The sequence below is a fragment of the Xyrauchen texanus genome, chromosome 8, assembly GCF_025860055.1.
Source record: "Xyrauchen texanus isolate HMW12.3.18 chromosome 8, RBS_HiC_50CHRs, whole genome shotgun sequence".
NCBI lineage: Eukaryota > Metazoa > Chordata > Actinopteri > Cypriniformes > Catostomidae > Xyrauchen > Xyrauchen texanus.
In genome coordinates, this window is record NC_068283.1 from 50,002,538 (window position 1) to 50,074,626 (window position 72,089).

A 72,089-nucleotide genomic window follows, 5' to 3' on the forward strand; every position below is an offset into this window, starting at 1 on the left:
CAAAGACCCCAAAATGGTAGACTAATGTAAATAATGTTAAGCTGTTATCAGTACCAAGTTGATGGAACAGAATCTTATTTTTATTACAAAAATATATACCCAGGAAAGTTATTTTTACACAGAAGACAAAAACATAATCTAAAACTTGCTAAGTAATATGTTGTACTATAATATATTAAGATGCTATTTACAGATGTTTAATCAAACTTTCCTAAAAAAGAAGATATGCTACATAGGCTATGTTAACTAACTAGCCAGCTAATGTTAGCTCGTAACATAGCCTAGCTACTTAACATACCTTTATCGTGCTGTTTTTCTCTTCCTCTGTTTTCTTCTTTTTCCTTTTCTCTGCACCAGAGGATATGTCCTTTTTTGTGACATTACTGTTTTGCTGTCTGAATGTGTTTGCATCCTGCAGCCCGTTAACATAATATTGCATTTAATATTGCGTTTTTGTATAATTATCATTGTCCATTGACATAGTATATCACAAAAACAAAAAACAAAATCAAGCTGTCATTTCATGTGCTCTTGGGGGCCCCCTGGTGGCCACGGGCCCTAAGAAGCCGCATGGTTCGCTTATGCCTTGGGCCGGCTCTGCCTCTTCTATACAGTTTGTTATCTGGCATTACCTCATTTCTACGCCCCTATTCACCACCATTATCTCACAGAGCCTTTTGATATCTTATTAGTGGTAGAAACTTGGCTTTAGTCGACTTTTTAATTACTTTGATCACTGTTTGTTTTTACTCTTTATCTTCAGCTGTGTTTCAAGGTCCATAGCCCATTATTTTGTTACAGCTGGTGCTCTTTGTGGTTTTTGCAGCATCAACACTTTTAGACTTTCTCAGTTTATGTCTAGACTAAAGACTAATTTCTTCAGTCTAGCATACGCCTAGTTTATCCCGAAACTCAGAGTAATGCTGCATTAGTCAGGTCTGCCAGAACCAAAACACACTTCTCACGCTGCTACACAATCTTATGGGTCAATATCTTGTGTGTTTTACTGAAGCCATACAGACGAACACAAGAATTAGATGATGACAGTTTTTACTTTGGGACAAACTATCCTTTCAAATTAGTTTTGGTACATTTGCCAGCGTTACATTAGGGGCATGTGGCACAATGTAAAGGAGAGTGAGCTGAAAAATCTGGCCTGGTAGATTGACGAATCAAGGCTTTCTGATGTGCTTGGAGGTCTGAAAACTTTCAAATCAAATTGAGACCACACAACAGGAAATGATGTGTGGGTGGTGCAGCTGGCGTTGTTTCCCCCAGATGAATTTCAACAGCACTCAGTTGGCTGACCTCTGATGTCAACGCTCAAACAGCGTCCGTCTCTGTGCCAGAAGCAACGTTTTATAATCCAGGATCCAGTAGCATTGAGAATGCAGGAAAGCAAATGTATTCACACTTGGCAAATGAAATAAGTTCAGAAGTGAAAGAGTGCTGAAGACACAAGCAGAGGCCGTTTCTGTTGTTGGGATTGTGTTTCTTTGTCTTGGTCTAACTGCATATATTACAATGTGTGTTAAAGGAATAGTTCACCCAAAGAATGCTGATCATTTACTCACCCTCAGCCAGTCCAAGATGTGTATGACTTTCTTTATCAGAACAGAAATGAACATTTCTAGGGAAGTATCTGCAGCTCCAGCCAATGCAAAAGTAATCCACATGACTGCAGGCGATCAAGTCTTCTGAAGTGATTCGATATGTTTGTGGGAAAAATAAATGGCTAATTAAAACTTTAACTTTGAAAAATTGCTTCCTGCTTGCACTCGTTTCCAAAGCAACTAACAAATGAGATTATTTGATATAATTCTGTATTTCCTGTTTGATGTTTCAGCAGTTCACGTGTAGAGTTAGAGGACTTGTGACATCATTTGTTTCATGATTGATGGGAAACACAGTCCTGCCCTTGAGAATTACTGTTCATGTTTTAATACATTTCAACACTTCACGTTGTTTCAGAGATGCAGTATTTTGTTCTTGTCTTGCACCTCAATGTTAAATGATCATCTTATAGAGTTGTCCATAGGCAGCTGTTTCTGTACGCCCAGATGGGTTCTGGGAAAAGTTCCTCAGGAAACAATACTGGGACAGAACAAGAAGTTTAAAGTTAAAGCAAGAAGCAGAAGAGGCGTTAGATGTGCGTCGCAGGTGCATGTGATTGATTCTCCAGATTTCTCTGAAGAGAAGTTTGCTGATATGAACTCCTCTCAGTCTGTACAGCAGATCTCAGTGCAGTACTGCCGGTCGTTCCTTTACATAATTATATACAACTTTTCTTCCTCATTTCACACTTTTAATAAAGATTGATTTGGCCCTAAAGCCCAGAATTACATCATGCTTCTGTTCAAGTGTCAATAACAAGAGTAAAGTATATGATCAGGTCCCAGAATCACAGCGGAAGATTTGTTTAATGGGAATTAAACCGATCAGTTTAGCAATGCTCTAGATAAGTAATGATCTAGTGGAGCGTAAATCAGTTACTCAAAAATGTAATCTGTTGCAAGTGACTAATTACTCATCTAAAATGATAATTCGTTTACTTAAGTAATTACATCATGAGTGATGATGCTCGTCCAATGCCGTGTTTGCCAGTTGATTAGCGGCACCAACGACTGGATTGTGCAGCTGCGGTGACTCTGGAAACATGACAGCTGGTATCTCATTGGATAAACAGTCATCATCTCATTCCAGACAACACGTCATAAAACACCTTTGGTTTGTCAGCAGATGATTTGTCGCAACACAGAAATGCTTTCCCTGCCCTGGTGAAAATGATATGCTAAGTACACTTGAAGCCAGACTAATAAGTATACAAGTGTGGTCATGATTAACTTGAAGAGTGCTATTTTGGAACAACTAATTTTGTACTAAGTATATTTTAGTTGTAATTAGATTGTAGTAAAGCATAACATGAAGTGTATTTAGTGAACTTTTGTGTGCTAAATTGGTATTAGCCCCACCTTGTTAGAAGACATGTAATTAAGTGAACCCAAACCCAGAGATGCTTCAGTTGTTCTGCAGGCAACTCGGCTTTATGGTCTGATAATAAAGTCTATTCTTCCAAGTCTTTGAGAGATGTTTCACAGAGATGGCATGAACTACAACAGCCTCAACGCTGAGGACTTTTGCTACTGCCCTGCTCGGGCCAATGGTTCAAATTCTTACTTGCCCTGACAAAAATTCACTGGTCCCACCACAAAACAAATAAATAAATAAAATAGAATCATCCGAATCATTGGCCTGAAACTTTGCAAAAATGAAAAGAGATCTGTGAAAATCAGTAGAGAAAGAATTTGTGTAGAGAGAGTAAAATATGACTTACCATTTCAGGACTATGTTTGAGGCCTCATCAGAAGTGATATGATGATCGGAGGTGAACGCCAGGGGTCTGGCAACCTTCTTAATCTTTATCATACACTCTACAAAAATGTTGCCAAATCCTCAAGCAAACATTCTGCATTACACTATGAAGACATTGTGAGAATCATCCTCAGAGCCGGTGTGTTGGTCCTGTGTGGCTAGGGTTCGGAGAAACATCTGGTCTCTGGCTGCCTCTCTCATCTTGGTTTGCTTTCCCTGAATAAAGAAGAAATTAATAAAACAAACAACATCTTCACAATCTCACATTCATGCTGACATGCTGACATCTGATGTATGGTTTTTCTGATTTGAAAATATATCTTTGTCCTGCCAAAGCATTATTTGATCATGTGATGTGATATCTGAGATTACGGCTGCGCTCGAGACGGTAGCATGACTTTATTTACCAGCTTAATATGATTACAACAGCGTGAATAAAAATGCTACATGTCTTTGATGAAACTCGTTACGTCATATTCTTTGTATGAAATGTCCTTCCAATGAAGAAATATTCCAGTGATCTTTGGTGGATTTACTCTTCACAATCAATCAAACATAAACTTATGAAGAACACAGATTAAACATGTACTGTAGCATTGTGTAATTACTGTCTTCATGTTTATTCAGTCGACATGTTTCTATCTGTTATTCAGCTGCAGCAAAACATAAGATTTCCTGGAGCATTGTAATTTAATTTCTTTTACTTTTATGAGTCTTACTTGTGGACATGAATCACATATAGTGTGTTTATCACTCCATAATGCTGACATTACAAAACCCCAATCTGAGTAAAACACAGAAAAACAAAGTACTACTCCTTTGGAAATATATATATATATATATATATATATATATATATATATATATATATATATATATATATATATATATATATAATCATTAGAATCCATTCATTTTTCTTCACATTAGCACAATTAGACATTACTGTCTTTATAAGATATTTATTATGAGATCAAATTGAATCTTTGTCCTTTCTAAAGTTGTGTAGTTTGTCAATATTAAATAAATACTTATCCATATCCACCAGCCTGCCTTTTTTAGCCTCCACCACAATATTGGTGTACCAACATTTTACACCCCTGCTTTCGTCCTTGTTCCGTATATCGTTTCCCAAAAGGAATAAATGTTTCTTGGAGACGAGGTCTTTGAACGAATCTGATATAATAAGAAGAGTAAAGAAGTTTAGCTTACAACTGCTGCCAATAAAGTGACACAGTAACACAATTAAATAGTTGAAAGTGTTTTCAAGAAATAAAATACAGGCTTTCCTCCAAACAGCAGGACTTTAGTAGGCACCGTCTTCTCCGGCTGTTTATTTCTGGCCAATTATCATCTCCATCGAGGTCAGGGTTTGATGTAACTTGACTAAGCTGATCTATATTAGCTAGATGGATTGATGTACTCTCCACTTTTAATGACTTATCAAATAAGTAATAATTTGCAAATTGGAACGGCATCGTGTCTTTGTGACGTCTCCTGCTGCAAAACCTCCCATTAGCGCGGGAGCTTCATGAGTAGCATCTGCAGATCTGATTGGCTGAATGCAACACTACGACACTTGATTGGTCACATACATCAAAATGAAACCCGTAGAATACAGTAGAGTACCCTGAAGTCATCATGGCATCAAAACGAAAGTATAAGACACATTTGAATTCCGTTGGGACTCAACAAGATACGCCAAGAACCTCGAAACACAGAAAACTTTCAATCTTAATTATGCTCATATCCTCCTGAGACCCAGATTTTTATTTTATTTTTAGTATTTTTTCATGTCATTACATTGTTACCATAAGAAACAAATGGTAATATATATTTATTTTTATTTGTTGAAAAAATATATTTTGTTGATATGTATGGCCATGTTTACTGTAGTGGACTTCAGTTGTTTAAAAAGATAAAAAGACATGAAATTTAGGCAAAAACAATGTTTTTTTTTTCAGTGAACAATCAATTTGTATGTTTCATGATTTTTTTTAACCAAACTTTGTATAAAGATGATTCTCATGTTAAGAATGATATAACGAAATGAATTAGAGGGAGGGAGTAATAATTGGAAACACTTTCATTATAATAGCTAACATGTCATAAGAATATTGATTTATCATTTCTTTCCCTATTCAGTTGTTGTGTCCTCCCAAAGTGCCTGATAACATGATTAAGTCCTGGTGTCCTCTACAGTGGCCCTGACTCCTGAGATGTTGATTTATGACAAACAATCTGAATATTTGTCAGATTTAAATGATAATTACAAAATATTATGATATTCTCATAAGAGTGCTAAATTGAATCTCTAAATTATTAACAGTCATTTTTAAAGACCATGGAGAAGTTGTTGTCATGGTGAAACCTCCAAACATTTGGTATCTCTGAAAAGCCGTGAATGTCCTCTTTACTGGACATCCTTGTCCTGTAAAACTGTCTATTCAGCAGTCTACAGTCTATTCCTGGTCCCGTGTAACGGTCATGCTCTGTTTGTCTTGGGTTTCACTCATCACATGTGTTTCCCTTTGTTCTATTTTCACACCACCATGGACATTCACTAATGATCACACCTGCTTGTATTTTGTTCATCATTCGTCTGTGTACTTAAGTTCCTGCTTGTGTTCAGTTCCTTGTCCTGTATTGTCTGTGTTTATGTTCACGCACTGTCTCTTGGAATATATTAATAAACCCTGTGTGACCTTCTTCATCTTCATCTTCATTGAACCTGAAGAGTTACACCCAGGAGGATATTATGATTTAATGTAAGACAACAATGTTAAACATGAGACATCACAAGCACTTAACTACTGGATAGCAGTTACTTTAAGTTACTTAATTTTGTTTGTGCTGTATCCACAGAAACAGACAGAATTGTTATTCAAGAGATATCTTTATGCATCTCCAATTTCCTGAATAACTGTTTACAGAAGAAATGTTATACAAAGGTATGTAAATGAGGGAAAACCTTTTTTATGTACAATATAACATTTTATTAGAACCTAAATGTTCAACCAGAAGTTTGTGTTTGGATGGGCCTCGCACAGCTCTGTGCCCCAGACTGTGTTGGTGGACTGTTTATACAATGATATTTTGATTTCAGTACATTTGGCCTGTATATAAATACTGCTGTTTTATTTTTGCACTTGTTTTGTGAAGCTGCACTTACCTTTGGTGTACATTTGTTTCGGATTCATTTTCCAAATCCTACTGAAGAGAAGAGCAAACAGGAAGGCAAAAAAGACAGTGAACAAGAGGACAGACAGGAAGATGATGTAAATGTAAATGAGGAAGAGGAAGGAGAGGAAGATGATGGAAATGGACAAGAGGACAGAGAGGAAGACGATGGAAATGGACAAGAGGACAGAGAGGAAGACGATGGAAATGGACAAGAGGACAGAGAGGAAGATGATGGAAATGGACAAGAGGAGAGAGAGGAAGATGATGGAAATGGACAAGAGGACAGGAGAGGAAGACGATGGAAATGGACAAGAGGACAGGAGAGGAAGATGATGGAAATGGACAAGAGGACAGAGAGGAAGATGATGGAAGTGGACAAGAGGACAGAGAGGAAGATGATGGAAATGGACAAGAGGACAGAGAGGAAGAAGAGGGAAGTGAACAAGAGGACAGACAGGAAGATGATGTAAATGTAAATGAGGAAGAGGAAGGAGAGGAAGATGATGGAAATGGACAAGAGGAAGGAGAGGAAGACAATGGAAATGGACAAGAGGACAGAGAGGAAGACGATGGAAATGGACAAGAGGACAGAGAGGAAGATGATGGAAATGGACAAGAGGACAGAGAGGAAGATGATGGAAATGGACAAGAGGACAGAGAGGAAGACGATGGAAATGGACAAGAGGACAGAGAGGAAGATGATGGAAATGGACAAGAGGACAGAGAGGAAGACGATGGAAATGGACAAGAGGACAGAGAGGAAGATGATGGAAATGGACAAGAGGACAGAGAGGAAGATGATGGAAGTGGACAAGAGGACAGAGAGGAAGATGATGGAAGTGGACAAGAGGACAGAGAGGAAGATGATGGAAATGGACAAGAGGACAGAGAGGAAGAAGAGGGAAGTGAACAAGAGGACAGACAGGAAGATGATGTAAATGTAAATGAGGAAGAGGAAGGAGAGGAAGATGATGGAAATGGACAAGAGGAAGGAGAGGAAGACAATGGAAATGGACAAGAGGACAGAGAGGAAGACGATGGAAATGGACAAGAGGACAGAGAGGAAGATGATGGAAATGGACAAGAGGACAGAGAGGAAGATGATGGAAATGGACAAGAGGACAGAGAGGAAGACGATGGAAATGGACAAGAGGACAGAGAGGAAGACGATGGAAATGGACAAGAGGACAGAGAGGAAGATGATGGAAATGGACAAGAGGACAGAGAGGAAGATGATGGAAGTGGACAAGAGGACAGAGAGGAAGATGATGGAAATGGACAAGAGGACAGAGAGGAAGAAGAGGGAAGTGGACAAGAGGACAGAGAGGAAGATGATGGAAATGGACAAGAGGACAGAGAGGAAGAAGAGGGAAATGGACAAGAGGACAGAGAGGAAGAAGAGGGAAATGGATAAGAGGACAGAGAGGAAGATGATGGAAATGGACAAGAGGACAGAGAGGAAGATGATGGAAATGGACAAGAGGACAGAGAGGAAGACGATGGAAGTGGACAATGACAAGAGAGGAGCAAAGGAAATGAAGATTCAAACCAAAGGAAGGTACTACTAAACAGAGTACATCCCTGTGGCTAGAGAGTAAGCACCATAATGAAGACTGGTGCCTGGGCTCAAAGGGCAATGACATAGACCAGGGACTGATGGCCATTAACCCACCTTTGGAAGTCACAAGAGCTCCAAGATCAGACAGAACATTCTGGAATGCATCTGAATGGAGGACTTTTTGTTGATTTATGTTTTGCCTGTTTTGAGTGGTGTTTTAAAAAGAAGTACTGGAGTCATCTTTTTGTATTAGTTTTTTCAGTGCACACTCTTCTTCAGGATGCCATCAAAGCAAGCCATGTGGATATGGCAGAACAAGCTCTTCGAAAAGTTTGTGTGTATCTTTGAGAAACTTTATGGTGCTACTGATGTTTCTTTCAATGTACATTTGTTAATGCACTTAGCAGCAAGTGTGGGCAACTGGGCACCACTGTGGGCAACATCCACATTTCCATTCAAATCCTTCAATGGAACTTTGCTTAAGTGTTTCAATGGAACAACGCATGTGTCAGATCAAGTAGTGAAGACATTCCTTAGGGTTAGGACTCTCTCAACCAAAGCAGGGACTACAATGCCAAATGCCAATGACAACATATTGAAATGATTTGACAAACTCCAAAGTACGTCTGGCTTAACAAAGAGGTCAAAGAAGTTTCAAGATAATGTCAGAGGTTTTGGTTGCCCACCGTTAACACAGTTAACAGTTAAGTGATGGAACATTCTGTGTTATTATGACCCCTGTGGCTGTCACGTGTGAGGATGGGGCATCACAAACAGATTCTGTGTTTTAGTAAAAGAGCTTGCCAAGAGTGGAGGCAAGCTTTATAGAGATGTTCAGCTAAATATATCCTCAACATTTATAAATGAAGTGTCTCATACCAATGATGTATTTGCTGTGCATCCTCAATCACGCAATGTAAATGTGTTCTGGTTAGGTCTAAGGACAAACTGAATGTCATTCCACTTCCAAACTATATTGAAAGAGACTAAAAGATTATTCCTGGGGAACTACTTCTGCAGCTTTACAGACATCAGTACCAATTGTTGTTTGGCTGTAGTGGTTAAACTGCCTCTTTCTGTACAGGAGAACACATGTTCTTGTGTGTTTCTATGGTGTGCTGTTGGTGTAAAATAACCATTAGTCATGGATTTTTGTTTATTGTACATTTTACCTCTTTGTAACATTGTATAAACTTATTAAAATACTTCAATCACAATTACAAATGTTTTAAATGGGCTTTCAGTGCATGTATCATATGCTTTAATACTTTCTGAAAGCAATGAAGTGAATGCCAAGCATGAAGAAGTAAACTTAAAAATTACCCAAAAACTTCTTAAATACTATATAAAAATATACTACAACTTCTGGATATTTAATAATGTACTTTGAAAATATACTTTCAATGCATTGTTGCAATGATCATTTTCAGCACACAGTTAAAAATATACATAAAATATATTTTGCAGTAAAATGCAAATAAATACAATTTTAAAAAATAAACAGAATTTTCACTTCAAGTATATTTATCTAAAATATATTTTTAGAAAATATACTAAAGTACAATTATTTTAAAGTGTGTTAAAAGTTGTATTGTGAAAATAGGTAAAAGCATGATGCTAATATACTTTAAATATATTTAAATATTGTACATTTTTGATAGTATATTTGCAATATACAATTGAAAAAGATAATATATTTCAAATTCCTTGGACTTCATGGCTTGGTTTGTGCTCTGACATGAACTGTTAACTGTGGGACCTTATATAGACAGGTTTGTGCCTTTCCAAATCATGTCCAATCAACTGAATTTACCACAGGTGGACTCCAATCAAGTTGTAGAAACATCTAAAAGATGATCAGTGGAAACAGGAAGCACCTGAGCTCAATATTGAGTGTCATGGCAAAGGGTGTGAATACTTCTGTACATGTGATTTATTTAGTTAATAAATTTGCAAAGATTTCAAACAAACTTCTTTCATGTTGTCATTATGGGGTATTGTTTGTAGAATTTGAGGAAAATAATGAATATAATCCATTTTGGAATAAGGCTGTAACATAACAAAATGTGGAACAAGTGCTGGGAATACTCTCCGGATGTACTGTATGTGGTAAGTGATTTGATCGCTCTGTTGTAGTTTCAGGAGCGCGTCCAAGTAGATGAAGGTTCACTTGAGAAGATCAGACTGGTGCTTCTTGGGAAAACTGGATGTGGGAAAAGTGCCACATGAAACACAATCATCGAATGTTCCAATTTTCCAGTTGCTCTCATTGGAAAGAATGCAGCTCAGAAGCCACATTGAGGAATGTTAAATATATGTCTGTGTTATCAACATCTGGACATGAAGAGGATGTTAAGGGCGTTTTCAGACATGTAGCTCGTTTAAATTGTTACAATGTTGCATTTTCTTCTTGATTCGGTTTTCTTTCACAAGGCAACATTTTAAAACCGACCAAAACTGTGTTAAAAAATGTCACATGTGAGCAAACTGTCCTCTTATTGGTCAAATCAAATCAAATCACTTTATTGTCACACATGTACACAAGTGCAACAGTAGGTGAAATTCTTGTGTGCAGTTCCGAGCAACATATCAGTGATGACAGTGACGAGACATATACCAATTACAATAAACAACATATTTACACAACACAATATACATATCAAATGTACACATACTTACACAACACAATAATAATATACAATGTACAGTAGACAATACACAATATAGATACACATAATATAGAATACACATACAATAAAAAGAACCGTGTGAGGATGTGTTGGTTCATTCCAAACTTCCTCAGCCGTCTCAGGAAGAAGAGGCGCTGGTGAGCCTTCTTCACAACGGCCTCAGTGTGGACGGACCATGTGAGTTCCTCAGTAATGTGGACACCGAGGAACTTGAAACTGCTGACTCTCTCCACCGGTGCTCCATTAATGGTGATGGGGCTGTGTTCTCCGTCTTTCTTCCTGAAGTCCATCACAAGCTCCTTGGTCTTACTGATGTTGAGGGAGAGGTTGTGCTGCTGACACCAGCGTGTCAGAGTGTGCACCTCCTCTCTGTAGGCTCTTTCATCATTGTCAGTGATCAGACCTACCACCGTCGTATCGTCAGCAAACTTAATGATGGCATTGGAGCTATGTGTTGCCACACAGTCATGTGTGTACAGGGAATACAGCAGTGGGCAGAACAGAGCAGATGTAATCTCTGATTAGCCTCTCAAAGCATTTGCTGATGATGGGGGTCAGAGCAACAGGACGCCAGTCATTTAAGCAAGTGATTTTAGGACATCTCCCAGTCCGCATGATCAAAACGTTCTTGTAGCGCAGAGTCTGATTGGTCCGACCAGCACTGGATCGTTCTGAGGGCGGGTGCTTCCCGTTTCAGTTTCTGCCTGTAAGTGGGCAGAAGCAGAACGGAGGAGTGGTCTGATTTGGGGGAGGGATTTGTAGCCATCCCGGAAAGGAGAATAGCAATGATCCAAAACCCGGTCCCCTCGTGCGTTGAAGCTGATGTGTTGGTGGTATTTCGGTGCTGTTGAGTTGAAGGTGGCTTTGTTAAAGTCCCCGGCAACAATGAACGCAGCTCAGGGTGCGCGGTTTCCTGCTCACTTCAGTTCCCTGAGTGCCCGGTCTGTGTCGGCTTGTGGGGGGATGTACACAGCTGTGATGATGACCGCTGTGAATTCCCTCAGCAGCCAGAATGGTCGACACAGAAGCATGAGATATTCCAGATCAGGGGAGCAGAAAGACTTGATGAAATGTACGTTCCTCTGATCACACCATGATTTGTTGATCATAAAACATACACCACCACCTCTGCTTTTACCTGAGAGGTCTTTCGCTCTGTCCGCTCGGTGCACGGAGAACCCCGCGGGTTCGATGGCCGAGTCTGGAATCTCCGCAGCCAGCCAGGTTTCTGTAAGGCAGATAACACAGCAATCCCTCGTCTCTCGTTGGAAAGAGAGCCGTGCTCTCAGCTTGCAGAGCTTGTTGTCCAGAGACTGAACATTTGCCAGTAGTATTCTGGGTAGCGGGGGTCGATTTGCACGACGTCTTACTCTGATGAGAACGCCGGCTCTTTTTCCCCTTTTCCTTCTGCGTTTCCGTGGCCGGGCAGCCCAGACAAAGGGCTCTGCTGGCGTGTTTGTAAACAGTGGTTTGTAAACAACAATGTCCAAAAACGTTTGTCTGTCATATACAATAAGGAGCTCACAATGCAGCAGCCATACTTGGTGCCATCTTGAGTCGATAAGTCAGAAAGATTGTATGCTGTTCAGGTATTTAGTAGGGCTGGGAATCTATTAAAAAACTACACTACTCTCCTCAGAACTACAGAGTGGTCATTCCCATAAAATATATCACATGCAGCAACATTATAAACATCAAGGTTGTCAAAAAGACTGGATGAGATCATCTTCAGAACTGAAGGCAATAGGCCAAAAGAAAGGCAGTTTCTTCATATGCACCAGCAATAGCAAAATAAAATGTTAAAGTGCAAGTTGAAATTTAAAATCATGTTGACACACACACACACACACACACACACACACACACATGTTGTGTTTCCATGTTTTATGGGGACTTTCCATAGACATAATGGTTTTTATACTGTACAAACTTTATATTCTATCCCCTAAACCTAACCCTACCCCTAAACCTGACCCTCACAGAAAACTTTCTGCATTTTTACATTTTCAAAAAACATAATTTAGTGTGATTTATAAGCTGTTTTCTTCATGGGGACCCACACATTTCGGGTTTTACTATCCTTATGGGACATTTGGTCCCCACAAAGTGATAAATGCCTCCTGTTTGGTCAACATGGCAATTTTACTGTTGAATCCACAGTCGTGAAGAGAAACCGCGACTATTCTTTGCACACTGTGCGGCGTGCATTGCAGGTGTTCAAACGGTAGTATTGTCACGGCTGCCATCATGTCCCGAGCACTGTCCGTCCCAAGTGAAGTAAATTTTGCTCTACTTTCCCATCTTTGGCGACTTCCAAAAAATGTTCAGTGCATGCCTCCGCAAAGTGGCGCTCTGTGGTTTGACTCACAGTAAGGGCAAATGAACACAATCGCAACTCTGCTGTGATGACCAAGTAGTTGTCATTGCTCGCCCTTGAGCAAAACTACACCCATGTCCTTCTCCAACATGCCAGGATGACTCGGCTCGGCACACTCACAATAGCCACGGCAACAGAACGTCATTATTAAAACGGAGAATTTAGTGTTTGTGATTGAGGCAAAAAGTGCATTCAAGTGTTATTTTATTTTCCACACATTTCAAATGAATTGCAAAGATGAACACGTTAATTCCCCCAGCCCTAGTATTTATCTCTTATATCCAAATACCTGTTCAACTGATATACCTGCATAAACTCTCGACCTCAGTTTATGTCACGGATGTGCGAAAAACTTCCGTGTGGTACAGGATGCACGTTCCAGTCAGAGGTTGCACTGCAAATAAAATCTGTCTCTTGGATGGATATGAGTTGTAAAATGTACGTCATGGTTATTTTTATGCGTCATTAGCTGCTTTTGGGCGGCACGGTGGTGCAGCGGTTAGCACTGTCGCCTCACAGCAAGAAGGTCGTGGGTTCAAACCCGGCCTTTCTGTGTGGAGTTTGCATGTTCTCCCCGTGTCTGCGTGGGTTCTCTCCGGGTACTCTGGCTTCCTCCCATCATCCAAAAGACATGCAGGCTAGGTTAATTGGTGTTTCCAAAGAAATTGCCGTAGATGTGGATGTGAGTGTGAGTGTATGTCTGTCTATGTGTGGCCCTGCGATGGACTGGCGACCTGTCCAGGGTGTCCCCCGCCTTTCGCCCAATGTTAGCTGGGATAGGCTCCAGCCCCCCGCGACCCTGTACACAGGATAAGCGGTTGACGATGGATGGATGGATGGATGGATTAGCTGCTTTTGCATTATTTCTGCACAAACACATATCAGAACGACTGAAGCTGCGTACAGTAAACATGTTTTACATCTGTCATAAAGTTGCAAACATCATCCTAACTGTGTTTGTTTTGCCGCTATCCAAAAGAAAGAAGCGATTGTAATATTTATCTCAAGAATTATAAAGTAACTGCTATTTTAAACGTGCAATTATGTCTCATATATTCGGCAAAAGTCTCTATCCATGTTTTGATGATGAATTACAGCGACGTGCAGATCCATCAGGTATGTTCGTGGTTTTATAGGGATATTATTTGGTTTGTCGGTTTGCATTCTCTCCACAAGTGAACCGCTCCAGAGTTCGTTTGCAATAGTTCGAGACACCTCGTTCTGGAGGGCTCACACTGATTGTTTCGGTGCAGATCCGAGTGGGATTGCCGTGTTCATATATGCCTAAATGAACCGAACCAAGAGAGAAAACATGCCAGGGTCTGAAACAAATGCTCCAAACTAGTCAGGTGTCAAAACATCCTCAACCCTTGACACCCCATACAGGATGTTTTCAAAATAACAAATATTCTGAAATAAAATATTCAAACACAATATCTGGACTGCTGTCATTCAGCTTTATAACGAACAACTGATCTTATCTTTTAATATTCATCACTTCGGTGTACCCAGTTTCTCCCCCTTGATCCTTGTTGGCACATTTCTCTTGGCTGGTCTTTGTCTCTTTGTCTCATGAAGAATATAAATAACATGCTTGCTGTAATAAACATTGAGTAGATTGAATATAGACACTGTGTGTTGTTGTTCTTTCTACTTCCTTCGCGAAGTCTTCAGAGACTCACGACTGCACCTCACTGGGTATGAACATAGAAAGACGGGACCGGGGAATTGGAGATATATTCCTAACAATATCCAAGTGCCATCAAATAATGAGCTCTATGAAGATCCCTCAGACCACACTACCTCTGCTGTCTCTGGGCCTCCAATGACTTTATCTTTGCCCACACATTATTTTTTGAATGTTTAGGATTTTTTTCTTTTACAAAGTAATATTGCTGCCGGCATGGAAATGTATAATAACTATTCCAAAAAAAAGTGAATTTCTTATATCACCAATGATCCCTTTAATTTTTGTTCTTAATGAGCAAAACCTTTCTCTATTGGGCGGACCTTTCGGCCACCTGAGCAAAAACATCCTCTATTGACCTTATGCACCAGAGAAACAAGCGTGCAGCCATCTTGAACATGTTGTCTTTGAACTTCCGTTGCAGCTGTAGCTCAATATATTTCTTTGGCAATGCTGTCAAAGGTAATTAACTGGCGACGTGGATTTACTTACTGTAGAGTAACCAAACGTTATCATGAGTATTGTAATGTGATCAGCGGTTGTTATAACAACTGTGAGTAGACCAGGAAGATTTTAAAGCGGTTCATTCATAGATCCACAATGAGCAGATTTTCATATCTCAAACTGAGAAAGAGGGAGGGGGATTGCTGCAATACAGCATTATGTTACATAAACACACGCACATATACATGTGAAACTGTACGTTATTTCTTTATTCCATGCTAAACAATTTTACTCACATTAAGCATTTAATAAAATGTGGTGTGACAAATTAATTTCAAAAAGTATAAGACTTTTTATACAGCTATACATTTTAGCACAAGTTATTAACAAGTTAGAACCTGAAAATAAAACCGAATTCCACGTTTAACAACGAAATGCTTGTATCATGAAAATAGTGCAGTGTGTGACAGCTGTCTGAATGTGATCTGTGATCCAGGTCCAGTTTACCTCCGTGGGTGTCGGAAAATGAACTTTTACAGTGGAAACAAAACACCCCACTATCTTTTTCCCGTAGTAAAGTATCATGTAGCATAACAGCATCACCTCTTGGGGAAAAATACTTTCTATGCTCCTGCACGTGACCCTTCTCCGTGGCTTCAATGCAAACCGGAAGTGAGAAGACAAAACACAGAAGAGCAAAAAGCTGAAAAGGGGCGGGCTGAAAATGTTGTGGTGATGTTGTGTTCAACAGCAGGGTTGGCTGGAAAGACAAGGAGTTCGGTCTTGGCTGGGTTGAGTTGAAGGTGGTGTTCCTTCATCCAGGCTGAGATGTCTGCCAGACAGGCAGCGATTCGAGCGGTCACTGTGGTGTCGTTGGGCAGGAAAGACAAGTAGAGTAGTGTGTCACCGGCATAGCAGTGGTAAGAGAAACCATGTGACTGGATGATGGGTCCCAGTGATGTTGTGTATATGGAGAAGAGAAGTGGCCCAAGCACTGAGCCCTGAGGTACCCCAGTAAGTAACTGATGTGGCTTACTGTGTCTGATGTCCAGTCACACACAGTTCCTCTGATACCCAGCAAGGAGAGGGTGGAGAGTAGGATCTGATGGTTGACTGTGTAAAAGGCAGCAGAAAGGTCCAGCAGAATAAGATGGGATGGTCTGGTTTCAGCTTTCGCCTGTCTCAGCGACTCTGTGACAGACAGCAGGGCAGTCATCCAGCAGCTTGTTCTGTGAGAGATAGGCGGAGATCTGATTGAAAACTGCCCTTTCAGATGAAGGTTCACATGAGCAGCAGATTCCTGAGAGAAAAGAACATTAACTGGGGTAAACTGGTGTATGGAAAAGGGCCATAAGAAACACCATAATCAGCAGAAATTGAATCTTCTATTGAATAAACTCTCAAATGAAACTTTGAACTTTGATGAAAGTTTGAGCTGGCAGATGAATTAGCACCATATGCAAGCTAAGTGCATTTGTAATATTCCTGTCCAATATAACTTGCACCAGAGCACAGAGAAAGTAATGCTTTGATGTTACTTTTGAAATATAATAGTACTATTGTTTAATATCTAGAGCAGATGTATACAGTTTAATTTCGGTCGGGATATATCGGTCGGGCACTACTAGCTAATATTTATAATGGTCACTGTTATTGGCTAACTTTCTTAACCGTGTAGTATCTGACTCACATTACAAAATTACACATTTAGATGCTCTAGCATTCAATATTGTTCACTCGAGTCAGCACAGCTTGAGCACAATTAGCACACAATTACCCAGGTGGAAACACTAAGAGCCAAAATTGATCACACCAATCAGAACCTTCAATAGAGAGATAAAAGGGTCTGAGTTAGTTCATTCAGTTTTGGAACAATGGATTCAGAGAGACAGGAAGGAAGAAGTCAAGTACACCGGAGAGGAGGAGGAGGAGGTGGAAGAGACGAAGGAAGGAAGGAGACACATTCTCCTTTTTTATTGTGGGTGGATGATCTTGGGCAGCATCTGACCTTTTCAACAGCTGGTTGACTTTACCTTATTAATACCCAGGCATAGTGTTATGGTCGGGTCAGCTAGTACAGTATAACAACATATTTTAGCTTCTTTGTCTCATAGTCTGTCTCCAGTCCCACTTCCCATTTTACCATGAGACAAAGAAGCTAAAATATGTTGTTCTGACCACAGAGTGCTGGGAAAATGGATGAATGACTGCCACTTACACTGTGTAGGTTGGGTGTCGAGGATTTTTGGGAACATCAGTGCAGCGCCTATTGAAAGACATCGTTGCATCAGAATTTAAGAAGTCTCTCACATCGCTTTCTTACTTAACCCGTTGTTTAGACTGATGTGTAGATAAGAATATCTTATAATATTAGTGCAGCTAGAGGGTGTAGTGAGAACTGCACACCGGGGCAGCAGTAATTTTGTTCTGGGCATTTGCATGTGGTGATTTTTATCACATACCACTTAAGGGGTGTGTGTGTATGTGTGTTAGATGCCCCCATACACCACCTTTATTAGCTAAGTAATTTCACCTTAACAGTAATAAAATGAGCTGAGTGACCATTGGAGGGAGGTGGTCATCTGAGTAATCTGAAGGATTTGTGAGATTCAGCCTAACATTTAGGGCACTTCTGTATCAGTAATCCTGAACTCCTGGAGCTCCAAGAGGGTCCTTGGAATCTGTAATGCGCAGATGAAGCCCTGATAATGGTGCAGAAGTTCCTATACAGTCTGGAACATGCAGAATTGAAGGAAACTTGAATAGATGTTTGCTCGCCAGAGCTTAACCTTGTCGCTGGTTGTTTCTCCCTTGTATAGGAACTGCAAACTTGATGTTGGCTTTTGACATCAGAGGTGACAGTGTGGTCCTTCCTTCCTTCTCAGTGCAGAGAACTCTGGTGATGGGGGCGTGGCAGAGCGACTTCTGTGGAGAGCGAGGCCGAGCGAGTGAGTGCGTTAAGGATTGACTCCTGTGTGTAATCACCTCTAACAGCTGTTTTGTGTTTGCAGTGAGATCGAAGAGGGATTTAAAGGGCAATTCAGCCGAGCCTGAACTTGAGTGTGTGGTGGAAAAGAAATGTAAAAATAAAGAAATACGAGAACTGTTCACCCCGCCCCTGCTTCATCCTAGTGAAATTACAAGAACCTTGTCACAAGAACATTTGCATGCTATAAAGTTCACTGTTAGAAAAGTGTCTTTAAGTTTTACCAATGCATTATTCACTGTTCAATCCACTTCCAAAAATACTCTTGGTTATTCTTGCAGGGCGTGTACAGTCCAAACATGACACTGAAATGTTGAATTATAAACAAATATTAATTTATACATTAAAAGCAAAATGAGTTTGAACTGTTGTTTTAGCGTTGTTGTTTTAGCATTGTTGTTTTAGCATTGTTGTTTAGCATTGTTGTTTAGCATTCTCCAAATAGATACGGAGAAGATTCAATGTAGTTGATGTCCATTTGAGGAGTAAAAGTATGTACGTGAAGATTTTAACTTCCAGTCTAATGGCCAGGGCAGTCAACGATGATTCTGAGACATCCTGTAGTCGTTCACACCTACGTATCATAGCCTGGGTGAACGATAAGGGTTCTGGTAAAGGGGTTCAACTGTATGCAAAGAGAAGGCCTCTTCTCAGAAGGGCCCTTTGTCCCCCAAAAGGTGCCTGGATATTTTACTTCAGTCTTATCTGATGGCAAAAATGCATTTGTTTCTGTGAGGCCACAGAAACCGAATCACATCAGTGTGAAAACAATTTTATCCCGTTATAGATCCAAAGGATTTTGAATGCTTTTGCCTTCTTGCTCTCCACCACAGGGGCTAAACAAAATTACTATTTAGAAACGGTAAACTGTGGTAAAATAGCATTAGCCAACTACTTCTGATTAATGACAAAAACTGACGAGTTTGTGACCATGGGATCAGCGTATATACGGCCGGCACGAGACCCTGATTGACAGGATTCTGAATGAACGAGTGCTATTTAAAGTATAGAATTAACTGGAGTAATCAAGTATCAAAACTGAGATAATATCTCAAATATCAACCCATAATAATTAGAGTATCCATCTAAATTCAAGGACTTTTACAATTGGAGTCCGATTATATGAATAATGGATTCAGATTTAGTCTAAACTACACCAGATGTTTAAGATATTTAAACAGATGCGCCAGAAAAGATGAATAGGCAGAAACCTTCCCCGCTGCCCATTACTGGAGACGTCATTGGGCCAGTATTGTGGCCCTCCTTACACATAAATGTACCATTGATTTACTATTGAAATGTGCAGAAATGTGGTACATTCAAACTAAATCTTATTGTATTTTCTATATAGTTCCATGTATAAGAATTAGAACTAGATTAGATTAGATTAGTTTTAATTTTAGGTCGCAGTGTCTGCTAAAAAGAATTGGACTGTGACTCTACAGTATGTGAGAGCCATTGAGCTTGGCATCTCTAAATTTACTCCTCCCTTGACCGCAGCCCCCTTTTCCTGCCTACACCCACTCATGTGTCCACACTCACAAGTGTATATGATGCGTCATTGACTGTAGGTGCAGTTGGAGTGGGTGACATTACAGCAAAAGGAGGAAAAACTTCAGCCTGTTCTGCACACACTAGGATCTGCCGAGGTATTTAACATCTGTTTGTGATATAATGATGGGTGTTTATTAGATTAGTAAAGATCATCAAAATATTATCTTGTATCAACAGAATTCTGCTTGAGTATTCTTGGAGTATAATGCGATGTTCACATGCTGTGTCATGCTTTTAGACTTCAAACGACTCTTTAGTAAATCATGACTGGTGGTCAATAAAATAAAATGAATCTTATCATCAGAATATTTCTCTGGGTGAATTTGTAATGTTTGATTTCTAGCTCTGTCTAACAGTGATGATGATGGTGATGACGATGATGATCTTTCTCTTCCATTCAGTACTCAATACTGTAGACCAGTGTTGTTGATAAATGTGCAATTATTTTCTTTTTAAGAATAACTGGAATTTCTCTTCAGTCAACTCTGTTTCTGTACACCGGTCAGTTCTTATGATGATGTCACGGCAAGTGCAAGTTTATTTATATAGCACCTTATCATACACAAAAGTCATTCAAAGTGCTTTACAGGCCAATTAAAAACATATAGAAGATAAAATAAAATAAATAAAAATACAAAAAATGTAATAAAGTGCAGACAATTTGTAGTGAGAATATATAGAACAGCTAAAAAGTGGCATAGAAATGGATGAATTAAAAGTTTTACAGTTTTTAACTGTAAAATGGCTACAGATGTGGCAAGGGTTCCAAGGGGAGCTGATTCCAGCAGTGGACAGCATAATAGCTAAAAGCCATTTTATTTACATTTATGCATTTGGCAGATGCTTTTATCCAAAGTGACTTACAGTGCACTTATTACAGGGACAATCCCCCCGGAGCAACCTGGAGTTAAGTGTCTTACTCAAGGACACAATGGTGGTGACTGTGGGGATCAAACCAGCAACCTTCTGAGTACCAATGTATTATACAGTGCACTTATTACAGAGACAATCCCCCTGGAGCAAACTGGAGTTAAGTGTCTTACTCAAGGACACAATGGTGGTGACTGTGGGGATCAAACCAGCAACCTTCTGAGTACCAATGTATTATACAGAGCACTTATTACAGGGACAATCCCCCTGGAGCAACCTGGAGTTAAGTGCCTTACTCAAGGACACAATGGTGGTGACTGTGGGGATCAAACCAGCAACCTTCTGAGTACCAATGTATTATACAGAGCACTTATTACAGGGACAATCCCCCCAGAGCAACCTGGAGTTAAGTGCCTTACTCAAGGACACAATGGTGGTGACTGTGGGGATCAAACCAGCAACCTTCTGATTACCAATGTATTATACAGAGCACTTATTACAGGGACAATCCCCCTGGAGCAACCTGGAGTTAAGTGCCTTACTCAAGGACACAATGGTGGTGACTGTGGGGATCAAACCAGCAACCTTCTGCTTACCAGTTATGTGCTTTAGCCACTACGCCACCACCACTCTGTTTTTTAACCACGTTTAGTTCAAACTCTGGGCACCACCAACTAACAAGTCCCTCCAGATCTAAGAGACATTCCAGGCTTGTACTCAGCAAACATATCTTTAATATATTTTGGGTCCAAGCCATTGAGAGACTTATAAACCATACGTAGGGACTTACTTTCAATTCTATATTTCACTGGAAGTCAATGCAAGGATCTAAGAATTGGAGTACTATGTTCTCTCCTCTTGTAGGTCAATATTCTAGCAGCAGCATTTTGAATGATTTGCAAATGTCTAATGGTTACAGTAGTCCACTCTGCAAAAAACAAAAGCATGAATAAGTTATTTTTTAAGATGCCAGAAGTTTGATGTGGCCACTGACATTTAGATCCTCATCAATAATTACACCAAGATTCTTGATGTGGATGTTAGTTTTAAGTGTCCTGAACTCAAGGAAAGCACTGAATGCCAGCCTTCTTCATTTATTACCAAAAAAATGTATTTCAGTCTTATATTTATTAAGTTGAAGGAAGTTTTGTTGCATCCAGTTGTTTACTCAAGGCACAGATATATATGGGTGTCATCTGCATATCTGTGATAAGCAACCCAATAGACTTTTGAAAAAGGGGAAGCATATACCTGTTGAATAGAAGTAATTCATGATCCACAGTATCAAATGCTGCACTACAATAACACCAGAAATTTTAACCTCCCCGAATCATTATTCTGGCAAATGTCATATAAAATGAATTTGAGAACAGTTTCAGTGCTATGATATGAGCATTGAATAACCTGATTGAAAGCTATCAAGGATCTCATTCGTCTGCAAGAAATTATTTATCTGATAAAAACTACTTTGATCATTTGACTCTCACTCGCTCTCTCTCTCTCACTCTCTGCAACTAGACAATGAAAAAGAGTGAGCAGTGTGCACACGTACAAAATCCTTTAATGAGTCGTTCTTCATAGTACAATATACAATATCTCCTCAAGCAGCATCTGCTGTGACAAAAGCAATTCTTCAACAGATGAAAAGTCAGTTAATAAGATAGCTAAGAATTCATGTATCAATATATAAACAGAATTCACTGTTTATTCTATTGAAACAAATTTCCGGTTTCCAGTTCCATATTATCTGCAATTTGTTACCAAACCAGCTATAAAACTTGATATTTAGGCCTATATGATATCACATGCAAACTTCAGGCTTTCCCAATCTTTTCCTGACAAATAAGTTATCAGTCATTGCAAAAAGTTTCCAGTTAATGTCAGGAACAGTTCAAGGGAGAGGCGAGGACTCAAGTGCAGAGTGCACAAATGGGGTTTATTGAATAGAAAATTTTCTGGTTCGTGCCATCTCTGTGAAAAATCACTCTCAAAGACTTGGAGTTTTTGATTTCAGAAGAATAGACTTTATTATCAGACCATAAAGCCGAGTTGCCTGCACAACAACTGAAGTATCTCAGGGTTTTGGTTCACTCCAGAACCAAACAGGGAACCAATGGAAACAGACAGACAGAGACCTTAACAGGAGGGAAAACCTACAATGAACTGGAGACAGACAGGGGACAGACCAGGGAGGAGTTGACCAAGCAGGTAGTTTCAACCAAGTGGCTCCAAGAAGGGGGTGCAGTCTGGTAGCCTAGGGGGTGGCTCCAGGAAGGGAGAGGGGTCAGGAGCCCCTTTGGTGGCTCCAAGAAGGGGGGGCAGTCCGGTAGCCTGGGGGGTTGCTCCAGGAAGGGAGAGGGGTCAGGAGCCCCTTTGGTGGCTCCAAGAAGGGGGTGCAGTCTGGTAGCCTAGGGGTGGCTCCAGGAAGGGAGAGGGGTCAGGAGCCCCTTTGGTGGCTCCAAGAAGGGGGGGCAGTCCGGTAGCCTGGGGGGTTGCTCCAGGAAGGGAGAGGGGTCAGGAGCCCCTTTGGTGGCTCCAAGAAGGGGGTGCAGTCTGGTAGCCTAGGGGGTGGCTCCAGCAAGGGAGAGGGGTCAGGAGCCCCTTTGGTGGCTCCAAGAAGGGGGTGCAGTCTGGTAGCCTAGGGGGTGGCTCCAGCAAGGGAGAGGGGTCAGGAGCCCCTTTGGTGGCTCCAAGAAGGAGGGGGCAGTCCGGTGGCCTGGGGGGTGGATCCAGGAAGGGGGTAGGGTAGCTGGACAGGGTTCAGATTGGGTTGCAGCTGCTGGGCAGACAGAACCAGAGTCTGGGGAATCCAGCACCAAAACATGTATGGCCTAGACACACAGGAGGGCGGAGGCCAAGCAAGACATGTAGAGATCCACGAGACCACTGGCCTTCATGGCCAGGACTGGGAGTGCTGGTGGCAGGGGCCTGGCCTCTGTGGCTGGGTCAAGGCAGGACAAGGAGAGAGCCCTCCCACCCCTCTTTCATCTCCTACAAGGGTGAATAGAATGTGATGGCTCCATGGGAGCTCATGTAGCTGCTGTAGTGCACTCTGTCTACTGAGGTCATTTGATTGCTTTGTGTAAGAAACAGACACATATTGAGTCATAATTGATTGATAATCTTACCTTCAAATCATCATAACTTTTTGGATTTATGGATTTTCACACACTTTTAAAAATGTATTGCAGGAGAACTGTTATACAATAATTTCACATACAATCATTTATTTTGTAATTCAAATGTGATTTAAAATATTTCTCTCTTTTGTTTTCAGATGATTGAGAATATTAATGTGACGTGTGGACAGATTGAGACTGCTGTGGGGTTTGTGTACATGGTATCATCTGTGATACTGAATCAAACCCAGAATCCTGATTGTGATCAGTCCTGGTACAGTCAGGTGATGATGATGATGATGATGATGATGATGATGATGATGAGTGTTTCTCAGTCAGTTCTTCACATGGAGACAGACATGTGATGTAATTGTGTTTGATTGTGAACAGGATGGTGTTGTGATAGCAGTTCCATCATATAACAGATGGGAGGATCCTGTGACTAATGTAAGATCTGACAGAATCATCACCGATCACTGTGTGCAGAAACTTCTTCATGAGATCGATTGTCCCGCTTCAGGGGTAATTCACTCATTCATCTATAAATCACAGGATGATTCTGTTTTCTTCTCTTTGAATATTAATGCTAAACATAATAAAGTCTTACAGCATTAATCAATGAAACATTATTGAACAGTAGAAATGATGTTATAATGATTCTTTGCTTTTATTTCAGCTCACACACCGGACCACATACAGAGGTGAGTGTGATGATCATAATGTTTACAGTGATGTTATACATTGATCTAGTGTGTTCTGATGCAGCTGAAACTCTTTGTTTAGTTGAAACTTCTGTTGTTCATGATGATTTTTAACATGTTTTTATCAGTGTGGAATGAAACTACAGAAGCTCTAAACACAGGTGAGATCAGATGATGTGTGAGATATGATAGAAATGTTCCCTATCAAAAAGCTACACTTTGATGCTGCACTGATTAGCGCTTTGGGAACGTCTTTAGGTGTGACCAGCTGTGAATATGTGTGCAACATGTCAATGAAATTAACTAGAATATATAGCCTCTGCTGGTTACATCATTGGATGCACCTGTAGCAGGGCTATAAGTAGATGCGTCAAAGGTGCATCGTCAGATCTTTTGTCTTCAGATCATTCTGTGTGTGTGTTGTACTTCTTGACTGTCAGAAACGTTCTACTTTCCTCTTTTAGGAGTTAGAATAGTTAGGCAGTGCGCAGAAACCTTTCTCTTTCTTTTTGCTTTAAAAAAGAAGGAAAAGAATGACATAAACAAAGCAAGCGGTGTGCGTTCCCATGTTTTCGCTCTATGGCTGAAACGGACACACAACAGTTTAGTTTTGTGTGTTTGGGGGAAGAGCATGCTGCTCTTGCGTTGGGGCGGGGCGGGTGCAGGCATTGCGATCTGTTTACAGTCAAAATGCTTCATACTCTTCTCGCTTACTTCCAAGAGCCAGCACCCACTCTTTCATCATGGAGCTCTCGCATAGATCTGGCTGAGGAGCGAGAGACGGGTCCGTCCCTATTGCTCGCTCTCTCCCCAGATCCAGCTGATCTTTCTCGTGAGCCTGAAGCACACCTCAACGCCTCTTCGGTTCACGAGGGGGACACTATACCTCTGAACATTCCATGCACAATAATAAAGCGGCTGAGGAATTACTCGAGGTGGTTACTCTGGCTGTGGCCAGACTACAGTTACAGACTAGCCACGCGAACAAGAGAACCCCAAACGCTCCAAACTAGAAGACAGATTTCTCGATGCCCCGGTTTCGCCTTCTGGCTTAATTGGTGACGCTATGCATGTAGTTATCACCAGGTTCCAGGAGGCAAAAAGCCTTCTTCGCGGCACTCAGGGGGAGGGTCCGTCGGCCACCCAGCCCCGCCCCGGTCCTTCTAGACAGGCGGCTCAAAAACAAACGCATCTGTGTCCTCTGTGATCCCTTTTGGCCTTTTTCACATGAGACCGTTTCAGTTGTGGCTCTAAGCCAGGGGATTTCATCCAAGTGCCAATCCCCTGTTCCAAATAAGGGTTACGGTTTGTACCCTTCCTATGTGGTTCAGACCCCAGTTCCTGACATTGGGTCCCACTCTAGGGGCGTCTTGCCATCGCAAATTGCTAACAACAGATGCCTCCCTGATGGGCTGGGTAGCGGTCTTAAGTGGTCGTACAGCTCAAGGGGAATGGGTGGTCGTCAGCTTGATTGTCACTTCAACTGCCTCGAGTTGGCTGTATTTCTGGCCCTTAAGTACTTTGTCCAGTATCTGAAAGGCTGCCATGTCTTGGTGCGGGTGGACAACACAGATGTAGTCTCTTACATAAACCATCAAGGAGGTCTACGGTCATGCCAGCTGAACAGACTGGCATGGCAGATTCTCCTTTGGGCCCAGGGCAAGCTCCTGTTAATCAGAGCAGCTCATACCCCTGGATGCCTGAATGGGGAGGAGATTTACAGTCCAGTCCCCTAAGGCAGATAAGGGTTACACGCCACGTACTTCGTACCCTTTCTCTGTGGTTCAGACCCCGGTTCCTCAACTTGGATACCACTCTAGGTACGTCTTGCCATTGCAAGCTGCTAATTTTATGAGATTTTGCAGAGCGGAAGTGGACCTCTTCACCTCACAGACAGCACAATGTTCCCTCTACTTCGATACTTCATCCCTGGCCCGACCTGTGGAGCCTTCATGTTTGGCCCCTGAAGGGTACCAACTGAGGGACACCGAGTTTTCGCCTGGAGTCATCGAGACCATTCTGAACGCTAGGGCTCCCTCCACTATACGAAGTTATGCCAATAAATGGGGTGTCTTTGAAAGATGGTGTATTGCACATGATGCAGATCCAGTTAACTGCCAGATTGCTTCAGTGCTGGGTTTATGTGGCCGCTCTATCGGTTTGCCATACCTTGACTGACGGGATGCCATTGGGGAGACATCCCCTACTCGCTCGCTTCATTCGTGGAGCCATGCAATTGAGACCTCTTGCTAGGACCAGGACCCCATCATGGGGCCTAGCAATAGTCCTTGAGGGTCTGGTCGAGACCCCCTTTTAACCTCTAGAGTTAGCGTCTGACAGACTTCTGACTCTCAAGATGTTTTTTCTTGGCAATTACTTCTCTAAAGAATTGGGGATCTGCAGGTCTGCAGGGATTTTGCCCAATGGCTAAAGCAATTTTGCACCCTCATCCTGACTACCTGCCTAAGGTTCCATTCTCAGCTCTACATCCGTTCACTCTTGAAGCCTTCTGCTCCCCGCCGTTTACAATGCCGGAGCAGGAAAGACTTCACAGACTTTGTCCAGTCCGTGCCCTTCAGACTAATGTTCACCGCATTAGCCAGTGGCGTAAGTCAGGGCAACTATTCGTTTGCCATGGGGGCCGCAACAGGGGGGCGGCCACCACCAAGCAGACAGTGTCGCATTGGGTGAGGGATGCAATTACCCTGGCCTACGAGGCGTGTGATCAAGCTTCGCCAGAAGGTATCAGGGCTCACTCTACCAGAGGGGTCGCCTCCTATAAAGCCATGCCTAGAGGTTCCCTCTGCAGCATGTTTGTGATGCGGCAGGCTGGTCCTCTCCGCATACATTCATAAGATTTTATAATTTGGATGTTCATGCCACTCTGGGCTCTTACATTCTTTAGTCAACATCACAAGTTCATGTCTGCGACCTCTCGCGCTCTTGTGAGTACACACTACACTAGGGTCCGGACATCCACAGTGCGGGTATTCTAGTTCCCAAAGCACTAAGTCAGCGCAGAATCAAAGTGTAGCTTTTTGACAGGGAACGTCTTGGGTTACTTAACTGTAACCCCTGTTCCCAGATGAAAGCGGAATGAGATGCTGCGCTTCATTGCCGCACCGAGGATGCCCCAGGACTGCACTTCAGACAAAATACCTGACGATGCACCTGTGGCGCATCTCTTTATAGTCCTGCTGCAGGTGCATCCAATGATTACACCGGCAGAGACTATAAATTCTAGTCAATTTCATTGACATGTTGCACACATATTCACACCTAAAGTTGTTCCCAAAGCACAAATTAGCACAGCATCTCGTTCCGCTTTTATCAGGGAACAGGGGTTACAGTTAAGTAACCCGAGACGTTTCTTCATACATGATTACAGTAATAATTTTTAATTTGTTTTTTATCAGAACTGAATGAAACTACAGTGACACCAACAGGTGAGTTAAGATGATGTGTGAAATATGATTGAAATGTTTCTTCATTCCTGATTTATAATTATTGTGTGTGTAAGTGTGTGTTTGTGTGTGTGAGAGAGAGTTTGTGTGTATTTGTGTGTGTGTGTGATTGTGTGTGTGAGTGTGTGTGTATGTGTGTGTCTGTGTGTTTGTGTGAGTGTGTGTGTCTGTGTGTGTGTTTGTGCGTGCATGAGTTTTTGTGTGTGTGTGTGTGTGCGTGGGTGCATGAGTTTGTTTGCATGTGTCTGTGCGTGCATGTGTGAGTTTCTGTGTGTGCGTGCGTGAGTGTGTGTACGTGTGTGCGTGCGTGAGTGTGTGTACGTGTGTGTGTGCGTGAGTGAGTGAGGGTTTGTGTGTTCTATTTTAAATGAAATAACTCTTGCTCACCAACACTCACACTTGTCTTTAACTGTTAATTTTTATCTTATCTCAGAAGGTCAGTAACTTTAAGATATTTAAACATATAGTTTTGCTTGCTTACATTGTATTATTGTTTTCACATTGATCATTTGATTTTATTGTGTCATTGTATTTCGAGATGAGCTGATTTATTCTTTTAATTGTTCATATAGATCAGCTGTTCTGGATTTTTGGTGTTTTACCAGTATTGGTCTACTGCTTGTCTGTTTCATGCTGCGTAAAAAGATCCTCCAGTAAGTGACGACAGATCTGTATTACTGTAGTTCATTAAACACAGTCTGATGACAAATTCAACCCCATCTCAAGTCATATGAATGACTTCACATAAAATGAGCTTCGATAAAAGCTGCTTTTCACTGTCTCGGACATTCAGACACGACTGTCGCAGGTCTCTTGTGGCAGTCGAACTGTCAGTGTGCTTGTAGTGGATTTTATTTGTTGTAAGTCAAGTCAAGTGGTGTTTATTGTCGTTTCAACCATATACAGTTAGTACAGTACACAGTGAAACGAGACAACGTTCCTCCAGGACCATGTGCTACATAAAACAACATAGGACAAACACAGAACCACACAAGACTACACAGACTAAATAACATACCTATATAAAATACATATATATATATACCTATATACCTATATAAAGTGCACGTGCAAACATGTGCAAAAAGTACGGGACAGTACAACAAATTTCTGACAATGAAAAGGACAATAGACACAGTGAGAGACAGTGCAGTGCTGACCAGTACACAGTAGTGCAGAAGATGGCAAACGTAAACATAACATACTATGAGATAATGTTCTATGCACATAGCAGTTATTGAGGTAGCAGCCAGTTATAAAGTGACAGTAATTAAAGTGCAACTCAGGACATGTGCAAATGTTGGATGGTGTACAGGTGTGTGTGTGTGTATGTGTGTGTGTATGTGTGTGTGTGTGTGTCAGTCCTGTCCCTGAGTATGGAGGAGTCTGACGGCTTGGGGGAAGAAGCTGTTACACAGTCTGGCCGTGACGGCCTGAATGCTTCAGTACCTCTTTTGTAATAGAGCTGGTGTTGAGGGACCAGGTGAGGTTCTCCGCCAGGTGAACATCAAGGAATTTGGGGCTCTTGATGATCTCCACAGAGGAGCCCTCGATGTTCTGCGGAGAGTGGTCACTCTCTTGCCCTCCTAAAGTCAACAACCATCTCTTTTGTTTTGACCACATTCGATGTAGTTCGAGCTGTGCATTGCTGCACAGTCGTGAGTCAGCAGAGTGAACAGCAGTGGACTGAGCACACAGCCCTGGGGGGCCCCAGTGCTCAGTGTGGTGGAGATGTTGTTCCCGATCCGGACTGACTGAGGTCTCCAGTCAAGAAATCCAGGATCCAGTTGCAGAGGAAGGTGTCCAGGCCCAGCAGGTTCAGATTTCCAATCAGGTGCTGAATAATGATTGTGTTGAATGCTGAGCTGAACAGCATTCAAACGTATGAGTCCTTTTTATCTAGGTGGGTGAGGGCCAGACGGAGGATGGTGGCGATGGTGTCATCTATTGAATGGTTGGGACGATACCCGAACTGCAGTGGGTCTAGTGAGGGGGGCATCTGGGTCTTAATGTGCCTCATGGTGAACCTCTCGAAGCACTTCATGATGATTGGTGTGAGTGCGACGGGACGGTAGTCGTTGAGGCAGGACACTGAAGACTTCTTTGGCATGGGGATGATGGTTGTGGCCTTGAAGCACGTTGGAATGACGCCGCTGCTCAGAGAGATGTTGAAGATGTCGGTAAGAACATCTGCTAGCTGGTCTGCACATCCTCTGAGCACTCTGCCAGGAATGTTGTCTGTTCCAGCAGCCTTCTGTGGGTTGACTCTACGTAGAGTTTTCTCACATCAGCCGTGGTAAGACAGAGCACCTGGTCGTTGAGAGGAGGGGTGGACTTCCTCGCCATCACGTCGTTCTGCACTTCAAACTGAGCGTAGAAGTCGTTCAGTGCATCTGGAAGGGAGGCATCTTTGTCACAGGCAACTGATGTTGTCCTCTAGTTGGTGATGGCCTGGATGTCACCTGGATGCACCGTGTGTCGCCGCTGTCCTGGAAGTTTCTGTGGATTCTCTGGGCGTGTGCGCGCTTTGCCTCTCTGATTGCCCGGGACAGTTTGGCCCTAGCTGTTCTTAGGGCTGCCTTATCGCCTGTTCTGAAGGCGGCGTCTCGGGTCCTCAGCAGCGTGCGCACCTCCGCAGTCATCCACGGCTTCTGGTTGGAGCATGTGGTGATAGAGAGTGGTGGTGGCATAGTGGTTAAAGCACAGGGCTGGTAATCAGAAGGTCAGAGGTTCTAACCCCACGGCCACCACCATTGTGTCCTTGAGTAAGGCACTTAACTCCAGGTTGCTCCGGGGGGATTGTCCCTGTAATAATTGCACTGTAAGTCGCTTTGGATAAAAGCGTCTGCCAAATGCATAAATGTAAATGTAAATGTGATGTCTTGGAGAAAGTGACAACATCAATGCACTTGCTGATGTAGCTGGTCACTGATGCTGTGTATTCCTCCAAGTTGGTAGAATCGTCATATGTTGCAGCCTCCCTGAACATGTGCCAGTCAGTACACTCAAAACAGTCCTGAAGAGCAGAGATGGCTCCTGCTGGCCAGGTTTTCACCTGCTTCTGACGAGCGGACATAACAGAGATGTGGTCTGAGTAGCCGAGGTGGGGGGCTCCCCCCTCGATTAATTTTATGTTTTATCTCTTGTCAGCTGTTTTCAGAGGGCCATTTTGAGTGAATCTCAAACTGAGAGAGTTTCACAGATGAAACAGACTTCTAATGCTTCAGTTCAATCATGAAAGATAATCCTGCTGTTCATTTCATACGATCTGTTTCATACAGAGATCCTGAAGCTGAGAGATGTGATTCCACCAGTGCAGGGATCTGTCGTCACCAAGCGGACAGAGCTCATGACTTATGGTGCTGATGACCGAGTTTGATTGTAAGCAGATAAACGGATAATCATGACGTACAGTACTTGACTCTGCAACATCATCTCAGGGCTGAATTCAGATCAAACACACCACTATCATGTGACAATCTGTTCTTAATATCACTGTAAAGTTTGACGCTGCACTTGTGAACTCTTTTGCTGCATGTTTTCTTAGTAGTAGTTTGTGTTGGGATGGTTTCAGGTTTTCCAGCAGTATTAACGGTTATATTCAGGTCAGAGTTGGTTATCTTATAAGAGAGCACCTGTCTGTTTTAATCAGGTCATTTCATCTGTCAGACATGACTGAATGCAGGGATTGCCCTCTTTATTTCCATCTCGATTTCACTTAGTTCTTAATTTAATTCTACTCCATTTATTCTGTTTACTCAGTTATTACACGATTCCACACATCCCACATACACTGTATGTTTATTGTGTTTTATAAATCAGCGGATTGGGCAGAATTCAGTCTTTATACTCCACCTGCTGGTGTGAATATGTCAATCAGAATTCATTGAATCAATAATTTGCACTTAAAATGAATATGTACTGCTCGTTATGATGCATATTTATGATTTATTATAGTTTAATTAGCACATGATTTGTACTCAAAATTGCTGAAATGAAGATTTACTGTAAAATCACTCAAAAAGTACTAAATATCCAAAAACTTGAACTTTGCATATTTATATATAATATAATGAAACATATATACACTGTCATTACGATTACACGAGTGGGATCAGGACAGGTACAGCAGGGGAACAGATGTACTGCTCATAATCATCATTTTGTTTTAGTTTGCATGAAATCATATCTGTTATCCATTATTTCATGAATGCATGTGACATTATTTCGCCACTGGTCTACACCCTAAATGCAAAGAATGTTCATTAAAGAATCATTAAAGACCTCTGTGTATTCTTCTGTTTCACACATTCATTTATCATCTAAATGGAACATTTTCAGCCAGTGAATGTCATTGTTCCCTTTGTTTAGTAAAAACTCTCCCTCCATTTACATGTGTGTACTTCAGCATATTTGAGAAGATAATGAATGTTCTAATATAATCTTATCACTCCTGAGTTTCAGGTTAGCCTAAGTCTGATATTTGGATATATTAACAGGCCTGTTGTCTATTGATAGTGTTAGACACCTTAGAAGAAGACTATCACGTCTACAACATTGTCGTTCAGTGACCCTGAACGTTTGGTCAATTTCATTGCCAGCCATCTTGAGGGACCGGGACGTCTGCATGACTGCGGTCAGCCAGTCGTGATTTAGATCCGAGTGCGCACGTATTGCAGTTGTGATGGTACTTTGCGGAAAGACCAGAAAGACGTGCTTCTTGACCCCTGTTGAGTGCAGAAGAAAGCGAGTCTTACTATATCGATGAAAAACACATTCATTAAGTGTCTGTGACATGCTGGTGTTTATTAATATGTTTGATTTAACCTGTGTCAAAGGTGACTGGTTTAGAAGATTCTTGGATAGGACAGGTGAATATTTTATAACCAAAGTGTAATAAATTAACATAACTTTTAATTTACATATTACATATAACACATTTAACTTTTCTGCCAAGGATCTCTCATTGTCCTTCATACCTTGTAATAAACTTTGAATTGTAAATCATGTAGGTCAATTAAAACTGTGTAGTTTTTTGAGAAAATTAAAGGCAAAACCAACTTTTTGTTATGTCGAGATCACGAAAAAATGAGACAGAAAAATAAGAATAACGTAAGGCCTCTTTGAGTTTTACACATGTTGCCTACTGAAATGGAAACCCTTCCAACATGACTGCACATCAGCGGCACCATCACCCAGCGATCTCACTGTCTGTACAGGAATACAGTCATACAAAAAGCAGCAGTCCCTCGCTGATTCCTTCCAGCATACATAGCCAAACCGGCGCCGCGATATGCAGAAAAGGACAGAGAAGTGGTTCTGAGCTGTGCATGCATGTGTGTGCATCTGTGTGGGGGAGGTGTAATTATATAAAGGATCATTCTCTTTGATACACAGGGTCTAGTACAGAATCATGTGCCCTGCACAGAGGAAGAAATTACACAATACACTAGGAATGATTTTTGTGCTTTTAAGTAAAATAAAATAAGTTTAATTAAAAATGTTTCTCCTTAACCTCTTACTGTTCTTGTCACCTAAGCATAGAATAACAAAAAACAAGCTGATGTGCCAAGCCATCAGAAACTAACCGAACCAAAAACCGTGGTTAAAAAAACCGAGGTATGTATTGAACCGTGGGCTAACTGTATTGTTGCACCCCTAGTGGTTACATCATTATAATGTCACAAAGCAAAGAATAAATGAATGCAATGGTGGTTAACGGGACATCACACCCTGTTTCTGGATACACCACTGACATAAGTGTGTTTAGTGCTGTAGATCTTCCAGGTTTTGTGCGCCTGACGAGTGGTCTGTATGCTGGGATTAGCATAACAGATTGTGGTCTGAGTAGCCGAGATGGGCGTGTGGCTCCGCCCGGTACGCGTCTGGGATGTTTGTGTAAACAAGATCAAGCGTGTTCGCCCCTCTTGTTGCAAAGTCCACATATTGATGGAATTTAGGGAGTCTTGATATTCGCATGGTTGAAATCTCCGGCGACAATAAACACTCCGTCGGAGTGAGCGTTCTGCAGTTCGCTCATTGCCCCATACAGTTCACAGAGCGCTTCCTTAGCGTTAGCGCTGGGGGGAATGTAAACTCCGGTTATGCAAACAGTGGTGAATTCCCGTGGTAAATAAAAAGGTCTGCATCTAACAGTCACAAGCTCCACCAGCAATGAACAGTAACTAGAGACTAGCATAGAGTTATTGCGCCATTCCATGTTGATGTAAACACACTAGCCACAGAGCTGCATTTCTGTCGGCACGAAACGAGGCGAGTCCATCTAGCTGAATGGCGGCATCCGGAACTCTGTCGCTGAGCCACGTCTCCGTGAAAACAAAGACGCAGCAGTCTTTAAACTCACGCTGCGTAGTCTGCTGGAGCCGGATGTAGTCCAGTTTATTGTCCAGGGAGCAAACATTTGAGAGCAGGATAGATGGGAGAGCCGGCCGGCTAGGGTTTGTTTTTAGCCTAGCATGGACTCCCACCCTCTTGCCGCGCTTCCGCTTCCTCGCACACCGCTTACGACATCCTCTCCCCCGGCCACCGGCATCAGGTGATGCCGAGGACTGGAGGCCTGGTCTCCATAGCAAGCCGAGTTTGCGTAGCGCCTCCTGCAGGTCATCATGCAGCATGGTTGTTGCATGAATCCTATATTTCAGTAGTGTCCGATGTCCATGTGTCATGTGCCGCAAACGTCGGGTTATTTAAAAAAAATAGCACCATTTTGGATCCGGAGCAGCCGCTGCGTGCTACCGTGCTGCCATCTTGGGGTTGATTTATTTAAGTATTTAACAAAAGTTGATACGTTTTGATTATATAAATGTAGGAATGGTTAAAGTTGCAACACATATGAAATTAATGTTTAGATTCAATATAAATGAATTCTTTACCCGGGTACACTGCCAACTATTGTTGGTATTTACTGCCTCTGCTCTTCATTAAAGGAATAGTTTCAATTCACCCAAAAGTGAACATTTGCTTCTAATTTACTCACCCTCAGGCCATCTAACATGTATATGAACAGGATGTCCTGGATGTCATCAGAACAGAATGAACATCACTTTCTGACGGTCCAAAAAGCATATTTAGGCCATAACCATGTCTTGAACATTGGGTGGGGGGAGCAAACCATACAGTACAAGACAAACACTGTCTGTTTTAGTCATCTTTTCATTCTGTTTTGTGTTTCTCAAAGAAAAGATGACTATAAACTGAATTTCATCACTGATGTAAAAGGACATGACTGTGTCAGCTGACATACAAAAAGAAAAAACACATTATTTACTGTCCTCAAGTTGTTCCACAAGTGTTGTTCCCCCCAGTCTAATCTTTTCTTCAAGAATCTTAATGCCACTCTTTTCCTTACCAAAACATAATGAACACATCATTATTTAAATACCATAAAAGCTGTTGTGTGACCCCAGAAGGAAATATATCCGTGTTTATTAGACTGTATTGCATTTCCTCCGCTGAGTGTTAGTCAGGGAGTATTTATGTTCCTGTGTGCCAGCGAGGAAATCCCCTGCCCACACTTCAGACACACGTTTCTCCATCTTTTAGTGTTCATGTTTTTACTTCTCAGCAACTTGAAGACAACGGAGGACGACAGTGCTCATACAATGTTTATATTGCAGTATTTCAATACATATGTTTGTGTAGTTAAGATCATTTTCAGACATTTCTTCATGTGACTGGTCATCCAGATCTAGTGGATCCAAATGTTAAAGAAGTAAAAGTAGAAAATGAAAGTGAAACTGATGTATAATGTAGGATCATGCTGACATTGTAGAACAGTTTGGTTGTGCTTTTACAACAGGATGAGAGGTTTTGTGTTATTACATGTTTATTCAGCATTACATCATGGTTTTGTTGTCCATATTCTCTTATTGTACGGTATTGCATGTCACGTGCTCTGGGCAGGACTCATGAGATCATGGCGCCATATAAAACCACCCTTGCGTCCTATAAGTTGAGGTTTAAAGGGAAAGCACAGTCACCACACGGTATGTACAATCTGTTTTTAATTGCAGTTTGGTCCGTTCAGAGTTTGGAAACGAGTTTGTGGTGTGTAAGTTTATAATTATAGGCGATTATGAGAACGATGTATTTATTGAGCTTATGTCATTCTTGTAATAAAACGGGATGCGCAAAATCTAAAGGTGTTTGAGAAATTAGCCACATTTTCTCCTTTAGCATCACTCGGACTGTCTTCACCGGACGCGTCCATTGACGCGACGCGACGCGTTCGAAAAGAACATTATAAATCACACACAGCATCGGTTAGATGTCAGTGCTGATATGACCTGTGTGAAATGAGATTTATGGATGTTTTTGTGTTTCAGTTGTGAAGATGGAGCAGGGGCTTTCCAAACGGTAATGTCATGATGACGCATAGAGATTTCAGATCAATGATGGCTGACAATGATAAGATTGAAAACGAATCTTATTCCACAAGCTTGTTTTTATCATTATCACTCGATATTATGAGCATTGGTTGAATTGGGGACTGTATGCTCAAAATTAACATTGTTGATGGAGAAACACTGAACAGCATCATTCAACAGACGATTATAATTATTTTTGACTAATAATTATTTAAAAATAAAAAAATACATTAAATAAGTGATACAGTGAATTTAATGTAAAATAACAAGTATTAGCCAGGGGTAAAACCTCATTGTAAAAAGTTGATTATAATGATTAAACGCATTTATAAACCATAGAGATGAAGGGAGGTCACGTGTTATTGTTTATCCACTTGTTTCCTGAACGTGGAAGTGTTCAATGTCCGGTGTGCAGTGTTCTCCATCACATCGAAGTATATTCTTAATGAGTAATGTGGCGTTTTAATATTACATTTGTAAAAAAAACATTTAAAGCTTTAAAGTGCCGATACTTAACAGATTCGAGAACAGTGTGTAGATGTCATGAAGCGACGGTCTGAGGATAGTTATTGTTGTATCGTAGATACCAAGGAAAAACTCAGAGAACACGAAACTTCGGGATGGTCTCTTTTTATTATGACTCATCTCTGTAACCATCAATACACACACAAGCACCCACACTGCGCGTTCTTCTCTGCTTTTAACAGTGCTACAGCCCACAGACACAGTGCGCCACCGCCCCTACTGGACAAACCCAATACCACCCTTAACATACAACAGTTATGTTGATATCATTCACTACTTTGAGTTGTTATTACAGCCAACAACTGCTCAAGTTGAGCCTGAAATTAATTTCTACTCTAAATAACACTTAAATGTTTGTTGTTCTCCATCTGAGCGCTTGGTCGGTAGTGTTTCCATTGTGTCTCGAGACCAGAACACAACTCAGGCAATGAGAATCATCATGGCGCCGCCCAGTGGTCGCTCAGGGAAACTGTGGATACAATCAGATTGTGATTGTAGTGACAGCTGGTTTAATTTACAGTACACTTGGCAAACCTGCACATTTATATGGTCCTGTTGCAGTTGGCAGCCAAGTGTCATCAGTTGAACCCTATAAGGGCCCTTCAAAGCAGCTATTTATGAGCCCTCAGTTTTGGAAAGACCCTTCAACATGGCGGCTATGATTGAACACAGGGTCATCTGCCTTTGCTGTCCGGTCGTACTGCTTTAATGTCTTCAGTCAAGACAGCACGTTATTCATTTGCATGTCCTCTAAATGTTTAAATCAAGATTTATTTAGATATGTCTTAAATGTAAATGATTAATACAAATGTAGATGAACAGGTTGGATTTAGATTTTACATTTATATTTGAGTTTTACTTTTATATTTAACATTTACATTTAGATTTGATATGTATTTTTAAGTATTATTTGCACAATAAATTGATAAAAAATAGAGAAAAAATATTAAATGCTTATTTACGTAAATCTGGCCAAATTGAGCAGACGTTGTTGTTAAATCTGACTGTATGTAACCAGTTTTTGTAACATGTTTTATTTTACAAATGGCACCATATATATATATATATATATATATATAACCACTGTTTTTTATATATAAAGACTTTCCAACGTAACTTCATAATTAGAATATTACAAAATTGCAATAAACGTATGCGATGCAAATTAGAAATGAGATTAATACAATAAGCAATTATATATATATACAGTATGTAATGCTTCTTGTATTAATGTTATTTGTAATTTGCGTTGGACAAGTGTCTGCTAGACTCATTTAATATAACGTGTTATTAGGCCTATTATTGCACTAATATTCTGAGCTGTGGTGTTTTTATTTTTAAACATTAATAAGTCTATTGAAAAATACTTGTGATGTACCTTCTGTTTGTATCTGCCGCCAATATTTATTGCCCTATTATTGACCAACAACCGGCAAATCGTTTTATGCATGAAAATGGCTTAAAAAACATTGTTTTATTTTTATTCTCGTTCACACATTAATGATTCAAATCTACACCGGATGCAATTTATATACCTATCAACATACACTTTATTTCATGATAACTGTTTATTTTCTAGTCTAATAATTATAATAATAATAATAATAAAGGCATAAAATCGATGGTCAGTTTAAATGGATGAATAGATGAAGTTATGAAATACAGAAATGTGTGTCGTAACAATGAAGTGATGCCATTATTGTTGCAGACAACTTTATTAAAACCCGAGAGAGCAGAACAAATCATCTCTATTAGCTCGTCATTCTCATGTCCTCTTTCTCTGATAGCCAAGGCTCATATTGTGTACATTGCTGTTACCATTCTCAGTTTCGGGAGTAAAGAGCAGACCACCCTTTTATGAGTTTATAAGAAAGGAGGTAAAGTACTTCAACCTTGAAATTAAAAGTGCATGATTTAATATTGTCATAATTACAAAACATTATAATGGTTGATGTCTTAAAGGCAGAATAGAAGTAAGCTGTATGACTCCAATGGTTTAATCCATGTCTTCTGAAGTAATACAGTCAGTTCTGAGAGAGAATACACATTTATTCACTTAACATCTTGTCACTTGCAGAAGCACAATCATGATTTCAAGCTCTATTACACTCTCTAATGATTGAGACGTACGAAGAGTACTAGATGAGTTGAAATCATGATACCAAGGAGATTTAGAGTCAAAAATGTAATATTTGGGTCTGATCTCAGAGAAAACCAGTTGCACCACTTCAGAGGACTTGAATTAAACTGGTGTACTTTTTGGAGCTTTTTTTGGCACCATTCACCATTTTATGGACCAATAGAGCTGAAATATTCTTCTAAAAATCTTTATGTTCTGCAGAAGAATAGATTCATACTGTAAGGAATGTTTGCTGAGACGGGAGATGCTGGATCTAAATGCAGGCTTTTAATGAAGATGATAGTGAAACAAACATGAACTCACAAAGAAATGACAACTAGAGGGTATATACACGCAAGGGCTAACAAGGGAATGGAAAACAGGTGAGAACAATGGGGAACAGATGGCAGTGATGAGGGCAGTGCATGATGGGAAACGTAGTCCAGGGAAACTCTTCAAAACAAGAGTCCTAGGAAACACGAGGGAGACTGTGACATACATCTGGGATGGCATGAGGGTTAGTAAGTGATTAGAGAATTGTCATTTTGGGTCAACATTTCCTTTGTTCATTGCTATAACTGTTCTTATTGATAATAATTGATCTCAACCCATTTTGTTTGATTGTACATTTCTTTCCCTTCATACTCGCCTAACAATGTGGGTCCTACCTCAGCATCCATACGCAGGCTGTGTCTGCATCTCGGCTTTTACCTTATGACCAAATATGCTAAACAATAAGGAATTTAACTGGGATAAATACAAGTGTAGTAAATGTGTGGTTGGTAAGTTTGTAATGATGTCCCCCAAAAAATAAAGTCCTGACATGATGCTGCATTAACAATCATCAGTTGATGTTAGTTATCTCGTCTCTCCTGTTGTCAAATCAGAAATGCTAAAGAGGCTTATGATAGCACCTAACACATTTTAAATACTGCACTTCACATTGTCAATATGGATATAGTGAACACTTTGACTTCAATCCATAATTCAGTCCAACAAAACAAACAATCCTTTTAGACAAACTCCACACACACAATGAAGTGCCGAAATGTGGCGAAGTATCTGTACTTGATTGGGATGAAGTTTACACAACAGATGATTGAATGTTTATTTGCACAAATATCCACAGAATAAAAGGAGCCAAACTAATTATTATTATTAATAACAACATTGTTGTTGATGATGATGATCCAATCATTATCGTCATTTTTTATTTTCAGTTCTGATATGAAAAATGTTGAGAATATATTTAACAAAACAAATATTGATCCAGTAGAGGATCAAAACCCCGGAGGTGTTCCACCGATGACGCTCCCTCCCCAAACAAACACCCGAAGAAAAGCTTCGCTACTATAACATCATTACGGGAACAAAATGTCTAGAAGTTCAATAAATTCTTATAGTAACAAGACAACTGAGATTGAACATAAATACAGACAATATATTTGATACAAAAGAAAAACCCACAAAAGTCAAAACAATGAATAAATTACACCAGTAGCATAAAGACAACCTGTCCTGTTTTATGGTCTGGATGACGAGTGAATAGTAGGTAGGGTGGGGATGAAATGGGAGGGACGGATAATAACATAAAATGGGTTGGAATCAATTTATTGGTGATCATTATTATTTAATATGTTTTTAAAAAATGGCATAATTATACTGCATCATCTCATCAGAAAGCTAAATGAATAAAACATTGTAATTAAATCATTTAATTAAAGTTTGAAAAACTTCACATATCTTCTTATAAAGCCTGTTTTATTTAGTTTATTTCCTATTCATTCAGGTATTAATTCATGATAATTCATGTACTATTATTATAAAGGGTTACCGGAATATATATGAAAAATATTTCAGTGAGGTAAATTACGAAAGTTACGCATAAATATAATGCAGTTACAATGCTGAGCAGCACTATACGGTCACTTTTCAGCACTGTCAGGTGGGCAGATACTCTTCTAAGTAGCACTTACAGCGCATCCTCGCACGTTTTGGGAAATGCACGTAAAAATAACAAATGTCTTTTCTGCCATGACGAAGACTGGTATGTTTGTTTTCTCCAATAAGGCACAAAGCTATTTCAGCTGCTGTCAGGCCGTGATTAAAGAGACGTGCCGATTAAAATGCTCCTGCTCCACTGACATCGACGTCTCTAGAATGATTCTGCAGTGATGTGCACAAGTCCTGATCTCCAGAAAAGACACGCTCATGACAAAAAGCACAATTTTGTTAGGTCGAGAAAATCAAGTTGTGAAAACAAGTGTTTTAAAACAATTGTCAAAATGGGCTTCCGTACTTATCCTTGAAAGGCTGTGATTAAAAATACGCTGTCTGGAATACTCGATTCTGATTAATGAATCGATTCATGTGTTCAACGGATCCAGTCCATGTTCAATGGGAATTATTTATTTTATGAACAATAAAAAGTTATTTATTTGTACATATTAAAGCATAACGCTTGATCAAAACACTGATGCGGGGCAAAAATATCATAATCGGTCAATGTTTCTCCCGTTTAAATCACTATCAGCCAAAAATGTTCACATCGGTGCATCCCTAACAGATATATTAAACAAAACGAGTCACCTGCTGTCATCAACACTGAACACTTTAACTAAAACCTCAACATTCATGTTCAGCTCATCAGTGAAGCGGGACATTTGTGGTGATCGGCAGGTGTTTACGTGCTGTCTAAATCTTTATTTCCTATTTGATCTTTCTTCAGTTTACTCTGTCGATTAAAAGTGTTTTGTAATGAGGTCAGAGGGAAAACAGGGCACATGTTTCTGCTCAATAGTCCCATGAGACTCATCTGAACACTTAGCAGTGAAATACATTCAAATATAGAAACACATTTCCGTATGTGATACTTTAATTCATTTGTTGCTGATCTGGCCCATCTTTACGCTACATGTTTGTTTCAGAGATGCAGTATTTTATTTCATTTCATATTCCATCTTTTAGACTCGTCCAGTCCAGCTCCAGTGATGCGGATTCTTCTGATGGGCAGGAAGGGTTCTGGGAAAAGCTCATCAGGAAACACAATACTGGGACAAAGGAAGTTTCAAGTTAAAAGGCCTCAAGATGATGTTTGTGAGGATACGTCACAGATCAATGGAAAGCAGGTGCATGTGATTGATCCTCCAGATCTACTGGATCCAGATCTCTCTAAAGAGAAGTTTAAGAGTCTGAAAGAGAAAGTCCTCGCTCTCTGTTCAGCAGGTCTCAGTGCAGTTCTTCTGATCGTGCCTTTAGAGACAAAAAGTGGAAAATGAGGAAGAGATTTTATATTTGATTAATGATATATTAGGACCTGATGTCCAGAAATACATCATGGTTCTGTTCACACATGGAGATGAACTGGAGGATCTGGACCAGACCATTGATGAATATCTACCAGACAAAGATCATGCGGATCTACAGCAGCTGGTGACAGAATGTGGAGGAAGATTTCACTGTTTCAATAACAGGAGTAAAGAAAAAGATCAGGTCACACAATTACTGCAGAAGATTGAGAGAATGGTGGCAGGAAACGGTGGGACATTTGTCAGGGCACAGCTGACACGGAAATCAAGCAAAGGCACTGGGGTTAATTGTGAGTGTGACCATTTAATTTGACATTTTGTGACTCTTTCATTTAAAGCAACTTACATTGTATACATGCAGTGATGAAGTGGAGGGTATACGGCGTATGCCCATTTCTTTATAAGTCTGCATTGCGTATACCCACCTCTAAATCCCCTCTGATGCGCATCATTCAGTAGCGTCCTGCATTAGCCAAAAACATGACAGTCCAGCACATGAGTAGCTAATCCAATCGCAGCATTTCCCTTTAATTGACTAATCTCATTTGCACCGCCACGGTCTCATAATGAACCGAAATGTTTTTTTACACTTCTCACCTAAAATATTTTTGCACTTCTCAGTCTCATAATAACATCGAATAAAAGGTTGTGTTTTACACTCTCGCGCGCGCACACTCTCAGATATATGCACTGGAGTTTTCCGTCTGTTATTTGGTTGAGGACGACGTCAAATCTTTGAGGTAAGTAACGTTAACTCAGTCCTCTACGTTGTGATTAAATCACTCATATATGCGAGTAAATGTCCCACTGTGTGACCAAAAAACGTCTGTTATTAGCCAGCGGCAAGTAAAGTGAGTATATTTCACGCAACATTCATGTCATGTTGTCTCTTCCTATAGTCTTTGGGCCAGTACTGATTGTAAAATCTGCACCTCTTCTGTGGCTAATATTAATTTAATAATGATTCTTACTCCGTATCTGCAAATACTATTGGCCCATTTTGGGGTGAACTGAATATGCAAGACTAGTCTTACATGTCACTGTTTATAACACAGGGCATTCATCCTTTGCTGGGCTGCTTTAAAAATAAACGGGGGGCATAAATTAAGAGTATACCCACTTCTCCAGGCACAACTACTCCACTGTATACCTGTTATGTGTATTTACAGGCAATCAGTTTAATTTGATTCCAATGAAGTGTTGAGTGATTTGATCTTTCTGTTGTAGTTTCACAAGCGAGTCCAACAGATGAAGATCCCTGTGAGCATCAGATTCCTGATGAAGATCAGCTCAGACTGGTGCTACTGGACAAAACTAGAGCTGGGAAAAGTGCAACTTTGAATGATATCTTTAATGACTCAAACTCTCCGACAGAAGAGTGCAGCTGTAAATCCACCGTGAGGATCAGTAAAGAGATCTCAGTGATCGACACTCCTGGACTTTATGATACTGAACTCAGTGATGAGGAGGTTACGACTGAATCTGTGAAGTGTATGAGCTACTTCTCTTCTGGAGGGGGCCGATTCATGGTTTATTATTCCAGAGTAGTCGATCTAACAGAATGGGAGAAAATACTCCGGCATTTCAGAATTGTAGAGGAGTCCCACAATGAAGCACTGAACTCGATCTCTGCTATTATTGGCATGGTATTGTATCTTTCTGTCTGAAGAACACAGGAATGATCCCTGGAGGTCCCATATTAAAGGCAACTAGTTAAAGAGAGACTGTGCATAATTCAGTGAGACTAAAGACGCTGTAGACTCAAGTTAAGCAAGCATACCTCAAATCCATTTATACACTGAGATATAGTGCAACACAACTGTACAAATGAAACAGACTCGTGATGTTTGAATCTCATGAATCAGATAATCCGGCTGTTATTTAACTCTGTTTCTCTCAGAGATGCTGAAGCTGCTGGGATGGAGGACAGATGTGATGCTCCTGTTCACATAGTTACATTTAGTACATTTAACCTGAATCGTTCTCAAGGGATATTGATTATTTACTTTACACAAACACATTTAAATTTGAGTATATATCTTTTATATCCACCATTTAGGGATGGAGACGCGTCGACAACCATATGTCCAAAACAACATTGTAATGCCTTGATACTTTATTGATGTGTTTTTATACTCTTTTGCAGGAGTCGTTCACAAACTGCACACGTGTTAAACGTATAAAGATGTTCTTCGTTGCTGGCAAATGACTGGACACATGTGTATGTTTGTGTTGATTTTAAATCAATGTCCTCTACAATAAACCTTGTCTCTGTGTTTTTAAAGTAATCCTTGTTGATGAGCAGTGGTGGAAAGTAACTAAGTATTTTTACTTTGTTACTGGACTTAAGTACATTTTTCGAGGATCTGTACTTTTACAGAGTATTTTTACTTTGGTGAAACTTTTTACTCCACTACATTTATGAAAATCAGGTTGTTCCTGATGTTGAATAAAATACATGAAATCCAAACATATCTGCATTTATAATATTCCTGTCAAATATAACTTGCACCTGAGCACAGAAACTACATGATTTGTTATTTTTTGAATGATCTGATTTGAATGGTGTTTCCTTTCGATTACGGTACACTCGACATTGCATCACTAAGCTGACACTATGGGGAGTTTCTCTATATGACCGTGTTGAAGCCCTTATACAATAAAGCCAATTCTACAACTGTCAGTGGTGTTTTAGCCCCGCCCCTTTAGACGTGCAGCTGGCCTATATGGACCCTTTCAAGGATGTAGTGGTAGTGTTACGAATGTTCTGAGGGAGTGACTTCCAGAGTTGAGGAGCAAAGACAGTGAACGACCAACCACCCATAGTCGATAAACGGAAACGTGGTACAACAAGTAAACCTGAATCAGAGGATCTAAGAGTACGAGCAGGGGTATATGAGGGGGCAAGACCATTCAGGGCTTTGTAGGTCAGAAGGAGGATTTTGTGCTGTATACGGGATGAAACAGGTAGCCAGAGTAGGATTTATAGAATGAGTGAGACCTCTAACTGTAATATATTGAGCGTTTTGGAGGGTATACCTATTAAAGGGCATTGCAATAATGAAAACATGTGGTGATAAATGCACCCCCCCCCCCACTGAAGTTAGTCTACAGCGGGATGTTGCAATGAAAAAGTGCCCGTTGCACTTGCATGAGACGCACACATAATCACAAAAGAGCACTTTTCACATTACTCTCACCGCAGACACTATGCACAACTGTTTCCCTGTGGTGAGCTGTGCTTTACCCTCTCCATGGTTTCATCATGGGACACACCAGTGCTGCGTGCAAAAATTCACATCTCCTCCTCTGAACTGTGGAGCGGACCTGCTGTCATGCCACGAAATGGTGCTCAGGTCCCCAGCAGGAGCTCTGGAACCTGCACGTTTGGCCCCTGAACAGAGTCCGTCAAACGTGCCAGGATTATTTTAGGATTAACTTCACTTTTGGTATCACTATTTAGGGATTAATCACTACACATACACTTGAGATATGTCTGTATCATGTCACCACCCTGTGTGGCCAGCTGAGGTGTAGACTCGAGTCACATGACTTGGACTTGACTCGGAATCGAGTCACAAATTAGATTAGATGACTAAGATCTGAGGTAAAGCGATACGCTCTTTTATCCCTCCGTCAGAATATTCTGAGGAAATGGTGGTTTCACACCTGCTTATATAGGCCAGCTGCACACCTAAAGGGGCCAAATTGCCAACAGTTGAATTGGCTTTATTGTACGAGGGTTTCAACTGAGTTGCATAGAGAAACATACCATAGTGTAAGCTTAGTGACGTAATGTTGAGTGAACTGCAATCGAAAGGGAAACGAGTACATGTGTAACCGGAGAGGTTTTCCTCAAAAAGATGTGGCGAGTTGCCGTCTTCCAGCATTCGTGATGATTAGATGCATGTAAAGTTGGGGGAGGGGCTCTGGGCGACACCAAAATAAAGCAGCATGTGACAAAGCCCTGACAACAAATAATGGCACTGCAGTCTCTGAAACATCACAAAAAAATGTTGAGCCTTATTTTGTTGCTGTCTGGCACAAGACCCATGTGATTCCAGTCTAACTGACTAAAACAAAACTGAAATTGAAAACCACAACACAAAATGAAATAAAAATAAAAATTAGTGACATTTTTAAAACTATAATAACCCTCATCAACAAGGGATCAACAAGTTCCACTGCTTGAACCTAGACGTCACACGCTGGGCATTGGACGTGGCGAGACCAAGATCTGTAATCAAGTCGTTGAGGTGTTTTTGGTTGGGTAGTTTGGGTTTCTCTCCTCAGCTTCACCTCTGAAAGTGTCATCTGGATCTACAACGTCTTCCTCGCTCTCTGACTTGCTGCTCTCTCTCTCTGGAGGAGTGGGTACGGGGAGCACATGGCAGTGTTGCACTGGGGCAATGGATGAACATTTTTCGTATATGATATATTTTTTCAGTAACATTGAAAATTAAAAAAATAATTTGTATTAAAAACTTTTATTACAAATAACAAATACTATTACATAAAATACCAAGCAACTATTGTCCATCTTACCTTTCAGAGTTGCAGTGCCCGCAGGTGAAAAGAGGTGCCCAGGGTTTATCTTGATCCCCATGCCGAAATATGCCTTGTAGGCCTCACACAGCAGATGCTTCCACTGAGTACATTTTCTGTCTTTTCTTGATAAATTGGCCGCAGACATAGCAAAATGCATCAGCTGGATGCTTGCAGCCTCTTGATGCCATCTCAGAAAAATACAGATCTGTATCCACTAAACTGAACTGGTGAACTTAAGACCCCTGTATTTATACTACTGGAAAGTTCTTGAAAGTTCTAGAAGTTACTCCGGTAAACTTCAAAATATCACTGTCCTGGTCACAAAAGCAAAGTTTGTGTGTAATAATAGCCATTTTCTATACTTTTGAGGCATAAGCAATTAGGAAATAACACTTACACTTAAACAATTAAATATATAATAATAATTTGTTACAAAGTCTTATTATTGTCCCATGTCTGCCAATTATGTTGATGTGTGCAAACATAATCTGCAGCCTGACTTTTGGTTGGATTGAATGCACTCATTCTCAATGTGATAAGAACACACTAAAACAATTTTAAGCTATAAGTGTGAGGCTGCTGGCACCTAGCTCAAGTCTGTGTTTGTAGCCTGATAGCTTTCTCTGTTTCCAGCTTTTAATCTTTAATATCTGCCATTTTTCAGTGCGCATCAGCTTTCCCCCCACATTATTCTCTTATCGCTATTCAGCTGCATGCATGTTTCCACCTGCATCTGCTTTCTATTTTTATTGTGATTAATTTGTGTGCATTTTACAGCATGCACCCATTTTCTCCTCTGTGTTACATGGATTATTGCATTGCACTAATCACAATGCACAAAGCACCGCTTATCAAGACCAACCATAACAACAAACAATTGTGTGAGGGATTCAAATTGATCTCAAAACCTCACCGCTCACGAACAACCAACAACAATAACAAACAATTTGCGGTAAGTCATGGCATCCGCTCATGTTATTTCTTCCTGCATTGCATGTCACATGTTTACAATAGCCTTCTCCGTCAGCAGTGAGGGATTCACATGTGATAAATGTAAGGAATTAGTCAGGCTGACGGAGAAGGTTAATGAGTTAGAGACTCGCATCCGAATGCTAGTGGAGGTCAGTGAGAAAGAGAAGCCGGTAGATACTGTTTCGGATGCGGGCAGTACAGAGAGCAACACACACACTTTAGTTCCGGCTGTAGAGCCCCTGCAGCAGGGCATTTGGGTGATGTCTCGGTGGCATACTCGTTCAGCAAAGAGACACCACTCTCCCATTCCTGTTAGGGTTTCCAATCGATTCTCCCCACTCAGTGATACACCCACTGAGAATTATGTTCGAAGAGCCCTTGATATTGGCAGTTCTATTGACATCAAATCAAATTTACAAGTGCTGGCTAATGCTAGACGTCGATTTTCTACAATTGTTATCCATGTCAGCACTAACGATGTCCGGCTTCGCCAGTTGGAGATCACTAAAGATAATGTTAAAGAGGTGTGTGAATTTGGTAAAACTATGTCAGACACTGTAATATGCTCTGGTCCCTTCCCTGCTCGTCGTGGTGACGAGGTTTATAGTAGATTAGTGTCACTGAATGTTTGAGTGGTGTCTGGAGAATAAAATAGGATTTATAGACAATTGGAAGAGTTTTTGGGGTAGACCTGACCTGCTAAAGTGAGACGGACTCCATCCCTCCAGGGAAGGTGCCGCTCTCCTCTCTAGTAATTTGGCTCATAGTCTTAATAATGATTGTATTTGACTAACTGGGGCCCAGGACAGGAAGTGTAGTAGTTTCTTATGCCAATTTTGTGAAAAATCACTCAGCATCTTTGGGGTTTTGATTTCAGAAGAATAGACTTTATTATCACACAATAAAGCCGAGTTGCCTACGGTGAAACCACAGTACCAACAACAACTGAAGCATCTCTGGTTTGGTTTTACTTAAATACATCTCCTCAAACAAGGTGGAGTTACACGCATTATCATGCTCTTCATTGACTCTGGTCTTGACCATATTAAGAAGTAACAGAAAGTCCTTTGGAAGAGATCAATTCTCCCCCCTAAGTAATGCTATTTATGTTTCTGCACACACAGTCAAATAGTCAAACCTATGTGAGCACACATTCATCACGTCACAGGCCTTTACACACAGTAAACTGCATGTTTGCCCCTCAGACATAACTGTGGTATAAAACAACAATTTAACTTGATAAAAAATATACTACATATTCCCTCCTCTGTGACTTTCTACAGTCACAAATTAACATATTTAAGCATGTACGTGCTCCTGGTTTGGTCTTGTTTTTGGTTGTCACAGTTATGTAGATTGCATTAAACAAAATATTCATCCTAATTTTAAGAGTTCTTGCTTGTAGTGTAGATGTCTTCAACCCAGATGCTTTGCGCATCGTAGAGGATCACCCTTTGGGGAGAGGTTAGCCAGCACTTACACCCAGGGTGTGGTTCTTCATATCTTCTTATATATTCATTGAAGGAATCAATTTTCTCCCAAGTTGGTCTTTCTGTCCATTCAGGGTAGTTGCCATTGCCTTGGGCCATTCACATCAATCAAAGTCATCTGTTTTACTGTTGCTCGAATCCAAAATTATTTTACCAATGGTAACACACAACAGAATCTTATTCCTTCCACAATGTTATTATCCAGATATTATATTATATTTAGTTAATTGTTCACCCCATTTCTTTTGGCAATCAGGCCATGTTAATTTTTAGTCACCACCATATATTCTTTTCCATTCTTCATTATTATTAAAATGTACATGAGTTCAATAACAGCATAAATAAAAATTATTTTTCAATCGTAATTCTTTATCATGCAAACAGTCCCAGGTTTGCTTAATACTTCTTTAATAATTTAGGCACTTCTTGTATGCAACGGTTCTCAAAGCTTTACCTCCAAAATCAATCTATAATTGGTCTTCTACACAGGGTGTGATCCCCTGATAACACAGTGATAGAATGCCTGTTATTCATCGCTGTGATAAAATATTTTAATAAAGCGGTTATTAAGACACTGTCAGGTTGAGTGGAACTCACAACTTCTGGCAGGTTTCTTCTAGACCTCCCTTTTGATGCTTCTTTCCTAAAAGCATCCATCCACTTCCTTAAACCCAGTTCACCCTTCTTGGGCATGTTTCCAGGGCGGTGGCGCCCTGTCTTAGGCAGCTCTTATTTTGCAATTGGAGAGTCTTTTACCCGTCATTGGGTCGTCACCTCTTGCCACTGGAGAGTTTTACCCATCATTGGGTCATCATCTCTTGTCTCTGGTCTCGGTACCGCTCAGTCTTATTATCCAATCTTTAATAATCTGGTATCAGCAAACAGCTATTTTCCCTTGTTTTAGGGAGCATCACCTGAGAACCATCACAGCCAATGGAACCATCTACAACTGCTCAAACATTGAGACAGTCCAAAACATTTTTAAATTCACAAAGCATTATTCAAAGCTCAACAATCTATTGAAATTGTCCAAATGAAAAGTAAAATGCAACAATTGAACTCATTTACAGTTCACTAATTTCCATTTAAGTTGTTATGTTTTCTCCTTTGTCAGAGGTCATAAAAGACTTTGTCTCTTGGTGAGGACTAACCATCAAAACAAATCAAAATACAGGATCGCCTCTGTCAAGCTTCTAAGATGCTTAATTTAAATCATCACTTTAATTTAATAATTTCTAAGTAGTTTTAGAACCTACATTTATTCTTCCAGATGTACATTCAACCAAATCTCTTATCTTTAGTATGAACACTTCACTTCAAATTGCCCTCTGAAAATAACAACTCTTTAATCATGATGAGGAAAGCTGTTTGAACCTTTCCTTCATATTACTGTATCTAACATTATTGTCAAATCACATCATTTTCCATATAAAAGAAAATAAAATCAAAAGAAAATAAAACAATTTAGTGATATGGTTTTAGCCCACTTAAAAACTTAAACTGATAGGGAAAGAATTTGAGGGAGAGATTGCACTCCTTCACACTGTTGTTACAGTTATTCCTTTTTTTTTTCTTAGAAAATCACAATAACACATTTGTAATTCTACAACAGTGAGAATAGTGATAAATGTAATTTAATAAAATGATATAATCAAATATACTTTATTATATTATCTGCTTTCAACCTTTGCCATTGTAAACCATCTTCAAGAAAACTTCTAGAATTTCTACTCTTATCCCTTCCCTCCTCGCGCAATAAAATTAATGCGCATTTGTATTCAGACCATTGAGAAATTTAAGTTTTCATTTTAAATCAATAAACTTTCTTAAGATTACTTTCTCCCTTTTCTTACTCTTTCTCAGGAGAAGGAACTTTCATTATGTCAAATAAACCAACATAAATCACCTTTTTAAATTAACAGAAAATAAATTGAAGATTTTAAACAAAATAAAATAGTAAAGTGGCACAATGGAAGTTCAGACAAATATCTTGTGTTTTGCAATAATTGATCAGTGAAATACATTATGTCCTTTGAATTTCTTACAAGTCTCATTTTTTATATCCTAATGTTATCATCATTTAATAATATGATTTTTCAGATATTATCGTCTTATACTTATCAGCATTTCATGATCAATTATTCAGTTAAAGAGCAGAGACAGATGTCACTGTGCATAAACTGTATACCTCTAAAATTGTATTTTCATGGATTTAACTCAAAATAAAACTAGCTTACTAGAAATAGACACTTAATTAACTCCTTGCAGTACTGATTAATCTTTTTCTTTAAAGTGAGGGTAGTCTTTGGACAATTTAGGGGAGTAAACAATCCAATATGTTACTCTTACTTTGCCAACAAATTAGCAATTAGATGCTGGATTTAAATTTAGACCCTCAGAACAATTTAGACATGGATATTGCACCCATGGATGGCATTTGGAGAATCAAACATCCAATTAGTCATATATGACTGAAATCAACTTATCAAGAGAAATTTGAATCCACAATTAAAATATCAATTCAGTAATGATTACCAGCATTCATGATATTAGAAGAGCCAATCATATAACCGCCCACATCCTGTATTTCTCGGTCTTTTTCCTTTTCTCCGGACTGTCTCCTGTAATATAAGCTTCTTCAATAAATCATCTGGCTCAGCAATCTGCAATGGTGAGAGACTGGTTCCAGAATGAGTTATTGAAATGACTTACACAATGCTGACAACAGAGAGAGTAAAACATGGTTAGCATCAATTTCACACAGAATAGACACATTACATCAAATTATTCATGATATTCAATTTAATCTTAATGTTTCTCTATGGGTTTCACCTAATACCAATCTCCAATTTTTCCTTAGCATTATCAATATTTTTTTCAATCAAATACACCACATATTGGGACTTATTTCAATTCTATCTGGCATGACTGGTCATAGAACAAACCCAAGAAAAAACTTCTCTAAGCAAATTTGAAACGTAGAGAACATGAAATGATCTAAATTATTCTTAAATTTATTTTCTTTAATTCTAGTCTCAGTGACAACTTTCAGTGTACCCATGATCAACCAATGCCTACACTGAATATATAAAACAAGAAATAAAAGAAAAATGTCTAATCTCAAAAGAATCTGCTATCTATCTTTTCTAAATTCGGGGGCCCCCTGTGTTTGAATAGAGACATTATGAGAGACACCGGGTTTAACCTCTCTGTTCACTATCAGGTGTCACTCAATCTCTCCAGTCAGACATTTTCTAACAAAAATAATAAACACTATCTGTCTTATTTTTTGTTGGTTGATCAAGTTTACACCAATAAAGTTGCACACACATGTACATTGTTCTCCAGACATATTTAAACACATCAAAAATAAAACATATAATCCTGGGTTCTTAAATGTATATATTAAGACATTATAGTTTAATTTAATATTGTTAAAAATGTTATTCTCTCATATTGGACTAGACAGAACATAAAACAGACACATGAATGTGAAATTTTCACATTTAAGATTTACTTTTCATATTCCAATTTCAAAATCCTTCTTTCTAATCTCCCTTTCCCATTTTCTGTGGCTTTGATAACTACTGGCCTCACTAAGAGAAATACCATCCACATTCTATCTAAAGTATTTGGAGCTGACCTTTGTGAGTTGACATTTGGGGTCACATAGGGAGGTATTTTTAAAAAGGACCCTGTCATTTTACCCTCCTCTGCATGCCTCAGCTTTTCTTAGTGAATTTTAAACTTTCTGGACATAGCTCTTACTTTATTCTTTTTATTTTTCCTGTTCTTAGTTTTTACTCTTATCTTTTTATTTATTTATTTTTTAACCGTTTAATCTAAATGTCTTTCTAATTCATTTTCCTTATCTTCTTCTAATATATGAATTATTATACCCCATACATGAATACATTTCCTATATGTTTGTCAATTTACCTTTTAGGATCAGTCTTCATCTAGATCTTAGTTTTTATTTCTCCACTGGTTCTTTCTTCATTTTTACTTGGCATATAAAAATGAATACTTATTTTAGCAGCATTAATTTAGATAAATCAATACATCTAGAGAATAAATTAATCTTTTATTTTTTAAATGTATTTCTTTCTACACTAATCTTCAACGGCAATATTTTGAAACAATTTTCCCAATTTCTTTCACCTTTACTTTTTAATACACAAAGTTCATTCACGTCACTTTATTATTTATTTATTTTGCTTTCTCATTTCTTTGAGATGTTACACAGTGGACTTCTAGATTTTACTCTTTCCACTGGAGTTTTACCTTATGTGATATAACAACACTTATCTTAACTACACCTTTGTTTAAATTCCAATTACTTAGTTGACTTCAGTTTAATGCAATACACTGGACTTAAAGCTTTAATTCTTATTCTCTTTATTTATTATTTTATTTTTCTCCTAACTATTTTTGATTTTTCAAACTATTTTTAATTTCTTTATCGTTGTTTAATTTTTTATTTCAATTTCAAATGTTTTATTGTTACTTCTCCCTGTGCTTTAAAGGTTAAACTTTAAGCACAGATATCTTTTGACTTCTCTGTATGAAGTTCACTTCTCTTCTGTGACTGAGTAGTTCAGAGGCTTGTCATATTTTTCAGCTGCTAGTCTAAAAAAACTTCACAAGCTAAGAGTTAACTTTCTGTCTACGCAGCAAAGCTGAGTCTCTCTAACTTGGTCACACACCCAACAATATCTCTTGAATGTATAGATTCTCTGCATGAAGTCAAATACATTTCTATGCTACAGTCTAGTTTAGGAGTTTTGTTCTAGCCCATTCCAATCAACAGCTGCTAGACTAAGAACAGCCAAGACTAAAAGAGGGGAACTGGCCCCCACAGTGAGTCTGGTTTAGGGTTAGGGTGGGGTTAGTCAGAGGGGAACTGGCCCCCACAGTGAGTCTGGTTTAGGGTTAGGGTGGGGTTAGTCAGAGGGGAACTGGCCCCCACAGTGAGTCTGGTTTAGGGTTAGGGTGAGGTTAGTCAGAGGGGAACTGGCCCCCACAGTGAGTCTGGTTTAGGGTTAGGGTGAGGTTAGTCAGAGGGGAACTGGCCCCCACAGTGAGTCTGGTTTCTCCCAAGGTTATTTTTCTCCATTAATCAACATCTTATGGAGTTTTGTGTTCCTTCAGTCGCTTTATTATAGACATTACAATTATAGACATTACAGTTGTATCTTCTGTAAAACTGCTTTGAAACGATGTGTGTTGTGAAAGGCACTATACAAATAACATTGTCTTGACTATTATTTTGAAGGAAAATTAGTCTACGAAAGTGGAGACTGTTTATAACAGTGTGCTGTTTAGCAAAAGAACAATCAATACTTTAAAAAAACAATGGCATATCATATGAAACTAGAGACTACTCTTTTGACTCAAACAGGTTTTAATGTTGTTTCCAATTGCAAAGAGCAAAAAGAGCACCCCCCTTTACTCCCTATCCTACAGGAATATGGCCCCAAACACACTACACTCATAATAGTAATTGTAGTGGAAACCATTATTTATTTAATTTAGCATGGAAATTTGAAATGGTTGAGTTTTGTTTATTTTGCAGTTTGATTGCAGAACTCTGTTATAGATCACACATCGGAAGTAAAAAAAAAAAACATATTTAGCAAATTCCTGATATTTACTGTTAATAATACAAAGAAATACACAACTAATGATAACAGCAACAGAAAGTTTCAACAAATCAACACTTTTTGCTTCATTTTGGCGGCACTCACAAAACACGTCTGACTGAATAGCAGTTCTTACACCTGACACAGTGTTTTCAGTCATGATGTCCATGTCAGATTCACAATGAAGGTGATTTTTGTAGATTCCTGTTTATTTTGTTGTGGTGGTGTTACATGAAAGATGTTGTGCAGCTGCGCAGAAGCTGGTGATCAAGCGTTATCAGTTAAATTATTTTCAGTTGATATCTGGCAACATCTGTCGGTCAAACCAAGAACAACAACAACAAGAACATCTATCGTTCACCTCATAGGAATCTTTCACTCCAGTATTATTAGGGGGCCAAGCAGCAAAGCGTTCAAGCCCTGAAAGGACGAAGACCCCTACTGTGTTTGTAAGTGTTCTTCTTCTGCCATGGAAGTCTATGGGAGCCCATATAGAACCATTTGAGGACAGTCTAAACTGATAATACAACATCTGGTGTTTCTAGCTCAAACACTTTAGCACTATCAACAGGTTAAAATTTCACACGTTTATGCTAATAACCTTTGATCCGTAAGTCCTAGAGACAATTATTTATATTTATTTTATTTCCCTGATTCTTGAGCTCATGATGAGTCTAAAGTGTACCATAATTCATTAAGGCTGAACTGCCTTATATGACTATATCTTGCTTTGTATGAGACTGCTGAGCCTCAAGATGCAATCTGAATGTATGATTGTATTTCCTAAACTTCCTCTATCAATTGTATAACAAAACTGCCATTAGTTCCCCTGTAAAAACTGATATATGATTTGATATTCTTTCCTTTTTTGAAATGTTGAACATTGGAATGGTGAATGTAATCCCTACTTGCCAATTAGCTGGGTATACAGAACTGTGCAAAAGTCTTCGGCACTTAAGATGTTTCACAAAAGCATTTGTCTTAAGATGGTCATTTATATCTTCACCTTTATTATGTCAATAGGAACAGATGCAACAGATGTCATGACCCCCACATAGACCCCCACTGAACAATGAGTCAGTCTGAGATTATATAAAGAGACAGAAGCAATTGAGACTAAATAGATAGAAGAACAGGGAGTCCTGCAACAGATGTCATGAACCCCACAGAGACCCCCACTGAACATTGAGTCAGTCTGAGATTATATAAAGAGACAGAAGCAATTGAGACTAAATAGATAGAAGAACAGGGAGTCCTGCAACAGATGTCATGACCCCCACAGAGTCCCCCACTGAACATCAAGTCAGTCTGAGATTATATAAAGAGACAGAAGCAATTGAGACTAAATAGATAGAAGAACAGGGAGCCCTGCAACAGATGTCATGACCCCCACAGAGTCCCCACTGAACATCGAGTCAGTCTGAGATTATATAAAGAGACAGAAGCAATTGAGACTAAATAGATAGAAGAACAGGGAGCCCTGCAACAGATGTCATGACCCCCACAGAGTCCCCACTGAACATCGAGTCAGTCTGAGATTATATAAAGAGACAGAACCAATTGAGACTAAATAGATAGAAGAACAGGGAGTCCAGCAACAGATGTCATGACCCCCACAGAGACCCCACTGAACATTGAGTCAGTCTGAGATTATATAAAGAGACAGAAGCAATTGAGACTAAATAGATAGAAGAACAGGGAGTCCTGCAACAGATGTCATGACCCCCACAGAGTCCCCACTGAACATCGAGTCAGTCTGAGATTATATAAAGAGACAGAACCAATTGAGACTAAATAGATAGAAGAACAGGGAGTCCTGCAACAGATGTCATGACCCCCACAGAGACCCCACTGAACATTGAGTCAGTCTGAGATTATATAAAGAGACAGAAGCAAATGAGACTAAATAGATAGAAGAACAGGGAGCCCTGCAACAGATGTCATGACCCCCACAGAGTCCCCACTGAACATCGAGTCAGTCTGAGATTATATAAAGAGACAGAAGCAATTGAGACTAAATAGATAGAAGAACAGGGAGTCCAGCAACAGATGTCATGACCCCCACAGAGACCCCACTGAACATTGAGTCAGTCTGAGATTATATAAAGAGACAGAAGCAATTGAGACTAAATAGATAGAAGAACAGGGAGTCCTGCAGCAGATGTCATGACCCCCACAGAGACCCCACTGAACATTGAGTCAGTCTGAGATTATATAAAGAGACAGAAGCAATTGAGACTAAATAGACAGAAGAACAGGGAGTCCTGCAACAGATGTCATGACCCCCACAGAGACCCCCACTGAACATTGAGTCAGTCTGAGATTAAATAAAGAGACAGAAGCAATTGAGACTAAATAGATAGAAGAACAGGGAGTCCTGCAACAGATGTCATGACCCCCACAGAGTCCCCCACTGAACATTGAGTCAGTCTGAGATTATATAAAGAGACAGAAGCAATTGAGACTAAATAGATAGAAGAACAGGGAGCCCTGCAACAGATGTCATGACCCCCACAGAGTCCCCACTGAACATTGAGTCAGTCTGAGATTATATAAAGAGACAGAAGCAATTGAGACTAAATAGATAGAAGAACAGGGAGTCCTGCAACAGATGTCATGACCCCCACAGAGTCCCCCACTGAACATTGAGTCAGTCTGAGATTATATAAAGAGACAGAAGCAATTGAGACTAAATAGATAGAAGAACAGGGAGTCCTGCAACAGATGTCATGACCCCCACAGAGTCCCCACTGAACATCGAGTCAGTCTGAGATTATATAAAGAGACAGAAGCAATTGAGACTAAATAGATAGAAGAACAGGGAGTCCTGCAACAGATGTCATGACCCCCACAGAGTCCCCCACTGAACATTGAGTCAGTCTGAGATTATATAAAGAGACAGAAGCAATTGAGACTAAATAGATAGAAGAACAGGGAGTCCTGCAACAGATGTCATGACCCCCACAGAGACCCCACTGAACATTGAGTCAGTCTGAGATTATATAAAGAGACAGAAGCAATTGAGACTAAATAGATAGAAGAACAGGGAGTCCTGCAACAGATGTCATGACCCCCACAGAGTCCCCACTGAACATTGAGTCAGTCTGAGATTATATAAAGAGACAGAAGCAATTGAGACTAAATAGATAGAAGAACAGGGAGCCCTGCAACAGATGTCATGAACCCCACAGAGTCCCCCACTGAACATTGAGTCAGTCTGAGATTATATAAAGAGACAGAAGCAATTGAGACTAAATAGATAGAAGAACAGGGAGCCCTGCAACAGATGTCATGACCCCCACAGAGTCCCCACTGAACATTGAGTCAGTCTGAGATTATATAAAGAGACAGAAGCAATTGAGACTAAATAGATAGAAGAACAGGGAGTCCTGCAACAGATGTCATGACCCCCACAGAGACCCCCACTGAACATCGAGTCAGTCTGAGATTATATAAAGAGACAGAAGCAATTAAGACTAAATAGATAGAAGAACAGGGAGTCCTGCAACAGATGTCATGACCCCCACAGAGACCCCACTGAACATTGAGTCAGTCTGAGATTATATAAAGAGACAGAAGCAATTGAGACTAAATAGATAGAAGAACAGGGAGTCCTGCAACAGATGTCATGACCCCCACAGAGTCCCCCACTGAACATTGAGTCAGTCTGAGATTATATAAAGAGACAGAAGCAATTGAGACTAAATAGATAGAAGAACAGGGAGTCCTGCAACAGATGTCATGACCCCCACAGAGTCCCCCACTGAACATTGAGTCAGTCTGAGATTATATAAAGAGACAGAAGCAATTAAGACTAAATAGATAGAAGAACAGGGAGTCCTGCAACAGATGTCATGACCCCCACAGAGTCCCCACTGAACAATGAGTCAGTCTGAGATTATATAAAGAGACAGAAGCAATTGAGACTAAATAGATAGAAGAACAGGGAGTCCTGCAACAGATGTCATGACCCCACAGAGTCCCCACTGAACATTGAGTCAGTCTGAGATTATATAAAGAGACAGAAGCAATTAAGACTAAATAGATAGAAGAACAGGGAGTCCTGCAACAGATGTCATGACCCCCACAGAGTCCCCCACTGAACATTGAGTCAGTCTGAGATTATACAAAGAGACAGAAGCAATTGAGACTAAATAGATAGAAGAACAGTTGTGAATTGTCCAAGAAGCTTGAGCATCCGATCTGCCAACAACCAAGAACAACTGTGTCCAGGTGTCCCTTTAAGAGTTAACCTCTGAAATTGATATGTGTAGTATAATACATTAAATAAAAACATTAATGTGCAGAGGATGAAACACTTGTCTTCCTCAAAGCAAGTAATATCTGGGTTATAGTTGTTTAAAAGAATAACATAATATCAATATAAAAATAGCATGTCATGAGTCTGACTGCTGGTGGATATCAGTGGAGTGATGATCACAGGTAATGTCCAGGTAACCTCAAACCATGAGATTCATCCAACAGAAGAGCAATCACAACTCACATAAAATTTTCCTCTGCAATGCTGAAATTTATTTTTTCATTTTATTTTTAAGGGGAATACATTTTAATGTAAAAACAAAAAAATAAAATAAATAGCAATAAATAATTTTTCAATCACAGTTACAGTCTATTAGAGGGGTTCATAGTCTACAATTAAACATCTGTTAAAAATGTCCGCGATCTTCGCTCAGTTCCTCGATCTGTTCCCGCCTCTTTCACCTGAGAGCAATCAGTGAGGCATCGCTCAAGATCACTTACTGCGCATGCGCACAGTGTTTAACGTGATTGATGATAACTCAACACAGGTGTTTGGGATATCACATGTTATTTAAAGGGATAGAAGGGTTTGTTTGGGGTCAGTTGATGAGAAAGAGCAGCAGATCTTTGTGAATATGGCACATGTTTGGAGGATTGTAGTGATATTTGTGGTTTTGCACTTTGTAGGTGAGTTGATAACTTGTTTATTTTGGTATCTGATTACGTGTGTGAAGTACTATGTCACGCCCAGCTCTGGTCACTAGGACTATATCAGTTAGTGGAAATTTGAGTTCAAGTAGCACAAAATGGTATACTTAATTTGTTGGTGTCCACACGGGTTGTGAGATTTGCTGCCTCTATGAATCTAATAACTTGTGCTGTACTTGTACATGAAACTTGACATGTGTTTGTCCACCCAGAGTGTCACAAACTTAAAGTGTGACAAACCAGATGATTATCCAGAAATGCAGGTGGATGATGGCTATCTTTCCAAATCTGTGTTTGATGACGGGCAGGACGTGGAATATAAATGTGCTCCAGGTTACATGCAAACGGGTGGCAGTCGAAAATCTTACTGCAAGGAAGGACACTGGACTCCCTTGAAGATGAAATGCCACAGTAAGACATCTGTCTATCACCTGTCTATCAATCTACAGTTCTCTAATATTTGTCTTTTCCATTGTTCCAGAGATTAAGTGCAAGCCATTGAGTGCCATTCATCGTGGACGATGCATGCCGGAGGGAGACTCGTATGGTGATAAAGCTGTTGTGAAGTGTGATGAAGGGTATGGCAAACCTGACTTTAATTCTGTCTTCGAGTCCCACTCTACTAACTAGTTCATTAGCAAAGATATTTGTGTTAGATGCTTAATACGATCTACTCCAGATATGTTTTGAGAGGTAATGGTGTCCGTGTGTGTGAGGAGAATGGCTGGAGTGGGTCGAGTCCAACATGTGAAGGTGAGTATCCTATCATCGACGCTACAATCCGCACTATGAATTACAACTAGTGTTCTCAAGTGTGTGGCCTGACCTCACACACCGTTTCAAATACATTTAATTGTCCATTTTCATGATCTTTTAAAGTTCAACATTCTCATTATGGCAGGACACCTCTATTCTGTTTTTAACTGAAAGATGGTCACCAAATGTGGATTATTTTACTTGTGTAATGTGGGTCTCCTTTAATGTGGAAAACCGATTCAGACCTTTCTTAAAGATTTCAGTGAATTTGGACTTGCACCCTAAATTTGGTGTTTCTAAGCAGAAAGTTAACATTGGGGTTTACTGGCATTTATTGTATTTGAGTTTGTTTTAATATCTAGTGGTGTGGAAACCATACCTTGACTTTAGTTTGAGTCTAGAGTGGAGTTCTTCTAGACCTTGTGAATCAACTTTGCTGTTTGGACTTTAAATGGAGATGTTCAAAAGCTAAATTCCTCCAGTGATTGAGCTGCATTAACACTGCTTTCCACCCACATATACGTCACAACAGCTATTGTGTGATCAATCACTTCACCCAGATTGCCCTTTTGAATGTGTGAAAAGCCACTGTCAAGTTCACATGTAGTGTTCATTCAAGCTTTCGAAGACACGCTGCTGCTTCTCTGAGCTCTTCCTCTTGTTCCTCAGCGGTGACGTGTCCAGACATTGCCATCACAAATGGTCAGGTATCCTCCCAAGCGGTTTAGTTTAAAACTGTTGTTCAGATCACCTGCTCTCCTGGATTCAGACTGAATGGAGAACAGCAACTCCGCTGTGGAGCAGCTGGTTCATGGACACCAAGTGTTCCCACCTGTGAGCCAGGTAGGTGATGGTCAGGTGTGAGATTTGAGACCGGTTTCTTACTGCACCGCACTTATTTTGCCACTGAAGCACGACTCTTCCTAGCTCGAGCATAGGAGCGCGTACATTTGTTTTGTATAGTGCTTCACAGAAATTCACACATGGTAAGCAAAAGGCAACCATGTCAAGGCAGACGTCATGGACGTTCTTGTAAAGATGTGGGGGAAAACCTTGGGAAGAGAACCCTCATTTGGATGCAGCTGCAATCAGATTATCAAAAAAGTCATTTGTTACTCCGATAATTGCGGTCTTTGTACTGTGAGGCCTAAATCCTGACAAATTGTTCCTGTATACTACTGTAGAAATGAACATATTTGTGAGGCTACTACCTTCTAGTAGTTTCAACATAAACTGGAGATTTGAAATTGGTCTGTAATTGGCCAGTTATCCAGGATAAATTTGTGGCTTAAGCGGTTTGATAACTTCTATTTTTAAAGTTTCTTGGGACATGTCCTAAGCATAGCAAGGAATTAATAATATTAAGAGGTTCTGAAATTACAGGAGATGCCTCCTTTTAAAAGCTTAGTTGGTGTAGGATCTAACAAACATGCACCAAGATTATTTATAATGCTCATGACTGTCAATCTGGTTCCTCAGTGAGCTGTCCAGACATTGATGTTGCCAACGGTCAGGTCACCTCACCAGCGGTTTCGTTTAATGCCGTTGTTCAGATTATCTGCTCTCCTGGATTCCAGCTAAATGGAGAATGGCTACTCCGCTGTGGAGCAGATGGTTCCTGGACACCGAATGTTCCCACCTGTGAGCCAGGTAAATTGTTCAGTTCATAATGCTTGTGTTGGAATTATTTGGTTGTCAGTGGCTATATAGTGGTGTATAAGTGTGTTTCTTGGGCAATGTTATGATAAACATGCATATTCTTATTACTGGCCCCTAGAATGTGTTTTGGGTTTAATATTAACTTGGCTTTATTTTTTACTTTTTTCAGTGCTCCAGGATCCACAGTCTCCCCAGGATCCAGCATCAAGGTCCTGTTCAGCACCTGTGGTGGTAAATGGAGGGATCAAAGGTGGAGTGAAGCCATTGTACAAAATCCGTGACACTGTGATCATTGTCTGCAAGGCTGGCTGTTATATGGTTGGTGTATCGGTGGCCAGATGTGGACCAGATGGGCAATGGCAGCACTTGCCCCGCTGTCTTGTCTCATCACAATTTACTTAATATGTATGGTTTTATTTGTAACGTTGCAATTTGTATAATTGCTGCTGGAATAATGGGTGTTGTGTGTACTTGGTGCCTAATTATACTATATTAAATGACCAAACTTGACATGGACTCATTTTTGACCTGTGGGAAAACTCTACAGATGGATTTGTTTTGGAAGTCGGACAATCTGACTGTTTTGGTGAAGTGCATTGTTCAAAGAGTTGTGGGTTCTAATAAGCCTACATAACTTGCAATAAACCAGTTGTTACTTACACAGACACTGTCCTCTGAGCGTTTTTGCAAAAGCATGCATGCTTTGTTGTCAAATCTGCATTCCTGTAAGTGTGAATCCTGCAATAAGCTAAATTCAGTATGTAATTGGTCCCAGCAGTAAAATGAAACCCAAGTGGAACTCATGATGTGATTATTTGAAGTTTAGATTTATATTCTAGTGGACTTTTCACAAGTTTAAGGACTGTATCATTAATTTAATAGGGGTCAATCCCTGAAAGTGAAAACACCCCTATTGTGTTATTCTTCTGCCAGGGAAATACATGGCAGCCCATAGAACTGGAGAGAAATTCCAGAGGACAATCTAAACTGATTAAGGCAAATTTGGAGTTTTGCTCAAACCCTGTAGCGCCTTCTGTGATGTATAATGGTTCTTGCATGTAGCTGACACTCCAGTACCTGATCACCTGATGTTTGAGAACAGAAGAGTTGATGTTACCTGACCATGTGTATGTTATTTTGAATTTGGTCACAAAATGCCATGTTTTACAGTCGTATTGGGATATGTTATGTCATTTATCACAGCTGTGTACATCCCACCTCAAACCGGGCCCCTCAAGGACTGAGCAAACGGGAAACCGGGCACCCTGAGGCAGAGTTCATTGTGACCGGGGACTTTAACAAAGCCAACTTCAAATCAATAGCACTGAAATGCTACAAGCATCATTTTCAACACACGAGGGGACTGGGTTTTGGACAATTGCTACACTCCCTTTGGGGAAGGCTACAAATCCCTCCCCCACCCACCATTTGGCAAATTGGACCATTTTGCTTCTGCCTGATTACAGGCAAAAACTGGAAGCAAACGCCCTCAGAATGATCCAGTGCTGGTCTGACCAATCAGATTCTACGTTACAAGACTGTTTTGATCACACTGACTGGGAGATGGTCCAGCTCTGATGACGTCATTGTGGTCTATGCTGATTGCGTAACATGTTTCATCAGGAAGTGCATAAATTACTAGGTGCTGACCAACTATTTGGATTTACCCTAACCAGATACCATGGGTTAATACAAATGTTTGTGTGGCACTTAATGCATGGACCTCTGCTGTTAATTCCGGGAAAGCATAGGAGCATAAACAAGCCAGTTATGCCCTCCAAAAAACTATCAGGGAAGCTAAACACCAGTACAGGGACAAGATTGAAGGACAACCCCACTGACTATAGAAGTATGTGGCAGGGAGTTACTATCATCAGACTTCAAAGGGAATAAAAACTCAGCCGGGAACACCGCTGCCTCTCCCAGATGAGCTACATACGTTTTATGGTCATTTTGAGGGAAATGGTTAGTTGACTCTCTGTAGCGGATGTAACTGATTCTTCCGACGGGTAAATATCCGAAAAGCAGTGGGTCCAAATGGCATTCTGGGCCATGTCATCAGAGCGTGCGTGAACAAACTGGCTGGTGTTTTTATGGACATTTTCAACCTATCCCTCTCCTTGTCTGTAGTCCCCACATGCTTTAAAATGTACACCATTGTGCCTGTACCAAAGCAATCCAAAATCACTTGCTTAAATGACTGGCATCCTGTTCCTTTGACCCCCATCATCAGCATATGCTTTGAGAGGCTAATCAGAGATCACATCTGCTCTGTGCTGCCCGACTCACTGCAGTTTGCCTACCGCAACAACCGCTCCACTGATGATGCCATTGCATCTACAATACACTGTTCTCTCCCACCTGGAAAAAAGGAACACTGATGTGAGAAAGCTGTTTGTAGACTATAACTCAGCATTCAACACCATAGTGCCCACCAAGCTTGATGAGAGGCTCTGGGCTTAAACATCTCCCTGTGCAGCTGGATCCTGGACTTCCTGTCAGGCAGACGTCAGGTGGTTAGAATGGGCAGCAACATCTCATCACTGACCCTCAACACTGGAGCCCTGCAGGGCTGTGTTCTCAGCCCACTTCTATTTTCCCTGTACACACAACTGTGTGGCAACACATAGCTCCAATGCCATCATTAAGTTTGCTAACGATACAACGGATGAATATATTAGTTTAAATGAATCTACTCCCCCAGGTTATTGTTATAAACATGAGCCTCGTCTGAAGGGTCGAGGAGGAGGTGTTGCTACAATTTACAGTGAAGTTTTTGGTGTTACTCAGAGGACAGGATATAAATGTAAGTCTTTTGAACTAATAATGCTTAATGTGACACCATCAAATATAAATAAAACATCTCTGTCGTCTTTTACCCTTGCTACAGTCTATAGATCACCCGGGCCTTATTCTGATTTCCTTAGTGAATTTGCAAATTTTCTATCAGATCTTGTAGTTACTGTAGATAGAGCCTTAATTGTTGGTGACTTCAACATTCACATAGATAATGAAAATGATACATTGGGATTAGCATTTATCCATATTCTCAACTCTCTTGGAGTCAGACAAAATGTAACAGGACCAACTCATCGCCATAATCATACACTAGATTTAATTCTGTCATATAGAGTTGATGTTGATAATATAGAAATTCTGCAGCAGAGCGATGACATTTCAGATCATTACCTCGTCTCTTGTATGATGCGATCAGCTAATGTTACTCAATTTACACCACGCTATCGTTCAGGTAGAACTATTCTTTCCACCACTAAAGATAGCTTCACTAATACTCTTCCAGATATATCTCATATACTCAATAAACCCCAAAGCCCAGAAGAACTTGATGAAATAACAAAAAATTTAAATGCAGTCTTCTCTAGCACCCTTGATATTGTCGCCCCACTTCGATTAAAGAAAATTAAAGAAATAAGCCCTGCACCATGTTACAATGATCACACTCATGCTCTCAAGAGAGCAGCTCGGAAAATGGAGCGCATGTGGAAAAATACAAAATTAGAAGTATTTCAGGGTGCATGGAAGGATAGTGTCTGTAGCTACAAACACTCACTCAAAGCTGCCAGGTCAGCATATTTTAGTAAACTCATAGAAAATAACCACAACAATCCTAGATGTTTATTCAGTACTCTGGCTAAATTGGTTAGGAATAAAGCCTCAACAGAACCAGACATTACGTCACAGCTCAAGAGTAATGACTTCATGAAATTCTTTACAGATAAAATTGAAATAATCAGACATAAAATTGGAATTATGCAATCATCTGTCATAGCACCTCAGAAAACAGTGTCTAATAATTTTCCTCATGAGTAACTTCAATCCTTCGCTATCATAGGTCATGAAGAACAAAACTTATCAAAACATCAAAAGCCACAACTTGTTTGTTAGATCCTATACCAACTAAGCTCTTAAAAGAGGTATCTCCTGTAATCTCAGAACCTCTTCTTAATATCATTAACTCCTCACTATGCTTAGGACATGTCCCAAGAAACTTTAAAATGGCAATTATCAAACCGCTTATTAAGAAGCCACAACTTGATCCTGGAGAACTTGCTAATTATAGACCGATTTCAAATCTCCCGTTTATGTCAAAAATACTAGAAAAGGTAGTGTCCTCCAAAATATGGTAATTTCTACAGAGAAATAGTATATATGAAGAATTTCAGTCTGGATTTAGGCCTCATCACAGTACAGAGACTGCACTTATCAGAGTTACAAATGACTCTTATCATCTGATCGCGGCTGCATTTCTCTTCTAGTGCTTTTAGATCTTAGTGCTGCATTCGACCACGATAGATCACGTACATTCTCTTGAATAAGCTGGAGAATTATATTGCCATTAGTGGAGTTGCATTAGCATGGTTTAGGTCATATTTAGCAGACCGCTACCACTTTATCTATGTAAATGAGGAATTGTCAAACCAAACAAAAGTAAAGTATGTAGTGCTGCAGGGATCAGTTTTAGGGCCTCTGCTTTTCTCCATGTATATGCTTCCCCTGGAAGATATTATCAGGAATCGTGGAATAAGTTTCCACTGCTATGCCGACGATACACAACTTCATATTTCTTCAAAACCTGATGAGATTTCACAATTCTCAAAATTAGCAGAGTGTATCAATGAAATAAAAGATTGGATGGCCAGAAATTTCCTTCTACTCAATTCTGACAAAACAGAGGTTCTAATTATTGGACCAAAAAACTCTAAAAATAAGCCGCTAAAATATAATTTGACTCTAGACGGATGTACTGTTACATCATCTTCAACAGCGAAGAACTTAGGTCTTATATTTGATACCAATCTGTCCTTTGAAAATCAAATTACAAATGTTTGTAGAACAGCATTCTTCCACCTCAGAAATATTGCTAAATTATGGCACATGCTCTCTGTTGCTGATGCCGAAAAACTAATTCATGCGTTCATGACCTCAAGACTAGATTATTGTAATGCATTACTGGGAGGATGTCCAGCAAGATCAATAAATAAACTTCAATTGGTTCAAAATGCAGCAGCCAGAGTGCTGACGAGAACCAAGAAATATGATCATATTAGCCCCATTTTATCATCGTTACATTGTTACCTGTTAAATTCCATATTAATTTTAAAATTCTGTTAACTACATACAAAGCTTTGAATGTCTCTGCAGTACTTAAGTGATCTTCTACCACGCTATATTCCATCGTGTTCATTAAGATCGCAAAATTCTGGCCTGTTAATAGTTCCTAGAATATCAAAATCCACAAAAGGAGGTAGATCCATTTCATATTTGGCTCCTAAACTATGGAATAGTCTCCCAAACACTGTTCGAGATGCAGACACACTCCCTCAGTTTAAGACTAGACTAAAGACTCCTCTATTTAGCCAGGCATACACATAATTTATCCTCCAACCCACAATTAGGCTGCTTTAGTTGGGTCTGCCGGAACCAGAATCCGTGATCATGATCTCTAACTCTGCAATAAATTTAATGGCATCTATGCTTACATCTTTTTATTTGTTTCCCTGTCTCAACCTCGGGACTCCTATCCTGAGGTCACCAGAACCGGCTGGATCCAGCTCCATTCCTGCTTCATGTTGGACTCCACTGCTACATGTCGCTGAATGATGATGACTAAATGCAGCTGATGCCAGCCAAACATCACTTCAGTCTATTATGATGGACTTCAGAGGATGAACTGATGCCAACTCCAACCTGCATCACCTCTGTCTATTGATGGACTACGATCTTGAAATGGAATATATAGACTAACAATTGCCAACAAAAGCCTTCTTCAGCCAATTAACAAGGACAATTGCATCTATGTGAACTTCTGCAATTAATCAAGATGGACTTCAAAGACATTAATCATTAATCTTACAGTTCAAACACAATCGATGTTTAAACACTGACCCTTAACACTTACTTAGTTTAATCATTTTAAACCATGATTTTAACTGTACATAAGTAATATTTACATTATATTCATGATGTTAGTCAGAGGGGAACTGGCCCCCACAGTGAGTCTGGTTTAGGGTTAGGGTGGGGTTAGTCAGAGGGGAACTGGCCCCACAGTGAGTCTGGTTTAGGGTTAGGGTGGGGTTAGTCAGAGGGGAACTGGCCCCACACAGTCGCCTTCAGCTTGCTCACTGGGGTTATTAATACAATTATTATTTAATTATTTTTAAACACGATTAAGAATCGTATTTTATCTAAATTACACAATGATGATTCATCGACATTATAGACATTACAGTTTTATCGACTGTTAATGCTGATCTTCTGTAAAGCTGCTTTGAAACGATGTGTGTTGTGAAAGTCCCTATACAAATAAAATTGACTTGACTTGATTTGACGTGCCTGAGAAGTTCGGATCTGGCGGCACCAATGGTGGAAAAATGTATTTATATAATTTGTGAGCTTACCACTTTTGATGGCTTTGGCCTATTTTGACGAGACTGGTCTCGCTATGTTCCTGAGGACCACAGTTGCAATGGTTTGCCTTGTAGTCTGTTGCCACTTTGAAAAAAGTTCAAAAAATACTTTTGTGAATTGCTTCTGGGACATTCGTCCGAAACCACGAAACCACCGATAGAAGAAGCACGGTAAGCAAGTTCTTTAAGATTAGAAGGAACATGGCAAAATTTCAATTGTAAGTGCCAAAGCCAGGCCGACGATTTTAAAAGTTGTCTCCGCCTTTAAATAAATAGAATTAACTCTTAAACGGAATGAGATATTTTCACAAAACTTGACATTTATATCAAGTATTAATCTGAGAACACAGGGCTTGGCCATACCTGTAACTGGAAACAATGTGAAAGTGACTCTAACTACCGAACCATTGGTCTGATTTACTTCAAAATGTGCATGCCGTGTCTTTGTTGGATCATTGTCCATAAGTACAGTTGCATATCTTGAGGAACATGGCCATCATTTGCCAATCAATCGAATTTCATTGTGAGTGCACCGAACAGGTCTCAAGGTACTACGAGTAGTATGCAATTCCAAACTCAGCCTCTAAATCTGGACAGCAGTTTTCTTAATTATCATGATTTCAAGCTCTATTACACTTGCTATAGCGCCATCTAGTGTTCTGTGCATGTGTCAAGGTCTAGGAAGTATAATCAAGCTTCCTTAAACTATTTATCCAGAACAAGAAAAAGAACATGGCACACATCTACACACATCTATAATCTATCTATCTATATACAGTATATCATCTAATCTATGTTTTTAATATTGTCAAACTTGTAGTGAACATGACTACATCTGGAGAGGTTTACTGTCTGTAGTGCTGTTCACCCAGACATGCAGGCAGTTCTTCAGGAGAAGAAAGCTGGGCAGCAAGTCGTCCTCGAACACCATTCCCCGACAGGTCCCTCTCATCCACTTCTGCGTTGCCGGTGTCATCCTTGCTGTCACCGGAGACCAGGCCTTCCTCCTCCTCCAGAATATCACCTGCTGCCACACAAATGTTGCGGTGGATGCAAAAGGCACCGATAACCTTCGGGGTGAACAGAGGCCTGATCTCCAGGGACCTCAAGAAGATGGATTGCCAGCTCCAAGTTTTCAACATCCCAAAGGTGCACTCAATAATGTTCCTTGCACTTGCATGGTGCATGATGTACCGGGCTTCAACTTGGCCTGTTAATGAAAATTCATGTAGAAAATGTATATTGTATTTCACAGTCACCAAAGTAACAATTAGTAAACAATCTCTAGTGTGAGTTTAAGGAGACAGTGTCCTTACTTGCTGCAGGCTGGTGGTATGGTGTCATAATCACAACAGGATGCTGCAGGCACGGGTATCTCCTAATAGAAAGTAACCAGCTGGTGAATACAGGGCCTGTTGGAATATGGACAAGCACATCATGTACAGATCCTGGATTGCCAATGCAAACATCTGTAAATGTGCCCTTGGCATCACAGATGCCCTACAGTATAACTGATGTAAAGTTTTCTTTTTACGTAAAAAGAAAGCGTGGCTCTGCAGGAGGATGACTCCTGATGTGGTGCCCGTGGATGGCACCAGCAGCACAGCAGAATGTCTCATGACCAGCAAGGCTGCTCACCATGCCTCCTCCATCTCCTCTGATTTGGGGAAATTAACTGCTCTGTGGAGGATGGTCATCATTTACTCCACAACATTGTGGATGGTGCCACAGCTGTAGCAAATGGCATGTGAAAGATGTCTGCAGTTACCCTGTAGGAGGCTCCACAGTTAAGCCAGTATACCGTGACCAGCACCTCAGTTCCATGTCCTGGAGAGCCTGAAGGCTGGTATCATGTCATCTCCAGAACAGAACTTGGTGAAGATAGGCATATGGTCATTGAACTGTGAATACCTCTATAAGGGACTTTGGTCTTATAGCAAAAAAATATCTCTTTAGAATGTTTATAGCATTCTTTATTAATTGTTGTTATATTATGTATTTATTGCTTATGTATGTTTTTACTATTTTATATGTATTCATCAGTATTATAAATATATTGTCCGATATGAATTGTTGAAGTCTATCAGAATTACATTTCCCTCTAACATCTGACCTGTTTGGTTTTGCTTATGCTTGAGAAGGTTTCTATTTCTTTCATTGCTTGATAGGCAGTATAATTGCACACCTGTCTTCCCAGGTTCTGAGTTTAAACGTTACTGTAGCCTACATGATAACTGTATCATAGACATGAAATGTCCCGTTTGTGTTGAAGTCAGTCCTGGTTAATGATGTACGTGGCGCAGATGACGTACAGGTTCTTCTTGCATTAATGTATAGTGATGTTTGTGCACCTAACCGTACAAAGCCTGTCACACTGAGTATCAACCTCTTGATGTTTGAGTACCAAGAAGACAAACGGCAGGTTTGTATGTGGAATAAGGCTAATCCATTTCAATATTATTAACTGTCAAACCTCCCCTGTACTTGGCAGTTTATTATAAATCTAATGTAGTCTAATACAACAGCCCTGCAATACATGTTACCATTATAACCTTAATGAGGTTAAGTTAATCTGTTTTTGCCAGGAGATTGCCTGTCTCATTTATATGAATGAGGTTGACTAAATATTACAAACAGTCCCAGTATATCCCAGTACAATTCAATAGCACCACAAGCTGACACAGAAACTAAATCAACACCTCTCTAAAACATTACAGATTGTATACAATATTAAACTGCATTAGTGTTTATCTAGGTGTACCAAGTAAACTGTCAAGTCTACATATAAATGCGTAGACAGGTTAAAAAAGCATAATTATTAGACAAACGTATAAAGCTAGAAAGACGTGCTAATGTGGCACATCTCTCCATCCTCCACCGCATCCAGACTCTTCTTTGATGAGTTTGACGGATTCACCTCCTCAGATTGGCTGCCTCCTCTTCAGCTTCTTTAAAAAGCATCCCAACTGCAACATCAATCCAGGTCTGATCCATTTGGAGTCTTATTGTTTTTTACTTGTTTGTTTGTCATTTCTCAGTACATTTCACATCTCGGGATAACCTGTAGTTTAAATTCAAAGGCATTAAAACCTAAGGTTAGTGTTTACTACGAAATTACTTTAGTACCTTAAGACCAAAAAATATATACCTCAAAACCAGCTGTTAAAATGGTCCAATTCTGAGGTATTTTCCCCCGACCCACAAAGAATTAAAGGCAAAGTCTCAGGTATAATTTACTGTACTTTTATATCTCAGGATAAAATAACATATTCCAAAGGCGTC

The 72,089-nt window shown here is 40.1% G+C and overlaps 4 protein-coding genes across 4 annotated transcripts; all 4 read left to right on the top strand.

Annotated features, from left to right (window-relative positions):
* The first annotated feature begins 6,853 nt into the window (after positions 1-6,853).
* Positions 6,854-7,969, top strand: LOC127648219 (high mobility group nucleosome-binding domain-containing protein 5-like). The gene has a single exon (XM_052132797.1). The coding sequence runs from the start codon at positions 6,854-6,856 to the stop codon at positions 7,967-7,969; it is 1,116 nt and encodes a 371-aa protein (XP_051988757.1).
* A 16-nt stretch (positions 7,970-7,985) lies between these two features.
* Positions 7,986-32,282, top strand: LOC127648220 (uncharacterized). The gene is made up of 10 exons (XM_052132799.1): positions 7,986-8,113; positions 8,393-8,495; positions 19,869-19,946; positions 23,999-24,124; positions 24,231-24,362; positions 24,517-24,541; positions 24,670-24,702; positions 27,958-27,987; positions 28,578-28,658; positions 31,287-32,282. Exons 1-10 carry the CDS (start codon positions 7,986-7,988, stop codon positions 31,382-31,384), a joined length of 834 nt encoding a protein of 277 aa, XP_051988759.1. The 3' UTR covers positions 31,385-32,282.
* Positions 32,283-35,941: 3,659 nt separating this feature from the next.
* LOC127648221 (GTPase IMAP family member 8-like) lies at positions 35,942-44,855 on the top strand. Its single transcript, XM_052132800.1, has 4 exons — positions 35,942-36,011; positions 42,004-42,239; positions 42,295-42,634; positions 43,572-44,855. Exons 1-4 carry the CDS (start codon positions 35,942-35,944, stop codon positions 44,009-44,011), a joined length of 1,086 nt encoding a protein of 361 aa, XP_051988760.1. The 3' UTR covers positions 44,012-44,855.
* Positions 44,856-60,146: 15,291 nt separating this feature from the next.
* LOC127648222 (complement receptor type 2-like) lies at positions 60,147-63,441 on the top strand. The gene is made up of 6 exons (XM_052132801.1): positions 60,147-60,375; positions 60,446-60,542; positions 61,490-61,563; positions 62,200-62,370; positions 62,549-62,697; positions 63,313-63,441. The coding sequence occupies exons 1-6, from the start codon at positions 60,147-60,149 to the stop codon at positions 63,439-63,441; spliced, it is 849 nt and encodes a 282-aa protein (XP_051988761.1).
* Positions 63,442-72,089: the final 8,648 nt, after the last annotated feature.

Coding starts and splice junctions, on each gene's coding strand:
- LOC127648222 (XM_052132801.1), top strand. CDS start 60,147: ATGAAACTTGACATGTGTTTGTCCACCCAGAGTGTCACAAACTTAAAG. Junction 61,564..62,199: donor TGTTCCCACCTGTGAGCCAG/GTAGGTGATGGT, acceptor CTGGTTCCTCAG/TGAGCTGTCCAGACATTGAT. Junction 62,698..63,312: donor GCAAGGCTGGCTGTTATATG/GTTGGTGTATCG, acceptor TTCTTCTGCCAG/GGAAATACATGGCAGCCCAT.
- LOC127648219 (XM_052132797.1), top strand. CDS start 6,854: ATGGAAATGGACAAGAGGACAGGAGAGGAAGATGATGGAAATGGACAA.
- LOC127648220 (XM_052132799.1), top strand. CDS start 7,986: ATGATGGAAATGGACAAGAGGACAGAGAGGAAGATGATGGAAATGGAC. Junction 8,114..8,392: donor AAGATTCAAACCAAAGGAAG/GTACTACTAAAC, acceptor ACTCTTCTTCAG/GATGCCATCAAAGCAAGCCA. Junction 27,988..28,577: donor AACTACAGTGACACCAACAG/GTGAGTTAAGAT, acceptor TTGTTCATATAG/ATCAGCTGTTCTGGATTTTT.
- LOC127648221 (XM_052132800.1), top strand. CDS start 35,942: ATGGCGCCATATAAAACCACCCTTGCGTCCTATAAGTTGAGGTTTAAA. Junction 42,240..42,294: donor TTAAGAGTCTGAAAGAGAAA/GTCCTCGCTCTC, acceptor TCGTGCCTTTAG/AGACAAAAAGTGGAAAATGA. Junction 42,635..43,571: donor CAAAGGCACTGGGGTTAATT/GTGAGTGTGACC, acceptor TTTCTGTTGTAG/TTTCACAAGCGAGTCCAACA.